At 35.3% G+C, this 72089-nt stretch overlaps 1 pseudogene across 1 annotated transcript; it reads right to left on the bottom strand.

Moving 5' to 3' along the window:
* Positions 1-27532: 27532 nt before the first annotated feature.
* LOC101002802 lies at positions 27533-28257 on the bottom strand (annotated as a pseudogene). The gene has a single exon (XR_004182705.1). The product of XR_004182705.1 is annotated as a peptidyl-prolyl cis-trans isomerase A pseudogene (transcript).
* Positions 28258-72089: the final 43832 nt, after the last annotated feature.

Genomic DNA, 72089 nt, shown 5'->3' with positions numbered 1-72089 from the left:
GTTGCCAACTAACTGTGAGTGTGGGGGAAAGTTTCTTGCACTTATTTCTTCAGGTATAAAGTGGGAACTCCAATAGTACCCACTCACAGGGCACATGTGGGTACACAAGACAATACATGATTAATAATACTGGCCTGAGCCAGGCACTGTGATATAAGGGAGCACTAAAGATATAGGGGAGCAAAGCACATTCAATTCCTGTTGTCAGGGGTTTAGGTTAAGAAGTTTGGGATTTATTGGGTTGGGTGAAAAGCAGCCCTTTCTTGTTGGTTTTAAACAGAGAAGTATTGGATGAAAACTGACTTGGAGGTAAATAATTCACTAGTCTCGTAGTGTAATATTTATATAGGGTAGCAACAGCTAAAGGTAATACTAGCAAGGGGCTTTATAGCAGAAATGTTAGAATGACTTTCTAGTTAAAAGTGATAAAAGATCAAAACTGTATATCCAAAGGAATGCCCATCATTGTATGTTTGGCTGAGATCTGAAGTGGTAAAGTGGAGAGGAACATCACAGTTAAAAGGGTACATACTCCTCCTGTGGAATTTTACCTTTTTGGTTTTTTAGATTTCATAGTCATTATCTATATGCACTAAAGAAATAAGAAACCATGTACTGACTCATGTCTTAATTCTCCTGAGATTGGACAGTTGATTATAACAACTGAGCAGCAAACTACTTCTATCAAGAGCAAGAAGAAACCAAGCAAATCAAAATAATTTGTGTGAGCCATTAAATACAAAAAAAGAGTAAGTTAATGGAAAGAACGCAGAGCTGGAAGCTCAGTAGATCTGGTCTGAGTCTTACTGCTGCCATTGCCACCTTGAAAAAAAAAATCACTCTCTTCTGGGTCTTAGTGTCTTCAACATGAAGATACAGAACCCAAGGTTTTCAAAAGTCCTCCTCAGGTGATCTCATAGAAGTAGAAAATAGGATAGTGGTTACCAGAGGCTAGGCGATAGGGGAAGATGGGGAGAGGATGGTCAACAGGTACAAAGTTACAGTTAGATAGGAAGAAGAAATTCTGGTGTTCTTTTACACACTAGGGTGACTATAGCTAATAACAGTTGTTAAATCAAGTTTAGCCTAAAGCTGCCTTCTTACATATTTAAGTTCAACCTAAAGGTTTTTCTGTACATTGTGAACTATAACACATGGAGGTGTAAACAGACTGGGTAGCCTACACGTGTGCCAATTACCAAGTTTTGGCCAAACAAAACTCCTACCATGTTGGTCAACTGCTCCAACCATGTTCGAATAAGGCAAATGTTGAGCTGTAATCAATCCAGTTGTTTCTGTACCTCACTTCCCTGTTTTGCATGTCACTTTCCTTTTTCTGTCCATAAATCTTCTTCCACCAGGTGCCTGCACTGGAGTCTCTGAGCCTATTCTGGTTCGAAAGACTTTCTAATTCATGAATCGTTCATTGTTCAATTAAACTCTTTCAAATTTAATTTAGCTGAAGTTTTTCTTTTAGCACAGTATATTATATGCTACAAGATAGCTAGAAGAAGTCTGGGCATGGTGGCTTACGCCTATAATCCCAGCACTTTGGGAGGCCAAGTTGGGCAGATCACCCAAGTTCAGGAGTTCAAGACTAGCCTGGCCAACATGATGAAACCCTGTCTCCACTAAAAATGCAAAACTTAAACTGGGCGTGGTGGCACATGCCTACAATCTCTGCTACTCAGGAGGCTGAGGCACAAGAATCACTTAAACCTGGGAGGTGGGAGGTTGCAGTGAGCCCAGATTTTGTCATTGCACTCCAGCCTGGGCAACAGAACGAGACTCAGTCTCAAATAATAATAACAACTAATAGTAATATAACTAGAAGAGAATTTTCAATTTATCATCACAAAGAAGTGGTAAATGTTTAAAGTGATAGATATGCTAATTACCCCAATTTGATCATTATACAATGCACACATGCATTGAAACATCACACTGCACCCCATTAATATGTCACTGTAAATAAAAGTTTAGAAATGTAAAAAAATAAAAATAAAAATAAAAAAAAGTCCTCCTAGCTCCAGAATTCTATGACATAACTCAAAGAGCCATTCCAAACAATCCACTCTTGTAGAGAGAACTGTTACCTTCTCTTGTAGGTTAGCATCATTTTCAGCTCTTTTGATATGGGAGGCGGGCAGGGAAATGCTGGGTAGAGAAAGGGGGTCCCTGGCTTGGGCTCCACTCTCGGGCCTGTGCCTAAGTACCTAGGTCAGGACAGGCACTCCTGCCTTCACACCCAAATGTTACGTTTCCCAAAACCACCACCCTGTCCTGCCACACCCCCATCCTGTGCCTGTAAAAACCCCGAGACCCTAGTGGGCAAGACACACATGAGGCTGGACGTCGAGAGAAACACATCAGCGGAAGAACACACAAGTGGCTGGACATCGAAAGGACGTCTAGGGTAGCATGCCAGCGAAAGAGCACACTGACAGACGCTGGCAGGCCAGCAGGCCATCGACTGGCGGAATGATGTGGAGATTGGCCAACGCAGACAGGAGAGAGCCCGGACCGCTGAGTAGTCCAACTCCAGGGGAAAACCACCTTCCCACTCCGTCCCGCTTCTGTCCTCCCCATCCACCTTGCTAAAAGCTTCCACCATTCAGTAACACCTTGCACTCATTCTCCAAGCCCAGGCGTGATCTGATTCTTCCAGGACACCAAGGCAAGAACCCTAGGATACAGAAAGCCCTCTGTTTTTGCGATAAGGCAGAGGGTCTAATTGAGCTAACACAAGCCGCCTATGGACAGCTAAACTAAAAGAGCACCCTGTAACGCACGCCCACTGGGGCTTCAGGAGCGGTAAGCATTCACCCCTAGACACTGCTGTGGGGTCGGAGCCCCTCATTCCGCTCGCCTGTATGCTCCCCCTAGAGGTTTGAGCAGCCAGGCACTGAAGAAGTGAGCCACTCCCCCTGTCACAGACAAGGGAACCTTTCCCGTTTTACTTTCATTACAGAAGAATTTCACTTACTTACAGAAAATACAAATAAGTAACACAGTATTTTTACAGTGGCATGTGGGAATCAGACATGGGTGCAGCGTACTGTTAAGTTTTTAGAAGTATCAAAAGCCAGTTGACTTTAGGCTATTAAGTTAGAACATTCTGCTGGGATCATTTGTACCCTATATCTTTTCAGATGCTACACGTAATGCTTTTGTTTTTGAGTTTTATTTTGTTTTGTTCCCCTTTGGAAAGCCAGTTGTTAAACATTTATCAGCACACCACTAGTCTTCCTTGAGTGGGATAAGTAAACCAATACTGTTAAACAACAAAGGTCTTCTGCTGTTGAATTATGATCGGCTCCATGCTAACAATAGTAGGAACTGTTTCAAAGAATAATTTAAAACAAATTAGTTACATTAAAACAATGTGCAGTGAGATGTCACAAGTAACAAAACTTCCATTCTTCCATGTCTTTTCCTGTTGTCTCAAGATAATTTTAATTTATATAAATGAAAGCTACCCGGAAGCTATAAACCCTAATTCCAAACCCAGCCGGAAATCACAATCAAGACTGCTAGCTATTAATAGAGTGACTTGTCCCCAGTAGGATGTCCCCGGAAGTGAATTAGGTTTGCATTAAACATCACCAGGGATAAACAAGAAAACTCACCCTAGAAGTGCTGCCAGCAGCTTCACATCAACTCATAGAAAGAACTCAAGGCAAGCTTTACTCCTAATCAATATCTTGATATTGAATCTAAGAGACTCTAAATTTGGTTTGCAAGATTGCCAACACATGTTACAATGCTTCCTGGGGCCCAGCACCACCACAGAATCATTCTAAAGAAAGCCAACAGTAGTGGGTGAGAAAGGAGCTTTGTATCTGGATTTAGTTTCTCATAAATGAAATAAATGTGTCTTTTTAAGGCTTTCCGCATGCCTGTTCACAAAAATAAGAAATGCTGCAGATTTATAGGGCAAGAAGACTGAAGTTCCAAGTGTCTTTGTCCCAGAAAAGTTAAATATTTGAAGCTAACTTGTTACAAAATCCTGCCAGAACTTTCCAGACAATAATCAGAGTTTGTGTTGAAGAGAGTGACCAAGTACAATAATCTCATGAAGTTTTGAGCTCCGTATTCTTTTATTTTTTTCACTGTTTTTATCAAATGTACTCTATACAACAGTAAGGATAACAACAAAAATAACTGACATTATTACTATTTAGCACATCATCTGATGTTAGGCGGTGCAAGCCATCTGTTTACCCAAATGTGAGTGTAAATTTTTAAAGAAAAATTTTAAAAGTGAAATTGCTTTAGGACCTATGATAGAGATCAAAGCAAATATCTGAAAACTTCTGTCAGCTCAGAAGTGTGAACTTGATGTTACCTGATTGTGTTCAAAATGTGACTTAAACTGCATTTCCATTTCTAAGAATAATGCCCACAAAATGAGCTAATCATTCATTCCTTTGTGAGCCTATCAAGCTAACAACTGTTAGAAGTATTAATACCAATATTTTAAAGTGTATACCATTTGTAAATCAACAAAATTTGCTAACTAGTCCTATAAGAATTATTGGGAAATGGAAAGATAAAAACATTTTTTTACAATGAAAAATAATTTGTAAAATTAGCAACATATTTAGCTCAATAATTAATGTCAACATCACATATCTTAGTCCTAAATCTATTCTTTTCTTCTACTAAATATTATTTTGAGCCCATCAATAAATATTTCCTGAGATAAGATAAAGGATAAAAGATAGTCTTAAAAATAAGCAAGGCATCAAATAAAACTTTCCAAGTATAATCTTATTCTCTTTTTGGTATTGGTTTTATTATCAATATTGTTAATTATTAACATCATTAAAATGATGCAGGGATTTACTTCTAACAGGAAAATGAACAAGGTTTCTCTCATGTTGATGTAAAATTACTATAAAATATGAAGTCTCCTCTATTCTCAGGAAAGAGAATTTTTGGTTGTGTGCAGTGATTTTTCATTTCTATTGAAGTAGCTATATCTGTTAGTCAAAAAAAATATAAAGTAAAAAGGTTAATTTGGAAATCTGCATGCAAATTTTGCAATAAAAACATTTTTTAAGCTGTAAACAATTTTTATCTAATGTAGAGGATTTCTGATGCTGCTACAAAACAAAAAGTAATGACACCAAATACATTAGAGGCATCATACTAACCAAGCCTGACAGTGCTAGGATCGGGAATCAGACATAATCTTATTATTTGGCTGTAGCTTGGACAGCTTCTAGGCATGACTTAAAAAACAGAATTTAGAAGATTACTTTCTAAAATGGCATTTTCCCATTCAAGCTTCTGTTTCCAATTTGTATTCTCTCACACTCCATTTCTCTCCTCAGTGCCTTTTCTCACTCAGCCTCTTTTTTCTCCTCTAGTCACCTTTTTGCTTCTCCTCCAGGCTTCTTGGCCAGCTATTTGTAAAGTCCTAACACACTTCCATGGGATTTCCTGTTTGTCTATTATGAACTAAATACAAATTGTCTCAACATTATGCTAACTGTGAAAGACTGGGTTAGAGGATAGCTCACATGTAATGTCATTGTTGTTTAGTGAAATGTTGACATGGGGCCAAATTTTTCTTAAATGAGTTTACCAAAGGCCATTATCAAGGAACTAGATCTTAGGAAACATTTATACAAAACATGGTGATAGTGGGAACCAGATGCTTTGGTTTCTATTACAACACTTTTGGGGGGTGTTTTTTGTTTTCTTTTTTTCTGGTATAAAAAGCAAGTTTCCATGCTTTATCATAGACATGTTGCAGTAAGCTGTATCACAGTTTGCCTCCAGTAATCTGTGGCTGTTATTAATATAAATGGAGAAGAGCTATAAATCCCAAACTGACACGGTTTCCGTGGTGTGAACCCCCAGATTTTTCTCTAATCCCAAGATTAGATACTGAAGTGCTGCTTCAATTGTACAATATTATCACATCCTATCACTTGGCCCCATTTCAACCTGGAGCATTTATTGACAATACTTTCCAAGTTGTTGCTAAGTTGTGAGCACTCCACCTTATCTGTTGCTCCTTCTACAGCCTTAACTAGCAAGGCTCCCTTAGAGGAAGTGTCCTGTGAATACACCACCAGATACAGTCAGATACAGTCACATACAGCCAGATACAGCCAGCTTGTTTTGGCCTCCTTTAATACAAAAGACCCTTAATAGTTATAAACATTTATTTACTCTCGATGTCTTTTTCACGTGGAAGGGTCAGTCTACTTTGATTTATTTTATTTGTGTGTGTGAGTGTGTGTGTGTGTGTGTGCGTGCGTATGCTAATATCAAAGACCTCTCTCATTCTCTGTTTGGATTTCTTATTGACCTCTTGAAAGCCATGTGAAGATATGAGGAATTATTTGTTCTTATTCACAGCCTTATTTTTCCCCTTAAAACATTATGTGTGTGCATTTCTAGTATAAACAGTGAATTAAGCACTTTAAAATCAGGTAAAAGCCAGTACCCTTACCACAGCAGACAATGAAGCATCAGAAATAACTAGTGATATGTGATGAGAAAAACACCTCTTGTCAGCTGAAAATAGACTTTGCAAGCTTCCCGGATCATCGGAGTTTTATAAATACATAAATGCTCACACACAAAACACTGGGCAACCTTGAATCAGCTTGTCATCTCCACTTGGATATCCAATAAACATCTCTAAAGGACCAAAAGTGAACTTCACATCATCCCAGAACATTCATTCTTTTGGCAGGATTCTTTAGCCTAGTTCCTATCAACTCCAGCCCCCCAGTTGTTTAGACAACAATCCCAATGTCTTCACTGATTCTCTTTCACTCTACATCCAATCATTCTACAAATCGTGGGTTTAACTCTCAAATCCAACCACTCCTCTCCACGACTTTTCCGACTTTTCCTCTGGTTTAGGCCACTATATGCTCTTATATGAGTTTTTGCATTAGCATCTTAACTAACCTTTAAGCTTTGATCCTTCTCCTTCTTTAAGTCTTTTCTTAACAGAGTAGCCAGTGATTCTTGTTAAAGCATTTTAGATTACAGCAATTTTATACTCAAAACTTTCCAATGGTGTCCCTCCCCACTCATAAAACAAACAAACAAACAAAAAACCTTACCCATTACAGTGGTCTTTAAGGCTCTGCAAAATCTGGTCATCATTTCCTACCTACCCTCTGCTTTTCCCACTCACTCCACAGACACAAGTCACTTTCCTACTGCTCCAACACAGAGGCCATGCTCCCTGCTTCATGGGGAACTTAGAAAGTGCCTGGAGCATAGAGCTATCTGGTAAAAATGTATGGAATGTTTACATGTTCTGTATCTATTACACATCATTGAGTACATCATTTGTGTTTGGCTCATTGGCATACTATTTTTTTTTATTGGACTAGAATTATTAACAATGGGATAAAACATGAGAAAAAGGAAAATCCAATTTTATTTATTAGCCCTTCCTGTTTGCTGGTACCCCTAATATCCACCTGGGTCACCCTTGACCTTTTTCAGGTCTCTACTCAAATATCGCCTTCTCTGTGATGCTTTATATGACCTGCTTAAAACCTTAAGCCTCACATATCTCCCTATCCCCTTTCTCTATTTCCATTTTTCCCCTTACAACATTTCACAATCTGTCATACAATCTATTTCTTTTATTGACTGTGTTTATTGCCTATCTCCCCTTACTGGAATATAAGTTCCGTGATGGTAGGTATGTTGGTCTGTTTTGTTTTCTGCGTTATTCTCAGTATTTAGAAAGTGCATGGAGCATAGAGGTTCCCAATAAATACATGTGTTGGGGGAGTGCTAAATGTGTATCTACTGCATGTCATTGAGTTTGTTGTCTGTGTTTGGCTTGTTGGCATGGTATGTTTTCTGGAATGGAACAGAATTATTAATAATGGAATAAAACTTGAGATGAAGTAAAATATGATTTATTTAATCTCTGTTAAAATAATGACAATCTATTGATTTTGTTAAAGAAAAATAATCTACATTTTTGTAAACATAACTGCTATATATACAGCAGGCTAAATATTCCCAAATGTTAGAATTTCTATGTGTACTTCATCTGTTTTATAAAAGGTGTATAATCTGAGGAAGACAAAAATAAAAATTGTAATGACATACATAATAAATTGAAACAAATAGGGAATATTAAAATCTTAAAATGTACAACATTGAGTTACACACAAAATAATCTGAGGGGTTATAAGATACTTGCACAGTATACTTCAAAAGTATTTTCATTTAAGTATTTCATACACAAGTATAGTTGAGATATAAACTGGGGGACTCTGCTAGAATTTTACAGCTTTCTTTGACCTATGGACGCTCTAAGTCCTTCTCCAAATTTCAGTTAATTATCAGAGGACTTTATCCTCAGTTCCTTTTGTCCTCAGCTTTTGGCCTTGTGCCTTCTGACCAGCTCTCTGTCCAGCACTGCACTAAAGTCTCCTTGTAAACAAGGAAACAATCCCTTTTGATATTGTCAGAGGCATCTGAACTAGAGCGACTCCATCTTGAACACGGGCTGGATAAAATGAGGCTGAGACCTGCTGGGCTGCATCCCCCAGAGGTTAGGCATTCTTAGCCACAGGATAAGATAGGAAGTCACAAGATACAGGTCACAAATACCTCACTGATAAAACAGAAGGCAATAAAGAAGCTGGTCAAAACCCACCAAAATCAAGATGGTGACGAAAGTGACCTCTGATCTTCTTCACTGCTCTTTACATGCTAACTACAATGTATTAGCATGCTAAAAGACACTCCCACAAGACCCATGACAGTTTACAAATGCCATGGCAACGTCCCGTCCTATAAAATCTAAAAGCAAGAGGAACCCTCAGTTCCGAGAAATCCTCACCCCTTTCCCGGAAAACTCATGAACAATCCACCCCTTGTTTAGCATAAGATCAAGAAATAACCCTAAAAATAGCCAACCAGCAGCCCTTGGGGCTGCTCTGCTTATGGAGTAGCCATTCTTTTGTTCCTTTACTTTCTTAATGAACTTGCTTTCACTGTAGTCTGTGGACTCACCCTGAATTCTTTCTTGCCCAAGATCCAAGAACCTTTTATTGGGGTCTGAATTGCGAGCCCTTTCTGGTAACAATATTACTAAAGATTTTAGATTGTCACCTAGCCATGAAGGCTAATGAATGTCTTTGCTAAAATAAACACATTTCTCTCCACAAGGAAAAATGCTAGTAATACCCGCTAATATAAGTTACAGCTATATCTGCTAATATAAAATAAGCAAAGAGAAACTATGATAAGTATAATTAAGAAGAAGCCAGGAATAAGATTAGTACATAAAATGGCTACTGCAAGGTAATTAACAAAGATAACCAACTCTGAATTTTGTCATAATCATTTCAAAGCAGGCACCTAATCAAGTTCATGATTCTGTAGCCATAAGTTTAAAAATAAAATATTTCAAGGAAACCCAACTATCCATAGTATTACAATCAATAAATGCCTCCTATTTCTTCATTCAAGACTGTGTAATGAGATAAGCAGAGTCCTAAAAAACATCTTTAAATGAGACAATTAGTATAAAAGAATAGGTCAAAGGCATAAAAGCTGAGGACAATTTAATCAAAACTAATTCTTGAGTGAAATAGTAAATTCACTGATTTCTTTGCCACATCACTAGTAGCATGTAGAGTAGCAAGAAATATTCAACATTTGTTGAAGACAGTTTTTAAAAGTCAAATGAGTTACTACTTCTCCTTTAGTTCTCTATAATCATAATCATTATGTGTTCTTTCATAGGCAAATTAAGACAGTATTAATTTATTCTAAAAAAGAATGTATTTAGGCTAAGTTATTCAATTAATTACATAATTTGGCACCTGAATTATCTTACATTTTAAAAATATAACCTTATAGTGACCAAGAATATAAACTGAAGGAAGAAAAGCATCACAACACAAAGAAAAAATTGATTCTATTTTGATAAAATACGATCCAAAGGAAAAAAGAAGTTACTTTTGGTTTGTGTCACAGCCCAATTTAATATGTTTGGAATTGTTTCCTGGATGTGAACCTTCTGTATAAAGACATTTGCTAGCTCTTAAGAGAGTCAGTGAAAGAGGCGAAGTAAATATGTGTGAAGCATCTAAGAGCTTCTAAATGAAACTAATTTAATGATTTAAATATAAATTACTGTTTGGGTGAAGGAAAAGATGGAGGAAGGTGAACAAGATGGAGCAGTCCCTGTTGTTTCCGGGTTCTTCTTCACAGATTTTCCCACGCCCAGGAAAAATTCCCACGCCCGGGGGAAGAACCAAATCAACTGAGCATGCGCAGAATGACGTTAAGCCGAGGACACCGAAATTCAAGAAGCCACTCCTACACAAACGCCCCAAACTCCTCCCCTTCCAGCTCCCAGGCATAAAAGTCCGCTGCCGGCACGAGCCCGCGTGACTTCTTCGGCCCCCCACTTTTGTGGACCGGAGAACATCACCCGAGAGCGCCGGCCCGACTTCCCTGGCCCCCCACACCTGAGGACCAGAGAACCTCGTCCGAGAGTGTATGCATATTTGCAATAAAAGACTGCCACTTTCTTATGTACTTTGGCCTCATGTTTAATTACTTAGCTCTCCTAAATTAAGTTACATTAAATTAAATTAAAACAATTAGTCTAAAACATATGTACTAATTTTCCCTTAAAATGTACTTTTATGAAAAAAAATGAGCTTCACAACTTATAGCGCATCATGTAATGAATGAGCTCCCTCAGTTTTAGCCATGTCTACATTGTAATTTTATTAAAGCCACTTTAGTCTAAACTATATTTTTTTCCATCAGCTACATCTGATTAAAAAACTTAGAAAGAGCAGCCAGGCGCGGGGACTCACACCTGTAATCCCAGCGCTTTGGGAGGCTGAGGCAGTCACATCATCTGAGGTCAGGAGATTGAGACCAGCCTGGCCAACATGGCAAAACCCCATCTCCACTAAAAATACAAAAATTAGCAGGGCATGGTGGTGCGTGCCTCTAATCCCAGCACTTTGGGAGGCTGAGGCAGGAGAATCGCCTCCCGGGGAGGTGGAAGTTGCAGTGAGCCGAGATCTTGCCACTGCACTCCAGCCTGGGAGACACAGCAAGACTCCATCTCAAAAATAAATAAATAAATAAAATAAAAATAAAAATTTAGAAAGGTCTAATGTGAAAACAGGACAAAGGGCCAGATTTGTACAGGGGTTGGTTTTGTTTTCTTCTGCTTTTTATTTGTTTGTTTTTGCCTCACAATGCAAATATGAAGCAGGTGACTGAGAAATAATATATACATGATTCAAAAGCTAAATTAGCATACCTTTCCCCGACTTCCTCTTTTCCAAGTCTCCTTTACATCAGTAAGGACATAGAAGAAAAGGAATATACCCAGGCTGTTATTTAGTCAGTTACAGTTGTTTCCTACTGATATCAGTTCCTTGCCTCAGTTTCCCTATGCTCTATGGGTTTTAAATATTTTGAATCAAACCTAGATGAAATTTATGGACAGTAGATATGTTTTAAGTTACTCTTTCAAGAAGAATCTTGGACAGGCCCAGGACTCCATTTTGCAGTCAAAAAAAAAAAAAAAGAAGAAGAAGAAGAAAGAAAAAGCAACAGAAAAAGAGAAGGAGAAAGAAGGAACAAAAGAAAATCATGTGTAAGAATTAGGGCTGGAAAATGAGGCTTAATGAAGGTCTACTTATGAAACAGTTGTACCAATTGGCCTTTTTGCCCATCCCCTCTCATATAGCTTTTATTAACCAAAAAAGAAAGAAAACAAAAAAGAAACCCAGTGATCATCTCAATTGAAAAAGTGATTAATCTGCATGGGCAGAACTAAGTGGGAATGTTGGAGTCTTAAGGGAAACTTTAACAATTCTGCTTTTTATGGGTCCTTCAATCAACTCCTTTGGTCCGCACCCTATATCACACAGTGAAGCCTGTCAGCCAGCCAATTACACCCTTGTCCCCAGTCAAACTTCTCAATCATGGAAGAGCCCATCTGGAGAAAATTCACAAGAGCTAGCAGAAATAATAAGTTTGTCCATCATTTTCAAACATGAGCAGACAACCAAAAACCACAAGACATATGGGCAAATCAATCTGAAGAACTTCGATTGATAGGAGAGGGGAGAAGTTCCTTTCCGGTCCCAAGCTGAGCAAATTAGCCCCTTTCCTGGGATTTTTGAATATAAGACCAAGAGAATTGGCTCAGTTTATCCTTAGTCACTTAAGACAAATCGATGGAAAATCCAGACTTTTGGTTTCCTATGTTTTTTGTTTTGTTTGCTATGTGGAAAAAACAATAAATCTACAATAAGAAAAGAAAAAAGGGCATCAAGAGAAACACAGAAAAGAGAGACAGACGGTTTTGTCAACATCCAAATTATGTTCTGTTTTATTAATTTCTGAGGCTGAAATACATCGATGCTTTGCCAGAAGCTTGGCACTTTCATGTAATTTTGCTAAATTTAACTTTTAAGTAGTTTAAGGTGATTCTGAACAAATACAGTATCTTTGTATATTATCAAATTGGATATTATATTTTTTGATAATGCAACAAAATTAAGTAATTCTTTTGAACTTCAGACATAAATATGAGATGCAACAAGTCATAAAACTAACTTTGATCTATTTATATAACTTATATTTTCCCCTTTACAACTATTAAGATGCTATACACATATTGCAATGGCACTACTGATTCAAAAATGCCCTTGAAGCTGAATTTTTGTAATTGTCTTCTGAGCATTTTTTATAGAACCTTAAGTTCTTTGAAAGACTCATGGCATTAAAAGTGGTAAATATCATGTTTTCTCAATTTCCATCTTTATAAGTTAGAATGTGAAATTTTCTCAGGCACACTAAGTATGGGGGTAAATGAAGATCAAACAAGTATATTTAGCCTCATTCATTCAACGTCTTAGTCTCTCAACTGAGCAACAGTCACCACTGTGATGTTTTTGACTATTATGCTATAAATGATTTTTTGTATCCATATTGGGCCTTTATTTGAACATGATTATAAAGTAATAAAGAGCTTATATTTGTTTAGGATGGTTAAGTTATGCTATAGCAACAAACAATCCCAAATTCTCAGAAATAAATTTGTTTTTCTTATTTACAGGATATATCCAATGTGGGATTGGTGGGGTTGCAGGGGACAGAGGTACTCCATTAAATGCAGTCACTCAAGGACCAGGATAGTGAAGATGATGGTGTTACCATCTTGTAACCACACCTAGAGATACAGCCTTTGTAACCATGGCAAAGGAAGAGAAAAGACTGGAGAATGGACTTCTCACAGCTTTGGGCCAGAATGGCATGTGTCATTTCTCCTTACAAAATGTCCACTGGCAAAAATTAGTTTTATGTCTTCCCTAACTACAAGGAGGCAAAGAAATGTAAGAGAACCAATGGAAAATTGAGAACCAATGGAAAATTCTGACACAGAGCCTGAGGTGATGACACTGCAAATTCACTTCAGAATAACCTTTACTAGTTTCCAAATCAACAATCCTATATTATACATAATAATGCCACTTTTATACTATAAAATACACTGTTTAAAATATTTGTGACAACTATTTCCAATTATGAGAAAAAAAAGTTTACCCCATCAATAATGTCACGTAATTAAAGTTTACAAAAAAAGAAACCTAAATGTTTTATCTTATCAAGTAAAAAAAATATAGAAATAATTTAACTGTTTTGTTAAGCAAAAAGTGCAAATAAAAAAGACTAATATCTTCCCACTAAGAATTTTTTCCATTTTGATTCTATATGCCATACTTAAATTTTATGTAAACTTTTATTTTAAATGATCCCAAACCAAATGTAAATTAGGTTATTTTCAAATTTATTAGTTAGCAATCATGTTTTACTCACATAATTTATTTAAAGTAAGTTTAATGCTTTTTAATTTGTTAAATAAAAACATATTTCATATTATAAACGCTATTAAAAATTGATTTATAAATAAGCCCTATAATAAAATATTTAATAATACACTGACCAAAAGATTTTTATTTACTTAAAATTGTTTGTCATGTAACATTAAATTTTTTTTCCAAAATTCCCATTTATTTTTTAAGATAATCTGTAGTGATATAAATAGATTGCCAGTAGAAAAATAAAATAAAATATATACCTAGAAATTGCTAGTATAGAAAAAATCACTGTGCTGAAATTGGGAAACCTGAGTTCTCAGACTACCTCTGCACTCCATTTCCCTTGTCAGTAGATCAAGAGTTCGCTTCACTGGAAGACCACTGTAGTGCAAACAGTGGACCCTCACAACCCTCACACAGCGTTTCATCAGACCGAGGCTTCACAGCAGAAAGGCACTGAGAACCTCGCTCAGGCACAAAGAGCAGTGACAGACCCAAAGAACAAGTTCCTCTTATTTTGCATCCTTCTGTCCTCTTCCATATGCTCTTGAATTATTTCTTAGGATTACTGCTTTAGGTAAAAAAGTGAAGCAAAACTTACAAAGAAAAGAAAGAATAGGTAAATCAACTTTTATAAGAAAAATACCAACAACAAAATGCAACAAACTAAGAAAAAAATGGTTTTTACCACAAAGGACTGGTCGCTCCAGTCCTGATAGGATTTTTGACATGGCATGAAGAGCTTCACTAGAAATACATGATCTATGCCCTAAAAGTAAAGCAAATTAATCAATGTGGAGAATTTGTCTAAAAAACCTCAAACCCAGTGTTTGGAATTTTTTTTTCATCAGTGTATCATACTATTGATAGAAAACAATAGCCTTTGTTTATAGATATTTTATGGGCAATGTTGGAAATTATGAATATCATAAGAAACCTCATTAGAAGAATTCAAAATACAATTCTGTGAAAAGTGATGAAGCTGGACATATTTTCATAGATTTGTTAGCTGTCTGGATTTGCCCATCAACAACAAAATAATATTTTTGCCCATTTTAGTATAGAGTTATGAATTGGTTAATTTTCAAGTTGTAAGAGCTTTTGAAAATCTAGACATTAAATCTTTATCCACCATGAATTTAGAAGTTATTTTCCATTTTATAGAACATCTTTTGAGGTTATATTTTTCCATAAATTCAAAGAAGTATGAATACAAATTTTTTTTCATTAATTTCAGATGACCTATTTTAAAAGTCTTTAAGGCACCTGGATAATATAAATATTAATTTTGTTTCTTGTTTAATTTTTACATAAATACTTTAATCCATTAGGAATTTATTTTTGCGTATAATATCATATAGGTCCTCCATTTTATTTTCTTCCAGATAGAAAACCAGTTGTATAGGCACTATTAATTAAATACACCATAATTAAACTGATTCAATAAACCACTGAATTTAAAAAATACATTTATTATACGTTTTTATATATAATAAGATATCACATTTTTGTTCATCTGATTTATTTTATTCCAATACTATATTAGAACGATCATATTAGCTTTGTTATATTTTAATTCCTTTAAAATAAGTCCCTATCGATTTTTAAATAACTTTTAGCTAATTTCATATATCTAATCCTATCTGTAAATTCAATATTATTTTGGCCAATTCCAAACAAAATAACCATCCTGATTCTAATTCTATTGCATTTATGTCTACGTTAATTACAGAGATAATAATTATGATACTGTTTTCTACTCAGTAGAAATTTTGTTCTTTCATTTATTCAGTTCTCATTTTATCACTTTAAAATATATTATATGTCTATTCACAATTTTCTGGTTAATTTCATTAACCTTTTAAAAATCCTGTCAATAATATGCATCTTTGGAGCAGAGAGTAGGTTCTCGCTAGATACCAAATATGCTGATGCCTTGATCTTAAACTTCCCAGCCTCCAAAACTGTAAGCAGTAAATTTCTGTTGTTTATGAATTACCCAGTCTAGGGTATTTTACTACAGAAGCTCAAATGGACTAAGACAGATCTCATAACATTTCTTAAAGTTAATAGGTAGCCCCAGAGCCTTCATTTTAATCAGAAAGAATTAGCACCTTATTGTTTACTTTCCAGTTGCCCTCCAGCAATGTTTTTCACTTCTCTTTAGTACAAGGAAAAGATGAGATCATTCAAAGATAAAGAACCCAACCTAGAAAAAAACATAAATCAACGAACAGAAGATTATTACTCACAACTTCTTTATACTATAAAATACATAGTAAAAATATGAAATAAGTCAAGTAAGGTCTCAGAGTTGAGATATTAAAACTCTGAATAGGCTGGAGAGAGAGATTTAATATTGAAAAAAAACAAAACAAAACTGAAGACAAAAGTTTGTTGTAGAATTAATAAGAAATGACCAAAATAGGTGTTGCTCAAAAGTTAATGGGCATAAATAAAAGGTTTAAGATCTTCAACATAAATGCAGATGGGGAAGACCAAAATCTTAATGAAACTAAAGAGAAGAAAATACACATAAAAGATAGATCAAAATGAGATGGAATGAGATGGAATAGAAATCCCAACAAATAGATCATATTTATGTAATGTTCTTTGCACGAAGTTACTTGAAATAAAAAACTGAATTTGCAATTGAAGAGCACATTAAAAAATATTGAAGCAGAATATTCGGTCCTAGGTTAGCTGTAAAACTTCAAGGATAAAGGATTACTCAGGCATCTAGATAAAGCAGTTCACCTACATGGATGGAAAAATCAAGCACATCTCAGGCTACTCCACAGAACTAGGCAGTGCCAGAAAACAGTTGCACAATGTTGACAAATGTGATGCAAGAATATAATGCCCAGCCAAGAAGTTATTCAAGAAAAAAGGCAACAGACAGATATTTTTAAACATGAAAAAATCTCAGGAAATGCAGCAGCCATAAATCTATGGATAAAGCTTCAAAAGCTTCAATGGAAAAACCTAATCATTTAAGAAAGGAAGCTCAAGAGTGATTAATCATCCCTGAATGTATCAACTGAAATTTAAAATTTAAAAACAAATTTTTAACTCTAATTCCTGGTCTTTTTTAATGCTACATTCAAATCTTCATAGATTCTCTTATTCTTTTTCTACTGTTGCTGTCAAAATTATCTACCTGTACCTGTTTTCTGGCACTGAATGTTGTTACCACAGAGAAAATAAGGCCTTCCTGGTTTTCTTCTGAAGATTTTTCTTATTCTTTCTCTGCATGCTGAGCACCCATAAAGTACACTTCTAGGTGAATTGCATTTTCTGTTTGGAAACTTGCAGTAAAGTTGAAATGGCTGTGGTTAGAAAGAGAGCAGATCTGAGTCACTATCAAATTTCCTTGATCTTTTATATAGCACAGAAGGAATCCAGAAGTTTCTATCTCCCCTTCATTGCAGAATCACCCTAAATAGCCTTCTCTAAGAGCTGTCTGTTCATGAGAATGTCTACCAGGGAAGCTAAGAATAAGCTGTTACAGTACTTTAGGGCACAACAAATATATTAATGGGACACGTTGCTGTCTTGGCCTCCATTAGCCAGAAGTTTGATGATTTGCATGCCATCAGTTTTATGCTAAAACACCAAGAAGGAAAAAACAAACTAAAGACAATTAGCCCTCTCCCAGTCCCTGGATAAGAAAAATATCAGCTAAATAGTGCATATTCTCTACTCTTCATTTATAGGCAGTAGTGTCCCCCAGGTCCTAGCAGGACTTTCCATGAGTGCAGGGACAAGTCTTCCACTAGCAGTTCAAAGATCACATGGGCAATGCTCTGTTTAAAAGCATCAGTGTTCTGGTCTTCTCTCAAGCCTTTGTGCCACCTCAAGTCACCACGTGCAGCTTACAGGGAAACAAAGCCCTGTGCATATCCTCACCTGCCAGATTTTGGCATAGCGCTATGTTTTGCAATCATTCCCAAGCCTTAGCCACCTTCTGCCTCACTCAGCAGAAATAATTTGACTGTGGTTATGAGGGGAAGAAGTCAGAGATGTGTATTTTGTTAGTGAGGCAGTCATGAAAGGGCACCACTCAGATCTCCTGCAGTGTGGAACATAGTGGATGGAGAGCCTCCATTGCTGGGTCTGCCCCTGAATCCACCCGTGTTTCCATGGAGGCCACACTTCCTACAGGCTACTTCTAACAAATGACTAAGAATAGTGGAGGCACAAAAGTAGGACTCTTTAAATGGGCATCTTTGGCTTAAGGACTCCTGATTGGCCTGGTCAGTCTGAGATTTCTCCTTTCCTCTCTTTCATCACAGATACCAGACCTGCATCTTCCCTTGGGGCAGGCAGTTGGAAGGATGAAGATGAAACCCTGTAAAACTGGTTACTTATAAACAACATTAACATTGACAATAAAGCTTACCAAAAAGACGACTGTATTGTCAACTGAAAGAAATTCTTTAAGATACCATACTTGGTCAAGTAATTTTTTTCTCTATTATTTTATTCTGTAAGTTGGGATATTTTATAGGTGCACAGGACAAAATACATGAACTTTTGCCTGTGGCTAAATGTGAAATAAGACTAGCTGATATTTAATGACAATGAGGTACAATTTTGAGTGCTTTATGCATATTAATTTATTTGACCTTTTAACATTCATAAAAGCTTTAAAAAATATTAGAATTATGGTTTCCATTCTATATATGAAGAAAATGAGGCAAAGAAAGATAAAGTGACATTTCAAGGTCACATGACAAGGAAGAAGCAGAGTTAGGATTCCACCCTAGAAACTCTGGCTCCTCAGATGGTAAGTTTTGCCATTATGACCTACTGTCTCTTCATCTACTTTATGAATTGAAGAGGGCTTCTTTTCACATATTCATGATATGCTCTGTGCTGCAGCTTTCCTTTAGAAACACCAGAACCCCCAAAACATGTACAGGTATTCTATCACTCAATAATTATTCAGCACCTATCATATGCCCAACATTCAGTCACTAGATATACAATGGTATATTAGTCTGCTTTCACAGTGCTGATAAAGACATACCCCAGACTGAGCAATTTGCAAAAGAAAGAGGTTTAATTGGACTCACAATCATGATGGAAGGCAAGGAGGGGCAAGTCATGTCTTACGTGGATGGCAGCAGGCAAAAAGACAACTTGTGCAGAGAAACGCCCATTTTTAAAACCATAAGATCTCCTGAGACCCATTCACTATCACGAGAACAGCACAGGAAAGACCCTCCCCGGTGATTCAATCATCTCCCACCAGGTGCCTCCCACAACATGTGAGAATTATGTGAGCTACAAGATGAGATTTGGGTGGGGACAAGGAGCCAAACTATATCAAAAAAGACAGGCAAGTTCTTTATTCTCAGTGGAGTTATTAGTCCAGTGGCAAACCAGATGCATTATATAAATACAGATTTCAAGCAATGCTATAAAGAATATAAAGGAGTGTCAGGGAGAGAGTGACTAGGCAAAAAACTTCTCTCATCAGATGGCATTTCAGCTAAAGGATGAAAAAGGACTGTCCATGCAGTTAGCCCAGGAAAGGGCATTATGAGAGAAAAGGATGTTAAGCATGTGAGTGACTATATGTGCTCTGGAAGTGAGATGACATTGGTGTGGATGACGTGTAGCAGTGAAGACAATGAAAACTGGAGTGACTTGGATCATATGGGTGATGTGAAAACCGGGAGAGAGGGCAAGGGAAAAGTAAACGATATCGCCTTTGTTTAGGGCTTCAACAACTAGGAAGACACTGGTACCATTTATTATCAGAAGGAAAACTGTATTTGAGAGAAAAATCCAAGACTTCCATTCTAAACATGCTAGAAATTACTAATGGACATTCAGTTGAAGGCATTAAGTAGGTAAAATGAAGAAGTCTACAGCTCAGGGTCTAGCCATGAGATATTTCTAAGTCCCTCACCATCAACCACAACGTGTGATATTTGGATTCTCTGAGCTCTCACAAAAGTTGTGCCTTTCTTTTGCCATTTATCACATGAAAGTTTTGGAAAGTATTCTAGGACAGGGATCTCCAACCCCCTGGGCTGGTCTGTAGCCTGTTAGGAATGGGGTCACACAGCAGAAGGTGAGTGACGGGCGAGCAAGCATTACTACCTGAGCTCCACCTCCTGTCAGATCAGCAGTGGCATTAGATTCTCATAGGAACGTGATCTAGATTGTAGGCTCCTTATGAGAACCTAACTAATGCCTGATAATCTGAGGTGGAACAGTCTCATCCCAAACCATCCCCTCCCACCCCCAACTCCCGTCTGTTGAAAAACTGTCTTCCATGAAACTGGTCCCTAGTGCCAAAAAGGTTGGGGATCACTGTTCTAGAACACATGGGGATTTCCATTTGAGCCATGCTAAAATATTCAGACAAATAAAAGATGTCAAAGCTTTTCATGCCTAAAGCTTTCAAATTACCCTCTATCTATAAGCATCCAGAAGATGAGAGTTGTCCTGAACCAAATATTTAATTGTGACATCCTTCTACTAGATAAAGCTCATTGTTGTCTACATTTACATTTCTTGTAGCTCCAAAGGCAATGATTTGTACAGAAATTTTGTTTAATAGTACAATTATTGATATAAATAAATATCAGCAAGATGTTTTTTGGAATACAGTTTTGCTTCTTTTTCATATAGGGTATTTGCTTATCTTTGGATAAGCATGGAGGGGAGAAGAAATGATTGACTAACAAATTCTAAAGATAGTATACTGTACTATGGAAAGAAAAAAAAAAAACACCATCCCATCCAAAGGTATCTGTTCGTGTAATGTCTGATAAGTAATGAGTATCTGTAAAGGACATCAGAAGCAAGAAGCAAATGTTAGTAGACAATTTGTCAAATTTATAAATAGATTTAAATCACTCTATGATAGAATTAACTTAAAAGTTTTAACACATTTTGTCATTTTTACAGACATAACTTAAATTTTCATACATTAAATGTGTATATTTTACCTCAGTTGTAACATTCAATGAAATATTTTATCATCCTGTACATAATTATATAAATAAATGAAACTATTTTTTCCTTTCTGTATTTTTTCTTTTGTTATATTTTTATTTTTTGAAGTGAAAGATATTTCAAAGTTATTCAAGAAGTTGTACTACTTATAGGATTAATTATATAGCTTCTGTTCTGAAATTATGATTTGATTTTAAAGATTCTGCCAAACAGTCTCTCTGTATTTTAGATGATCACACAAGCTCTAGGCTGAGAGATACAAAGGTGAAAACAGTAACCTACTTACCCTTTAAGTTTATTACTTTCAAAAGTGGCTGGTTTTTGATTTCACGTGATGTTACATAACATGACTTCCAGGAGAGAATTTATAGCCTTGACATAGTAAGGTGGGCTGCTTAAGCTCAACGCAGTACTGCTGTTTTATGTAAGTCACTGTCAGGCATATTTATTATCAATACCTAAGGCATGCCAAACAGCTGCACTTGCTCTCTTTGAAATATTTTGAACAGTTTTTATGGACCTATTAGCACTAATAATAATTTTCAACATGAACTGATAAAATAAAACCAGATTTGTGATTGTTGTGACCTTTCCAGCAGGCATGCCTTTCCTGAGGTAAATGCATAGTACCTCCATTCAAGCTTAATCCCTTAAAACAACAGCTTTAACTTCATCTCTGTCAGCGCTAGTACTGTTTTCTTCAGCAGCTGTGAGCACTAATATAAGTGAGGTGCTCCTTAGACTATAATAATCACATCTCCCCATTGTGTTATCAGTCTCTTTTATACAGGGTCCAGGAGGATATTTGCTCACACAGTTACACAGATGCACTTTCTTAGAGACATGAGATAGAAGCCAGAAGTGGGTTATTACCTAATTATTGACAATAATAATGATGATGCCTTAAATATCATATGTCTGTAGGAAAACACAAATGTTACATATATAATATACACATATCATTTTATTTTCTCACACATCCTCTGAATCAGACACTATTATATCTATTTTCAGCATGAGAAAAACCGAAGTTCAGTGAGCCAATTAACTCCTCACTCAAGTCAAACAGCTAGGAAGTCATAAATCCTAGACTCCAACCCATGTATTTTGATTGCATATGTTTTCACGATACAAATCCTAATTTTGAGGCCAAGCTCAATTTATAACATTGACCAAGACTCAGAAGGTACGTATGAAACTTTTTAAATCTTTTAAAAACTATTTCTTAAAAGCAGTTTAAGAAATTCATGTAATTAATGACAATTCAATTGCCTCCACAGAAGTATCAAAATTCCTTTGTAATTTTGCAAAAACATAAATTGAAATAAAATTTAAAGGAACTAAACTTTGTTTAAAAGAATCACAAAAGTTTTATGAAATGATATTTCTATTGTTTTAAACCAAAAAACCTGGATCTAAAGGTAAGAACACAGTATCTCAAGATCTGCATACTGAAGAAGGGCTCATGCACTTACAGACATCTTTATGTCAGATAGACACAGATCCTTTGATTAAAATCAGTCTCATAGGCCAGAGCCAGAGCTTCCAGAGATGATAAGAAACTTTCATTTCTGGAGAAGGACTGATTTTCTCCCCAACCCTACACATTGTACCAGTTTAACAAACAAATAGTGTCCAAGTTGTGTTGTATTAACTTCTACATAGATACAGTGGTGTCCTTTGAAAGATCTCAAGAGTATACAAGGAGCAAGTACTTTATTCAAAAAATGCATACCTGAAGCTAGCTATTGTCTCTTGGAAACTGTGAAGCTTCTTCTCGCTCAGTTCTTGATTCTTAATGTTTCTTAACTTTATACACAAATATGTATTCTATCCCACATAAAAATATTATACTAAAGCAAAAAATATCACACGAACTAGTTGCAGAGTAAAAGGTACATAGTATTAAAGATAAGAGAAAATGAGTTCACAAAAATGCCTTCCCATTTCAATGAGCACTTCTGCTGTGAACTGCTATAAGCAATAAGGGAAAAGAGGAATATGTGGCTGAATCTCCTCCAGTGAAATCTTTGATGATCACAAAACACAATCCAATGTGACTAAGCAGACTGACAGAGTTTTGATATTGTAAATAAAGGATAAAACTCAAAGTATGCCTCTTAGTTGTAATCTGATTTAGAAAGAATCAAAGCAGCAAGAAGATTTAAAAAGTAAGATGCAAGAATAATCCATTTTTCTTGTAAGAGATGAATTCAGGAATTTGAGAAATGTGCTGGACGTAAAAAGTGTTAAAAGGCTGAAGTTGCCAGAGTTTACGCTTGGTCAGCTCAACATGTTATAAAAATTTGGCTTTTGTTGCTGAAAGATTATTTGCATATATATGTAACATATGAAATATATACTTACACATGTATATTATATAGACCCATATGTATATGCATATTAAGAGATCATAATGGCTGGTTTGAACTAAAGAACAAATATTGGCTGTTTATTTCATATAGAAATTACTTTAGAATCACATATGCTATTCTGATGTTTCTATGTATACCTATACATACATACATATAGTATGCATGTATGTGTGTGTACACACACATGATGTTGTTAGCATAAACCTTTAAGTAACTCAGGCACTTCTAGGTACATGGCATCTTCTTGTAACATCCACATTTTTCACGACTCATTTGGAGACGTCCCTAACTCACCTTTTTTCTATGCTAATGTGGTTTATCTTATCATTATTATTTCAATTTCCATGTTTCCAGTTTAGTCATATAATCCATCTCTCTGTGAAAAAGTAAATTCTTTCACAAAGATCGTTAACCTATTAAAATTGTGAGAATGAACATATTTTTTAAATATTCATCATAGCAGTTAACTGAATGGAAAAAATGGCTAGCATAGTTAAAATACCTATTGAGCTATCTCCTTTCAATTTTCTTGTGTCTTAAACCCTTTTGGCTTTACACGGGCATCAGACTAGCCATTGTAAAGTATAGTTTCATTTATAGTCATATCACAAAATAAGATTACTTTCGTTGACTGTGAGATTAGAGCCTTCCCCACAAATGTGTATTTTATAGCTACTGTTAGGTGTAAGCAATCATAGCTTAAAACTGGAAGCAAACACACAGAAATCACCCAGTTGATTCAGGCTAGAGGCTCTTAGGCAAGTCACTCTTCATTTGCCCAAGTCAAGATAAGTAGTGTTAACATTCTCAATATTCATCAATAAAACAAGAAGGATGAAAAGCATAGGAGGGCACTGAATGTGATAAATGCCAAATAAAATGTTTGGGAAAAGCCAATGTAGAAGGCAGAGATTAAAATACAACATATCCTTGGGTCACTCAGTTAAAAGGCTGAGTACATTCATCAGGGAATTCTATAGTGTTTGGTGAGCACGTTAATAGACCTAAGGGAATCCTGACAGAGGTAATATAAACACCCTGTCCTTGTCATATATCATCACCAAGTATTATAAACTATCCTTAGGAAAACCATGTGTTTTTCCAACATTAAAAAAAAGTGTGCAAAATTTAGGGTCATGGTACCAGCCTTTTGAGGAGAATTTTTAACCTACTGGTACTCTTGTCAAACACAGACTGCAATAAATATTGAGATAAAATGCTTAATCGAGAAAATATATATTTATTCATATACTATGCTATCTAAGAAAAGTAACACAGCTGGTATCTCCAATAAACAAATAGTAAGACATTATATCAAGAATGCAAGATTAGTTCTTTTGGAATTTTGCTGACAAAATATGCAGCATTGTTTGAGACAAAGGAAAACATAAATATAGTGGGGCATGTATTGACTTGCAACATATAACATGTTCAACTCCAGTGCAGACTAAAGTGTTATATGATAGTTTTAAAACTAAAGAAGACTCACCAATAGAAATGTGTACTATAGTCAGGTCACTCACTGACGTTTTTGTTTGCCCCCTGCAAAATAATCTAACTTCAGTAGAACCAAGAAACAGAAAGAAGAAAAACAAATAACCGTAAGATTTCCTTCTGGCACACTTAATAAGATGGGCAGGGATAAGTTACTAAAATTTTATGGGAGGTCTTTTAAGCATCATGGCATGGTCATTAACTATTAGAAAGTATTAGCAACTAACAGATCATCCAAGTACATAGCAAACTGTGTGTGTCATGCTGATCATGATGAAACAAAACAGAACTGAATACATAAAGAACACCCATAAAAATAGCTAACCAGCTGACAAATTACAGATGAAATTTGTAGTTAAATATAATCTCAGTAAAAATTCTGATTTTTCTCCTTTTATCTAACAATAAACAGTCAAGTATTTCCATGTTAAATATAAAGTCTATGTCTTTAAAATGATAGCACTATATACTGAGACAGGTTTACTGCAAAGCTACTGAAATTTAAGCATTTCTCACTTTCACCAACCCCTTCCTGGACTCTGAAGGTTATACAGTTTTGCAGAATACTCTAAAGTAAGATATTTTTCCTTAATTTGGTTAAGAAATCTCTCTCCTTTGACTCCCACCTTCCCTCTATATTTATCTCCTAATTTTGACTAACAGTAGAGTGGCCAAACACATTTTTGAGATCCAGCTAAGGGGAAATTATTTGGAGAAATGTTTAGTTTAGATTTACTGGAATATATTTTAGGGACTGGCTGTGATTTCTGTGTATAGTTTAGGTATTGCCAGTCATAAAAATAGTTCCTACAAATCCTCCTACGAACCATTTGCAGAGCCAGAGATAATACCATGATATGAATATGTCCTTGAAGACTTAGAAATGGAAGTATGTGCATAGTGAAGCAGGAAAAGGGAAGGGAAGGGAAGGGAAGGGAAGGGAAGGAGGGAAGGAGGGAGGAAGGGGGGAAGGGGGAAGGGGAAGTAGGGGGAAGGGGAAGGGAGAAGGGGGAAGTAAGGGGAAGGGGGAAGGGGAAGGGGGAAGTGGGGGGAAGGGGGAAGGGGGAGGAGGAAGTGGGGGGAAAGGGGGAGGGGAGACGTGGGGGGAAGGGGGGAGGGGGGAATGGGGGAGGAAGGAAAATGAATGAAGCTTGACTATAGCCTTTGGATAATTTTCTAATCAACAGACACGTAAAGTTATGAGTGGGGGATTTGCTTCTTATCAACACCTAGACAAAACATAAATTCACTCTCATCAGGAAAGGATTAGAATCAGTAGTTCATCATAATAACTATACACACACTAAGCATTTTATTTATTTATGGGAATTACATTGGAATGTGATCAGAAATCTTGTTTGTAGAACAGAAGCCCAGCAGTACTTCTTCACCTAAAAATTTGTGAGTGAAATCACCTGCTTTCTGCATGCCAGCATATTGGATCATGTCTAAGTATATCTGACTCACTGTGGCCTGATGAAGTCTAAGGGTTTCAGAATAAAAGGCATGCAAACTGCTACAGATCTAGCAAGTCAATATGAAGAAACCAACATTCACCACCAAAATTCTTCACATATTCATTGATCAAGCAACGTATGTAGTATCAGTGCTTGGGTACACCATCATGAAGCTCAGTACTCCCAATTTGGAACAAATGAAAGGTAACTTTTAGTCATTATTAAATTTATTTATGAAAAAAACCTAAGAAAATTCTGACTAAAATTAGTAGAATACAAAACGACATAATAAAAAAGCAAGGGAAGCAGTGGAATTTACCCTGACATTGTAAAGTAAATTATGACAAAAAAAATTAGAGCATGCTATCAGTAATAATTCCTTAAGAGATACTTTTTTTTTTTTTTTTTTTTTTTTTGAGAGGCAGTCTCGCTTTGTCGCCCAGGTCAGAGTGCAGTGGCGTGATCTCGGCTCACTGCAAGCTCCGCCTCCCAGGTTCATGCCCTTTTCCTGCCTCAGCCTCCCAGTAGCTGGGACTACAGGTACCCGCCACCGTGCCAGGCTAATTGTTCGTATTTTTAGTAGAGACGGGGTTTCACCGTGTTAGCCAGGATGGTCTCGAACTCCTGACCTCGTGATCCACCTGCCTCGGCCTCCCAAAGTGCTGGGATTACAGGCGTGAGCCACCGTGCCCAGCCAAGAGATACATTTTGAAAAGCAGTAATGAAAAGACTCTTAGATTATTTCAAAATCCAATAAATGAAGAAAAGTAAATCTTATATTAGTAAAGACTTTTTTGCTGATCGGACACAAAATGCTGACAAAAAAAATAACTACAAATCTCACAATTAGCCTTTACAATAAGGACATAGTAAAGAAAAAACTGGTTAATGCAAGGAGTATTTAATATTAATTATTGCATAAATGGCCTTCAAAAGCCATGAAATCTTATAGCCCAAACATGAAAGTTGATAGTTTTGCCAAATTTGAAAATAAGACTAAAAATTTATTTGACATTACTAAAATGAATTATGAAGCTAACAGTTTTCAGATCTGTCAACAAAAATAAGATTGCCAATAAAAAGATTGAATTATCTTTCTATTGTCATATGAGAAGATAATCAAATCATTGTCATATGAGAAGATAATCAAATAGTACACAGGATGTTTTTTATGAAAAAATTAGAATACCGTATGAATGTGTAAGAAGCAGTTAATTAAAATACTACCCCTTTAAATGGATTTTTAAATATTTTTTAGGTATTTTGGCTTTTTCACATTTTTACTTCTTTGTGATTACTTATTCTAATTCTCACGTCTGAGCCTATATTTTTATTTTTATTTTTATTTTTTTATTTTTTATTTTTTTTTGTTACTTAGTTTTTATTTCATAATCATAAACTTAACTCTGCAATCCAGCTAGGCATGGGAGAGAACAAGGAAAACATGGAACCCAAAGGGAACTGCAGCGAGAGCACAAAGATTCTAGGATACTGCGAGCAAATGGGGTGGAGGGGTGCTCTCCTGAGCTACAGAAGGAATGGTCTGGTGGTTAAGATAAAACACAAGTCAAACTTATTCGAGTTGTCCACAGTCAGCAATGGTGATCTTCTTGCTGGTCTTGCCATTCCTGGACCCAAAGCGCTCCATGGCCTCCACAATATTCATGCCTTCTTTCACTTTGCCAAAGACCACATGCTTGCCATCCAACCACTCAGTCTTGGCAGTGCAGATGAAAAACTGGGAACCATTTGTGTTGGGTCCAGCATTTGCCATGGACAAGATTCCAGGACCTGTATGCTTTAGGATGAAGTTCTCATCTTCAAATTTCTCCCCATAGATGGACTTGCCACCAGTGCCATTATGGCGTGTAAAGTCACCACCCTGACACATAAACCCTGGAATAATTCTGTGAAAGCAGGAACCCTTATAACCAAATCCTTTCTCTCCAGTGCTCAGAGCACGAAAATTTTCTGCTGTCTTTGGAACCTTGTCTGCAAACAGCTCGAAGGAGACGCGGCCCAAAGGCTCGCCGTCGACGCAATGTCGAAGAACACGGTAGGGTTGACCATGGCTAGTAGTACAGGACTTTCCTCGGCGGCAGCGTCTGCAAAGCCTATATTTTTATTTTTAATGTTATATTATTTTTGATAAGGACAGTCCCTACAATTGTATGAATAGGTTTCACACGGCATAAAATCTAGATTCATACACAGAGCCTTCTGGACTTGAAATTATAGGAGCTGGATTTAACTATCTGTTCAGTAATTTTCAAGAGAGATAACATTACGTTATAATAAAAATAACTATAATATTGTGAAAATAAATAAAACACACATACTATAGTGTATTAAAATGTATAAAGCTTTATAATATAAAGATGTTATTTTTACTATTGTGCAACTGAATTTCTTTCTAAAATGATGATTGGACAGGACATGAAACTGCATCTATAATAAGAGACGAGCAAGAAAAGTTGGCTTAAATCACATGATTTAACTAAAGCATATGGAAGAGCTTCCCAAAAGTGAAAACTTCAAAATGTGGCCATGAATTAATATAGGAAGTTACGAAGCTATAATATAATCTTTGAAGACTCAAACTAAATTATTTAAATTCTTCATGATCTAAATGGGTTTGAAGTTTCACTAAAAAAGGTGACATTTTAGGGCTATTTATTTACTTTTTACTAAAAAAATAACACAGGGCCATGTTGGGAAATTACAAAACAATAAAAGACAAAATCCCTATCATCTATAAGCTAGTGATTTTAACTTATATCGTGAGAAGACATACATAGTAACTCTTGACATATAAATGAAATAACACCTCATGATGTCACAGTGCAAAATACAAGTCCTATGAACTTTCGTATTATAGTCACTTCCACCGCCGGCATTTGTATCACAATTTCCCACATGTCACCTCCTTCGTGGCTTGTTTAGTCCAATGCTATTTTTTTATTTTAGCATCTTCATCTGCTTTTCATCACCAACATGTTTTAACTTCTGGCTTTGTGCCATTTGTCATGAAATTCTCACCTTGTGTGTATTTACTAAGGGGAGAAAGATTTGATAGCCTCCACTAATATATAATTTAGTTTAATATTTGTACTTGTTGTCAAATAACCCGGTAACTGTTTTATGTCATCTCATGTATGCATACTCACTTCCTAACTGAACTGGAAACTTATTTCATATATAGTGTATTTATGTGTACTTCATATATAGTATACATATTTTATACGAGCCATAAGATGGTATTAGATTCAACTACAATTAATAGTAGAATCCAGATTCACAACGGCCAGACCAAAAAAGAAGTTTGTTTCTCACATATATGAATTCCAGGGAGAGAGGCCATGGTGCAGTGGCTCTGCCCCACAAAGTCTCTAGGGAGCCATCTCCTCTGGCTACTGCATTACCAACTCCAGTGGGGCACTATTCATAGAGGCCATGGAGATTGTTGCCCACTGGAATTGCACAACAGTGCAGCCCTCTGGGGTTCCTCCAGCCACCGCTCCAACACCCTTGGGTGTGGCCTCATGCTTATGGTCCAAGAGAGTCTGCACATGTGCTTCAGACAGCAAAATGAGAAAAGAAAATAAGAGGACAGAGTGGAGGTCCATTTATCTCTTCGCAAAATTTCCTAGAAAGTGCCATAGAACATGTTGCTTGCAGCCCATTACACAGCGCATTTGACATCCACAAGCTCATATCTCCCTGGAAGAAAAGCCAGGAATTGCATTCCATGTTCCATCAAGCCATAGGTCAATACAGGAAGAAAGAAATTATAGAAAATAGGGAAATAAAAATGAAGTGAAGCTGCTATTGTGAGAAAGGCAACAAAGCAGATTTAAAAATTGGGGGAAGATTTATCCTATTTTGCTTTGATTATGAATCAATAAAAGGAGGCTTATTGAAAATAAAAATTTTGTGCAAAATAGACAATTATGCAATAAAATACATGTTCACATAAATTCATAAAAAAATTTAAAAGACATTCTGATTTTTTGAAGTAATGTAACAGTACATTTGCATACTAGATGATTCTGAGGAATAATGCATGTTTTTTAAATTTTTAAAACATCAATTACATTATTTTGTGCCCTACTCACTCAATACATTTTTCACTGAAAAATGAAAATTTTTTTATTGAATGAAATAATTTCCAAAAAATATGCCGGAGAATCTCAGATTTTCCATCTTAAGGGCTGGTGTGCAAAACCCCCTCTCCATCTTCCTCATTAACTGGCATAAACATTACCTTATTGAAATGACATACCCAGAAGGACATAAAACAATATGTGGCCAGAGATGTCTGGAACTTATCCTTGAACTACAGCACTTCAATATAAATGGTCTCTGCAAGTCTAAATCCTTTATGGGAAAAGGAGAACAAAGAATATGAATAAGATTTTTTTTGACTTTGAGAAATATTTGATTCTCTCCTCAATTCTCTGAGAAAGGAGTTAAACCTAAAATTACAACTAGAAAGGAATTTCAGTGACCTTTTACCAGCAAGTGGCCCCACATGCACCTGTGAGACACCTTTACTGGAATTGCAGACAAAACTGGGATATGTTTATTGCAACTTAGAACAGATGGAACCAGTATAGGCAAAAAGTAATTTCTTATATAAGTCAATGAATTTAAACCTGTCTGATGTCGTCCAAGGGTAATTTGGAATGGATTCAGATAGCTCCAAACCACAGTATTTGGGCTTTAGCATGATCTTGTCTGGTAATGATTTAAATTTGATAACAAGCCAGAGTTCCAACATTTTTACCCCCTTTCCCAAAATTGATGTAGAGAGCTATGAATTTATCATGCACCAAAATCATTTTTATATTGCTATCCTACCATTTTACGGATAGATCATATTTTCAAGAAAAAGAAAAACTAATTTTCTGTTCATATTTTCCATTTGTAAAACCCATAACAAATATTTAACTTTCTGATGGTTAACTCTATACAAGCTTGTTTCAGTTAGTAGACAGAAATGTGACTCTATCTGTGGCTCACAAAAGCCCCATGCGTGGCACAACACAATTTTGAAAAGAGACAGATGGAAAGAGTTTATTCTCAATGTGAAAAGCTATAATTTATTTCTTGGTAAATAAATAAATTAAAGACCATTCACATTTGGATTTGACCAGAAACAAATGTGAAGAGCCCCCTCTAGTATACAATGGTAGCTTCAGCATCTTTTTATGTAAATAAAACTTGAGCCAGCCATTGACATTGGTGTTTGTTGAATAATCAACAGTGGAAGGGCTTGATTCCTTCTACTAGGCATTGAGAGCCTGTGACAATAAGCAAATATACTAGGTCGATGTGTCATGGCTCTGACAGAATAGTTAATATGACTTTCACATTGATAGGAATAGGAAATTATAGACTTTTTATTCTGAATGACATCATATTACATGAAAAAGGGATGTAGGGATTGATGTATACAAGTCTTCTCAACTTAATTATGAGTAATTTTATTTTACCAATCCCCTTATACATTTTTCACATAACATGCTTTCAAATCTCCCCAACATTATGGTCATTTCTGAATAAATGAGACTATACGTCTTCTCTGAAGTATAATGTCCCAAACTGAGCATCATGATTTAAGCATGATCTGATTGTTGCAGAATAATGGGTCTAATAGTAACCTACTGAGCTTTGTGTGAATTTTTTCTTTTAGATTAAAGCAAGTGTCACGGCAACTACTTATAGAACATTAACAATCATCATCATCTAAAGGGAAGAAACACAATTCTGCAAACTCACCAGTTCATGAGCTCCACCTGAGATAGGAATGATGTCTGATTCAACTGCTTTCTTAGCACCTACATTCTTCCTGGGAGACGGTCAGTGCTCAATAAATGTTTGCTGATGAATTCTACTACAGGGTAATGTATTTGGACCAAACACATTATCAGAACTATCCAGAAAGGAATTGTATTACTCAGTAAGAGGGTGATCTGTGGAGAAACTGTCTTTCTGGAACAGTAGTGAGCAGAAGGCTGATAAATTGTTCAAAACACCTGTGCACAGATTTTTCACCTTCCAAAATGAGTATGTGGCCTTGCTCACACTGGTGCAAGAATCAGGACAATCCTGTTTGTAAGCATTCCCTTAAATAGACCCACCTGGATTTTTGGTTGCAGGCACTCCAACTGGTGAGTATAAAGAGCCAAACACGGAGCACCTGAGATCGGACAGTTATAAGTCACGGTCATTGTTGTGTTAGTTAAGGGAAGCTCAGCTGAGATGAGTTCCTACCTTGTATGAACTTGTTACTGCCAATAAGAATTTACATATTTACCTCAATGACTTGGGAACTCCTTTACCCTCATACTTTCTGTGTATATGTGTATATGTGCATGTCTCTATCCCTTCCCGGTCACCTGGAACTCACCATGATTCTTGCAGCTATAAATTTTAAAACCTGCCACATTAATAGCTATCAACATTCTCTGCAAGTAAGTACAGGAGTCTTAAGTAAAGTTCAAAAACAGAAATTGTAATAGTTTCTTATTAAGAAACATTTAAGGAGATACAGATAGAAAAAAAAAAGTTTAAATGTAAATAATGAGAACTAAAATATGAGTCAAATAAGGAAATCAGGATTTGTAGTTGTGCTGACAAAATGCTACAAAAGGCCAAAATGTATTTTGGTATATATAAGGATTAAATTCTAACAATTTTCAAGATAGATCTAGAGATAGATACACAGACATTTGCATTCCAAAATATGATTAAGCGCACAGGGTTTCAGGACCACATATACAAGTAGAGGCTGGGGTTTTCATGAATAACTGAGGGTAAGAGCCAACACTAGAGATCTTGCACCAGGCAAGAAGCCAGAACTTGCAAGCCAGAGTCTATCCACAAATCTAGGGACCAGAATGAGCAGTCTCTTCCATGAAATGGTAACTAGAGTAAGTGAATTAGAAAAAAAAAATAAATCTGTACACTGGCATGGAGATGTACCACAGATGTAGGCCACATACTATGGGCCATGAGTTAAAAAAAAAAAAAAAGATTGCCCTGCACAGAAAGCAAAGAACACAAGTACACACTTATCCATAAGGTAAAGAAACCCAATAAACCCCTTATCATGAAGAAAAACAAAATAACTGGTCAAGAATCAATTAAACCTGTATGGATATGACAGAAATAAACTTGAGGGGAAAACTGCTGCCTCTACAACTTAGGTCATGCACAGGACTCCCACAGGTTGGCAATTTCCACTGAAGAATATACAATTAAAGTTTTTAATAGCAAGAGGCAGAAATATACCATGAGACAGTCAATACATTCAAAAACCAAGAAATCTTACACCCAGAATAGTAGGGCAATCTAAAAATTACTTTAAAAATAAGTGTCAATAAAATGTTTAAATGAATAAACAAAGTAACAAAATCAGGAGGAAGATTGAGTTTATACATTGTTCAATTAAATGCATATGTAGATACAGTAATATACAATACTTTATACAGTGTATATTTATAATATGCATTATATATACTATATAGTATATATACACACTATATGTATTATACATATACACATAATATACACACACACACACATACACACACACACACATACACACAGAGAGAGACTGTTTAAACTTCCAAATCACAGACATGAAGTGGAGGAGACCAATTCAGAGAAAGAGAGATAAAAACAATAAAACAACAATAACAAATAAAAATCCAGGAAAAACACAGTATAAGGTAATAGAATTATAATCAAACACATTAGCAATTAGAATATATGAAAATCAATTAAACATTAAAGTCAAAATTCTGATACTGGATTACCTACAACATCACTATATTTACCAAAGACAAGTTTTTAACACAATGAGACAGAAATGTTAACATAAAATGATGGAGAATAAGACCAGGCAAATATTTACCAAAACAATGCTTTGATAGAAATAAAAGACAAAAAAATATGAATAGGGATAAAACACAATCTTATTCATTCATAAAGGAAACAATGGTATAAAAAGACAATCATAAGTATGAATATTTCTTAAAGTCTCAAACATCAAGGCCAAAACCAGACAAAAATAGCAAGAAGAAAATAAAAAATCTGTAACACCTTGGATTTCCACACACTTCTTTCTGAAAATACATAGAATATTAGTAGGGATGTAGGTTAAAACAACACAATTAACAATCTTGATTTAACAGATATATGTAGAACCATTACCTAACAAATAGAGAACATGCATTTTTAAATATATATATGAATGATTTTCAAAATTGATCCTGTAGCAATCAATAAAGGAAGCTTAATGTTTTATCAGTGGGAAAAACTCCCCAGGAAAGCCACTGGGGAGTTTTAACTTAGAAGTGCTATGATCCTCTCAATTTTAAGGATCATCATGACTGCAGTATCGAAAAGAAGTACAAGGACTAAAGATGACACAGGAAGTCCAGATTTCTTAATAAACGAATGGTAGGTTGAAGAAGACAGAAACAAAATTAGTGCAATGAAATAGTGGAAAAACTAATCATGAATGAAATACCTCATAGAAATTACATAGAAACATACATAACATAGAAACACAAGTGCTATGTAGAACAAAATGGTAGTCTTCTCTAGAGTAAATGCAAGAGCAGGGATACAAAGTATGGAAGTTTTCTGAAGTATTTTCTAGTTTAGGGGAAAAAAATGTTAAGGGTTGGAATAAAGCCAAGAAGCTACACCGGTGTGGCAGCCCTACTGAATCAATTGCCTGGTAGTTTCACCGTTCTCTCATGGTCTTTGAAATTAATTATGATATTGGGCTCATTGGGGTCTTCCATATCACAATGGCTTCAAAAGAAAAAAAATGACCCGGTGTTTACGTACTGACATTGGGTTAATTTATCAAAAAGGTCACTTAACAAGGTAATTTATCATCTTTTACCATATATAATACTGACCATTCTAAGTTATCCAAAGAAAACAGTGAAATCTTCCACTTTCTAGATAAAAACTTGAATGGATACGGAATTAGCGAAAGGAGGGTCAGTAAGAGAGAAAATACCTTTTGTTTAACTGCTGAGCTTTATATGAAGGGTTAGAACAGAATTTTCTGAAGATTGGCCACTTAAAGGACTTAGACCTATTTAATGACATCGAATTTTGAAACCTCTTTCCCTTCTCAAAAGAAGTGGTCATAAGTGGTAGAGTGTTAGCTAAGCTTAAAATCACTTAGATTTACAACACAATTCTTAAAATTATAAATCAGTAAAGAAAAAATTTTAAGTTGACAAATAACTGTATATATATGTATACATATTTATTTAAAAATTTAACCACATTCTTTGTTTGCTTCTTCTTTGTCCCCCACAGAGGAATATACACACATACTTACACTACACATTTAAAAGTTTTCTGACTCTAAAGGTATTTTTCCCACAATTTACATAAAGTTTCCCTGTTATCCATTGGATATTTCACAACTTTTCTGGTGGAGGCTGTAAAAAATATAATTTCTTCCATTATGTAGTCATTTGATATAATTTAGAATTGTTGATTTTTCTCTTAACTATCCTATGTCATAGCATCATGATGGTAAAACACCACCATCAAACTAAAAATTATATACACTCCTTAAATACTTATAAACTAGAAAATATATCATAGGAAAAATGTGACCACTAAATCATTTGTTGAATAACATGCCTATAAAAAGAAAATAATTTAGATTTAAGCTGATAGTTACATAAAGAAATATTTGGATGTCCTTTGAGATTATTCATTTCAACAAAGTCTGTCATGCCCAATAAGTACCAAATGACAGTGTGGGAACATGTGAAGCTGAAATTGGACTGTTAGAGAAATCTGAGCAGAAATATGGAAAATCAGAATATGCAATGTGCAACCCCCAGCTAAGTCATAGAATATCATTTTCATTATCTGTCACCTGATAGCTTCTTTTCAGATAATCTACTCCTAAACTGTGTTTAAAGTATCTCATAAACTTAAATGATGTTAAGGGCAAATGTTTATATTATTCATAAAAGCACTAAATTTGTAAAAATGAGACTCAAAATAACTTACATAATTTTAATACAAATCATTTAAAATTGAATTTTGCTTAGAGTTTTCTAAAAAGGAATAATGAAAAACTGTATTTTTTTAATTTTTAATTTTTTTTGAGACAGAGTCCACTCTGTTGCCCAGGCTGGAGTGCAGTAGTGTGATCTTGGTTCACTGCAATCTCTGCCTGCCAGGTTCAAGTGATTCTCGTGCCTCAGTCTCCTGAGTGGCAGGAACTACAGGTGTCCACCACCACACCTGGCTAATTTTTTGTATTTTTAGTAGAGACAGGCTTTCACCATGTTGGTCGGCCTGGTCTCAAACTCCTGACCTCAAATGATTTGCCAACCTCAGCCTCCCAAAGTGCAGGGATTACAGGTGTGAGCCACCACACCTGGCCAAAAACTGTATTTAATAAAATATTTTATCACTCTTTTACGTTTGTATACCAAAATAATGCCAGAATTATGTTTAAACAAATGTATTTATATTCATATATTTATGGCTTTACCAGTACAAGGCATTAGGTTAAGGCTGTGCAGCAATAGAAGGATGAATAAAATTACCATTTCTTTCCTTAAAAACGTCATAACAAATAGGGAAGCTGTACGTACAAGTAAACACCACAACATAAAGACTTAAATCTGCCGCAGATGAGGTTGATGATGTTACAGGGGTCATTTTTCACTCAGTCATTCAACAGTAATAAAGGATTGCCTCTTCCGTCCCTGCCACTCTTCTGGGTATAATGGATAGAGAGAACAAGACTAACAATGAAAGAATAAGTAACTTCACAGGATTATTTCAAATTATAAGTACAATCAATAATTTCAAAAAGAGTGCTACTAACATATAGAACTAGAGAGTAGTGTAGTGTCCTCTTACGGAGAGCTATGGAACTGGTGGATAATTAAGAGCTACCACCTTCTGTGTGAGCAGAAATTGTTTTGGTTTACATTTAATAGGGATCAGCCATTCAAAGCCTCTTTCTTCCATCTAATCACATTTATGGCATTGTTATAATATAAACTAAGATGCTTCTCCTAAAGTATATCATGCAATTATTTTACAGCAAGGAGTTTAGCTTTAGTTATAGATGATCATTTCTGCTTTCTTCTTTTCCTGATCCCTCATAAAATATTGTTCAAGTATCTTCCCTAATATCTAGATTCTGTAACTTTCTAGATTGTTACAGATTGTTCTGATCTAGATTCATCAACTTTCCTTGATGCTAAAAAAGGTCCGTTTGCTTCTGTCCAGAGCATGTGCATATATCATGTTCACATTTAATATATTTAAAATAAATGACCTCTGAGGAATGGAGGACTGTGCAACTTGAATATCTCCAAGGACAAGGCTAAATACTAACTTCTTTGGCAGCAGTTCTGTCCTCAGGCAGACATATCTATGAGCTTTGCAGAAGCTCTTGCCTCCTAGGACTCATGAAAAGGCAATGGAAATTATGGCTCTTATTCCTGCACAATTATGTCACATATAGAAAATACCAGGGAAGCTTCTATTATTAGAAGTAATTGCACGTTCTAGAAAAGTTGCATTTACCATGTATGTTTTAACTCAACATATGCCCTGCTATTGCAATTCCAGACACGACTCATATGGCATTTCAGGCTTTGTTCAATTATTCTTCCCAACTAGTTAATAAGGTAAATAGAAAAATAATTATTATTCCTATTCTCTCCAGAAGAGTAAACCAAAACTCAGGCAGGGTAACACAAACAATCATGGATTAAGAACTCTAAACCAAGTTTTAAATTCTTAGTCCAGTGTTACTTTCACTATATCAGAAAGGCTGTGCAATGATCAATTTTATATACCAGAAAAATCCTTTCACTTACATGTCAACAGTACTTGTGCACAAAAATTAGACTATCTTTCCATATAGAACTAAATGATAAATGCATGGCAGAGAGATTTTTAAACAGTGAAAATAATGCTAAAATTTTCAAATTCATAGTCATGAACACTGTTTTCGAAGTAAAAGGAAAAAACTGTTTCTTGCAGTATTAAAATTTTACAAACCAAATTCTGTGTTTTCTAAGATTATTTTTACAATCTTGCTTAATAGTATTAAATTAAAACCCTTTTCTGTGTACTACATAGCATTTGTTTTGTTTTCATATAATATCTCCACAATAATTCTGATAATTAGGAAAGTATTATCTCTATTTTATGGGTAACTTGGCATAGAAAGATTAAGTGACTGACACATAGGCCAGTATTTTGCATTACACTGTAGTACATTTTTTGCCCTACTATATTTTGCACAAGATGAGATTTTTCTGGTAGTGTTGAGACTAGTACCTCATCACACTTAATGCAGAAAATCTGATCTACTCTTTGGACAAAAAGAATAAAGAGCAGCTATTGACAAAGGGAAGCAATCTCAGGAAATTTCAAAAGTAAAATAAACTTCCCCAATTGTTGAACTCCCTTGATCAGGTTATGTCTTCATATCAAAGGCTTTTATAATGTCTAATATCAATCTCTATCACCGAAGTTACTGGCATTGAAGAAGGGACTACTTCTTATTCACCTGTGTGAATCCCTAGGATTACATTAAATCTGGTAAATATAGGCACTCAATAAATTCTTGATGCTTAGTAAATTAATTATATTTTTTATTTTTAATATTTTTAGATAATAAAAATTCTTCAGTTAAAGACATTAATCTTCCTGGCCAATGTAGCCAGGATCGTTAATGTGGCTGCCTAAGGTAGATATATTACAGCTTTTTCTTTATATTATTATTTAATATTTTTAGAGATGGGAGTCTATGTTGGCCAGGCTGGTCTGGAACTCCTGGCCTCAAGTGATCCTCCCACCTCAGCTTCTCAAAGTGCTGGGATCATAGGCATAAGCCACTGTACCCAGCCCATAATCTTACCATTCTTAACCTTTATGTTTTCAAAACAATCTTAAAGATTATTTTTGCAAGGTGTTTATAATGATTTTTAAATATGGTTTTGTTATTTAAGACTTCTAGTCATTAAAATATCCCAAAACTCCTGTACTCCATTGAGACCATATTGATTCCTTAGATAATAGAAACTGTGTCTGTGATTGTATACGAGAAAAATAAGTGACAATTGACCAACTATCCAATTGGGATGGAGGAAGAAAGAGCATGTAGCCGTAAGCTTTCATCAACTACTCTTTCCTTTCAGTTGCTGAGGTATCAGATGCGCTTCCATTCATAATCACTGAGTGACTTTTCAACTTCAAATACCATAAAGATGGCCAGTGAAGAGGTCTAGATCTAATCATTTTCCCTCTAAAAACAGCTTTGTAAGATGAATGTGAAAGCAAAAGAAATTTGATCCTCCACTGATCCCACTTGGATTTAAATTAAGATACACTATGTGTTAAAAGTCACTCTTACAGCTTAAAGACAAATGCATCTGTGGTTTGCTTCCCAGGGCTTTCTTGTAATCTGCCACTGACAGTGAAGCCAACATTGTAAGAGCGGTGTGACAGTGACAATTTACCAATGACTGAGACAGGTTTTGAACAATTGCTGAAAGTCTATGGCAGGATTTTCTCAGAATGACAGTCGCATTGAAATATCTGCAACACGAACTTTCCCAGTCTAAGTCCTGCAGTGACTGTGTCATCTGTACAGTTCTTTGAAGGATCTAGGAGGAGATGCTCACCAACTCATGGATGATCTAGTGAGGCAGTAAGTGCTGGGACAAGGACATTTTTAGCACGCTAGCAGAACTCAGTGCATATCCATCAACATATCTGAGACAGATTGACACGGACAACCTTGTCCTCCTTAGGCAGTTATACAGTTTTATGAAATCTGTATGCAATCTTTATAGAAAATACACATGTGATTTTGCTGAAAACCAGGATAATATTAGTCAAGTAAGCCCCCTCATCAGTTTTCCATAGAATCCAAAGACTTAAAGGACTTGAAAAATAATAGTGCTACTGCTGACATGTGGTTGCTGTATGTTTTATGTACTGTTTTTAACAATAATAATTGAATGTGAATTGCATGCTGATTTTTTTAATAGAATCATACCTTCTAAGTTCAAGGTTGAAAGAGAAAGATCTAAAACCTGTGTGAGGTATTCGCTCCACAGATAATTGGGTAAAGAAAGAAGGCAGATCAAAGAAAATGTTTTGAATGATTTAATATACCAAAACAAATAATAATTTAAATTACCTAATTCTAGAACTATATCCTCTTGTACATGTAAGAATGGTAATAAAGATTATAAAAATGATTTAGAAAAAATAATTTCCAAAGTGTTGAGATGATAATCCCAATTATGTCAGTTATCTCAAGGTGATGACAGATGAATTTATAGAGGAGTTAATAGGACATGAAATATGTCATCAATTAAACCTTTTTAGCTACCTTCTGTGATTTATATCATTTTTAGAGTTTAACATTTCAATGAAAGCATAGTCCAATAAACAGAGCAGTACTGGGAAATTCTAGGCAGTAATTTGGAGAAAATAATAGAGCAGCAAAGCACACAGAGAATCAACCAGCTATCCATCACCTTGTTTGACTAACCGTTTGCTTCTCTCTGCAAATGCTAATCTACTTGAGAACCACCCTTTCCTTCAGATGCTAGAAGTCAGTTCACGTATAGCTTTAATTTAACGTTTCCATGTGTTCCCAAGGTCTTGTGTTTCCTCTTTTGAACAGAAACCTAGATAGACAGACTGGCAGACACACCCTTTCCACAGGGTTGGAACGAAATTTAAAGCAGTGATTACCAGATGAAACTTGACTTTCCTTCAGTGTTTGGTGAAATGAGAAAAAAGAAAAAAAGGACAACATAGTGAATTTTAAATAAAATCAAATGTATTTTTTTTTTTTTGTAATTTGTACTTTTTTCACTTTTAAAATATCCTTTATAAGGTGGGAACAATAGACACTGGGGATTCCATAAAGGGGGAGGGATTGTAGGGGGCAAAGGTTGAATCTGTTGTATATTGTGTTCACTATTTGGGTGACAGGTTGAATGGAAGCCCAAACCTCAACATCACACAATATATCCATGTAACCATCCTGCCTATGTACCCCCTAAAATAAAATAAAAATTGAAATTAACATAAAAAATGTGCTTTATACAAATAAAAGAGGCTAGTTAAAAAAAGTAACCATTTGATTTTTTATCTTGACAAAATGAAAATTTTGAAGCTATGCTGCCTGTCTTCCCAGTTTTATTTTTACTGATCTCAGAAAGCTAAAAGTCTTGGGGAAAAAAAAAAAACTGGTTTAAAGTTTCACATGGAAATAAATATGTCGCCTGTGGAAAAGTATAGTTAATTCAGATTATTATTTTAGTAAATACAAAATTTTTTCTGTCATCCTATATATCCTTCAGTAGTATATAAGCCCTAAAGTGTGTTTTTTTGTGAGCTTCTAACTTTGTGTATCCATATACGTTTTTGTCTCTGTTTCCATTTTTTTCTCCCTGTGACTCTTCTAAGCATCTGCCCATATTTTCATAAACTATCATTAAAACAGCTCTGTCCAAACATCTGAATCTGGGATTTTCTTGCTCAGTATAGCTAAATGTAAATGACAAAAGAAGGCAAACATTTTAAATCAAATGCCCTCTAAATCAAGTTCTTGATCACTTACTACTCTGTAAATAGAGCTGGAGTCTAAATTTGAACTTAGAGAACAAACTGCATTCAGGGATGGGAAAGGGGGTTACCTGCACCATAAAGCAGGGACTTCTAAGTGTCTGGACCACTATCCACAGTAAGAAATTCATTTTACATTAGAGCTCGAAAGCACATTCACAGAAATACAACTAAACAGCCGCAGCTTAACAAACATCTTGTGAAACAATACTTACCCTTATTTAGTGCAATGCACTCTCACATTTTTTATTCTATCATTTTTAAGCTGACCACAGTTGTCATATTGATTTCATGACCCACTTATGTGTCATGGTTCACAACTTGAAAAATATTGCCATAAAGCATACATTATAAGGGTGCTATTGAATTACATAGCGGTATAAAGTTCAACAGAATTCTCTTAAATCAATATAAAATTAGAATCTTGGCCCTAACAAATAATTCTCTAGTGTGTTCCCATTGAATTCCTAAGGGAAATTATCAGATATTTTAAACTCACCTTTCCTGATGTCCCTTTCATCTGATCTGACTGGCTCTATCTCAACCTTCCTTGATTATTCTCTAGATAAATATCTTCTGAAGAGAGGAAGGGGAGAGAAAAGAGAAATAAAAGCTTTCTTTTTTTAAAGTAAACTCTGAGGATCCTAGTTTCAGCATTGATGATGATTCAGATACTGGCTTAAGATTCTCAATTATATAAATTTAGGAAAAAGTGTTCTTAAAAATTACTAAAAAAAGTAATCTTAAATTTCCTATTTCATGTTTATATAATAAATTTTCTGCAATGTTTTCCAATTTATTTTCAAATAGGTAATAAGAGGTAATTTTAAATCTGTTAAATATGTTGGTAATGTGTACATGGATATGTATTAATATGTGCATATGTACATGAACACCCCCCCACATATATATATATATAAAAAATACATTTACAGTGGCAGACACCAAGCTTTGGAATTCAAAAGCCCTGATTCTAACTTCTTAACCACTAATTTTTTTAATGAGATAATCACACCTGCCTCACAAACTGTTGTCAGGGGCAAATTAAAGTCAGCAAAAATCAAAGTGTTATTAAATTGTTAATTATTACTCTAAGTTTCAAGGAATTAGCTATGTAAGTTTTTTTCTGCAGGAGCAAAAATAAATAAATAAATAAAATTAGTCTTGCTGGCCATTTCAACTGGTTAACATGTATAATCCTAATCTTATAATTCACTTCATGCATGTGAGTAGGGAAAAGCAACCTCTTTAAAACAAGAAAATTGGCTGGACGGGGTGCCTAACGCCTGTAATCCCCACACTTTGGGAGGCCAACATAGGCAGATCGCTTGAGCCCAGGAATTCAAGACCAGCCTGGGCAACATGGCAATACTCCATCTCTACAAAAAATACAAAAAATTACCCAGGCATGGTGGCGCCTGCCTGGGGTCCCAGCTACTCGGGATGCTGAGTCTGGAGCATTGCTTGAGTCTGGCAGGTTGAGGCTTCAGCGAGCTGTGTTCTGCCACTCCACTCTAGCCTTGGTGAGAGAGCAAGAACCTGTTTCAAAAATAAATAAAAATAAAAAATAAAACAAGAAAATTACAGAGAAGAGACTAACACTATAGTCGAGGCTAGAAGGGATTCAAATTAATACTTATTTCCTAAAATCTTTAGATAATGAAACTTGACCATCAGTGATCGCTATTGAGACAATCTCCCATATCCTGAACGACTTAAAATTTCAGCTTCTGTGAGTTCTCTTAAAGTAATAACAAAATATAAATTTCAATCTGCAGACTGTGTTGTGTAGACTGTACAACACAGGGGCAAACCATGGTACCCAGGTCAGATCTAGCCCACCAAATGTTTACCTATGGCCTGCAGGCTAACAACGATTTTTATATTTCTAAATCATTGGAGAAAAACACTACAAGAAGAAAAAGATTTAGTGATAGTGAAAATTATATAAAATTCAAATTTCAGTTTCCACAAATAAAGCTTCATTCGAACACAACAAAAGTCATTCATTTATATATTGTCTATGACTACTTTCATGCTTTAACAGCAAAGTTTAGTAGTTGAAATAGACACTGTATGGTCCACAAAGCCTAACATAAAATATTTATTATCTTGTTCTTCACAGTTTGCCAACCATGGATTACAGAGCAAACAAAACAAAACCTCAAGGACAAAAATGTGAGTGATGCTTATTAGCACATTAATCTAATATAGTTATTTCAAAATACAGCAAAGATAATTTTTCACCATAATAACTATGTCTTATATTTGAGACAAAGAGTATATACCCTTGAACTACATAAACTTATTACTTTAAAACTATAGTAACATAATAAAGAGTATACTGTTTCTGAACTAAGATATGTTAGTGTGCTTCAAAATCTAGTAAAGAAAAAGAGTTTTTTATTCTCTAATAGTCATAGCACACACCTAGGTAATGAAATTAGTTAGATATTATTATTTTTATAGTGGAATGGATCCCGACTTAAAATAAAGTTCCAAGAACTATTTTCTACAGGCCTTCTATCCATCAATACAAGTGAAAAATCAGTATTCTCCAAACTCAAAGTTTAATTTAGATCAAGTAACCTTTTATTAAACTCCTAGGACGATTTCAGTTGAACATCAGCACTAGTGTTTGAAGGAATGAGAGGATTGTATTTATGTATTAATCAGCACTAATTAAATAGAGACTAACAGATAATAGCTTCTTATTATTTGCCCACAAGTACTTGAGCCAAACAGTGAAATCAACAGCTAAAGAGTTTAAGTGGACCTATGAATCAAAATAAAACATGGAAAGAGCAAATTCAGAATTTGCTACTTCTAAATCTCCAGTACTTCTCAACCACATAATGAATCATCATGAAATCTTGACTTAATTTTCAAAACAGGCAAGAGGAAATTGTTCACCAATCTGAAGCAGGTGAAAGGATTAAAATATTTCATAAATTAAAACACATAATGTTTGACTTTCTTAGTCTTGATCGCTGTTCTCTGGCCTGGAGGGTACACCCACACCTCTCCCACCCTACAACACAATATAGGTGTGTGACAAAAAAAAAAAATTATAAAGATCCTATTTCTATTTCTTGCTAACTTTTAATCATGTACATCAATATAATAATAAAGTACCTGCAATGAAAGAGTATCATGAAAATATTTTACTTACAAGTAACAAAATAATTGAAAACGACTGGTCTAAATTACTTTGGTTTAATCTTGAAGTATAATCAGTTGCAATAGTCTAAATAATTTTGATATAAGCTATAATGACAGGTCAATTGAAAATGGTTGGTTTCTCTCACATCCGGTTGTAGTCTCTAAAATGGTTGTACGCTAGAAAGAAGCAGAACACCTTGAAGAAAGAGCTGATTCCAGCTCTGAAGTGGAAAATGTATAGGATGAGACTGGTAGAAGACCAGAAAGCTATCAAAAATAATTGAGGACATGTCCAAAGAACTCAGGTGACCAAAGAGGATCCCACTGGCCAAAAATAGGACAATATGAGTATCCATAATTATAGTAACTGCAATAGATTGCCTGTTTAAATTCATATGCATTGGTTGCTTTCGGAGAATGCTAGGGAACTAACTCATTTTGAAAACTGCTGAATTTTTAAAAATCAAGCATTTATCTTATATTTTAAAATGTTCAGGGTAGATGTAGGGAAAATAAAGGATAGATGACATTTTGTGCTTGAAGTAAAAAAAAAAAGGGCATTTTATTTCTTCTAAGTGATGGTATAAATAACTTTTACTCTAGTTCTCAGTATGAAAATACTCAACCAAAAGTAATATGACATTATTTTTCCCAAGGAGTTTAGTTTCATGCCCTGACTGGTGGATTTTTTAAAGAAAAATGATTCTGTCACCTAATTTAAAACCTTTTGGAATCCATAGTTCAAATCAATCCTTTATAGATGGTTAAAGTGAAGAACTTTTAATAAAATTGTCTTTCCTTTCAGTGGTTAATCCTTAAGACCTGAAAAATCCTTCAGAGCTGATAATGTTTCTTTTTTTCATCCTGCCAGTAGAAATGAAGCCAAATAAAATACCCCATCCTACAGTTTCCTTCAAGGATATAAATGAGGCTGAAGATGTCCTGGCCTTACTTTCTAAGCTGGCTAAAATCCCTATAGCCATTTGCTTATCTCAGGGGGACTGGATAGCTCCTTTAAATTATATTTTATATGGTATGTCCCTGAGTTTTAAAAACTATCTGAACAACAGTAAAGTCTCATTTCTTATGGTAGGACAGCGATGAAAAGGCTGGCTCATTTCCCTGGTGTGCTTGCCAACACTCTCCATGCATGAATATTTCTCCCTGCTGCTGTCAGTGAGCCTTTCGAGGTGAGGACAAGATGTTTTAGCCACAGAACTACAGAATCAGGGGCACCAGCTAGAAAAGAAGATATCACTGTAAAATTTTTTTTTAAAGTTATTCTCTTCATTCTCCGAGGCTAAACTTTATCATATGTACACAGGGAATAATAATAAGCCTTACCAAACTGCAAGGTCAGAAATGAGAAAATAAAAGTAACATTACTTGTACAATTAATATGCAATATAAACTGTCAACATCATCATAAAAATGTCATTTTGAGAATGAAAAAGTACCAGCTTTTACATATTCTACAATATCTATATACTAAGCACCTTACATATATTACCACATATAAAACTATAAGGTATGTGTGAGTATTCCCAGCTTACTAATCAGGAAACTGAGGCTCAAAGAAGCTTAGTAGTGTGCCAAAAGATATGTATGGAACAATCAATTAGCCCAAGGTTAAATGTGAATCTAAGTCTGTCAGACTCTCGGACCAAGCAATTAACTCATTTTTTCCCCACTTCTACACACAGTCAGAGGGAAGAGGGAGAGAGGGAAGGAGGGAAGGAGGGAAGGAGAGAGGGAGAGAGGGAGAGGGGGAGAGAGGAAGAGAGGGAGTGAGGGAGGGAGAAGGAGGGAGTGAGGGAGGGAGAAGGAGGGAGTGAGGGAGGGTGAAGGAGGGAGGAAGGGAGGGAGAGAGAGAGATAAAGAGAGAGAAGAGAGAAAAAAGAGACTATTTAAAAAATACAATTACATTCTAAAAAAAGTGTAAGTAACAAATATGCTGAGACAAATGATAAATCAATACTTGAAAAAGTTCATGTAAATAAGCCTGACTTCATGAAGTATTGCTTAATTTGCTAAGCAAATAATTTCAATATAAATGCAGTAAATTGAACTGTATCTATTATATGTGATTCCTTAATAATCTCTTTTACTGGATCAAGATCTACTAAAGATATTATTTTCTTGCCTGCTCTGCAGGGATTATCTGAAGTGCTCTAAAATCCTCATATCCCCAAAAGCCTTTTTGATACAGACACAGTTAAATCCTCTTACAGTCAACCTGAATTTAGAAAAACGATTTTTCGAGTTTCTCCAAAAACACCACAGAAGCCTTCTAATGCTTACGCACTAGCACCACCCCCATCATCAAGCTACAGAGCTGTTTGGCTGCACAGGCAAACAATTGAAAGAGAAGCCTTCACTCTTCCAGCTCTTTGCTTCCCCTTTGCACAGTGATCTTTCACTGGTCTCTCCTCTCTTCTGTTTTTTTGTATCCTCTCCTTCTTCAACAGTCACTAAATTCTTTATGAAGCTTATTTCATGTTCAGTTTTTTAGCCCAACTTGTTTCTGCTCGCTGCAAAACAGAAGTTCTTAACAAAGCAGAGTCGTCTTAACAACTGTTCACTCTTAAATACATGATCTACTTCAAGCAAACTGAAAAAGTACAGAACTGGGACAACATCCTGTGAGTTAATCTTAAGGCTTCACATCCCTGAAACATAAATACGTGTTAGTTTATTTTGTGGGTTCCCCCCTTCCTTCTCTGGTTCATCAGAGCACTGCCCTCTAAGATGGAAGAAAAGAAAAAGATTTGCTTTCTTTGCAGGGGAAGTTTGATAACAGGGATGTAGCACCTAGAGTACTCCATCCAGGACCCAAGGATGATTTCTGGGGCCATATAATGTGTGCTTGACATTGTGAGGAAGCTCTCCTATCCTCCATTTCTCTGACATGATAACCTTGTCCCCAGGTGACTGTTGGGGAGCGTTCACCTGAAACTGCCTGAGCCCACAGCGTCAGTGGATTCACTGCATCAGAGGATGAGTAAAAACAAGTCCATTTTTTCAGGTCCAGCTGAAATTCCATTTATGAAGCCTTTAATCATTCAATCCATAGCAATCCCTTGGTACTTATTGTCTGTATAATTCATAGACAACCTGGAAATATTTTTAGAATTTGTATTTAACACTGTCTTGATTATAGAGCAATTTCTCTCTTGAATGTCTTAATATCTACTAACAATATCATAAATCCATAATAATTAATGCCTATTAGGATGAGCCTGGTCACCAAGATAGTCTTTATCTTAGAAAAAAATCAGAGAAAAATAAGGTGTATTTCAGAAAGATTTCCTTTAAAATAAATTTTTGAAAATTGGGGTTCTTAATAAATTATAGATAACTGACACTTCCTGATAACATCAGGGATGCTGCACTCAGAGTAATAGTAATAGCAGGGAACATGAGCTGGTGTTTTCCCCTTGCCAGGCAGTGGGCTAAGTCCTTTACACTTGGCCTTCCCAAAACTCAGTAATGAATGCACTTTTGTAATTTACATACAATGGATGAGAAAACTGAGGCAGTTAAGTAAATTTCTAAAAATTTCAAGTAGGTGGTAGAGTCAGGATTTGGAACTCACGCAATCTGACTAGAGAACACCTGACCTTGAATCTTTGATTAAAATGATTTTTGACTTCACAGTAATTATATTATGTATCCACTTTACTTGGACAACAGAAATACAGAGCTATGTAAGAAATAATGCAGTCTGTCCTATTGACAGATTATTGTATTCCAAAGAAAATTTACATTTAAAAATCGCTTTGTAAAGACATGTAAAAATATGAAGGTGAAATGTGAATTTAAGAGTTTCAGATTCATAGGAATCATGTTATTTTTCCTGTGAGATGTAAATAATAAACTTTAAAGGCCACTAGTGAATTATATTATGTTTCAAAAATAAGACATTTTTATTGAAATTGATAAAGCAAGCATATACACAATAGACCGCATACTCCATGGCTCATAAAACCTCTAGGCCTGAGGGGTGAATAGACCGAGCAGTTTTGGAAACCCAGAGACAGAGCTGTGTCTGACAAAGTCCACCTGAAAAACGCAGGGAGGATGTGAAGGGAATGAGCAGCGTGACCTCTCTCTCCTCTTGCGCTCTGGTCTCTTGCCTGTGACTCAACCAGCAACCAGAGCCAAGGGAACCCATTCTTGTTTTATTTTTATTTTTTATTTTTTGAGACTTATTCTCGCTCTGTCACCCAGGCTGGAGTGCAGTAGTGCAATGTTAGCTCACTGCAACCTCAAACTCCTGGGCTCAAGCCATTCTCCGTCAGCCTCCCAAAGTGTTTGGATTAGAAGTGTAAGCCACCACATCCTGCCGGGAACCCATTAACACAGTCCATTCCTTGTCAGCAACTTAGGTGGATGGTGGGAGGAGAGCTTCAGAGTGAATCTGAGAAACCAACATAAAAGAGGTAGCTAAGAGGTAGCTAGGAGAAGTGTCATCTATGTGTATCTTCTATTTTTCTAGAACCTCCTTCTTCTTAGAGTTAAATGTATGTAGATGTATTTGTACCATTCTGGAAATTTTCCCTATGTATTAAAAATCCAGAATCTAAGGCAAAATCGTCAAAACATATATAACAAAAACATTTTGCTCTAAGAGACAATTTTTATCTTTGCTTCTTTGACCAATTACTTCCTCATACTTATATTGAGCGATTCATATCTGCTAGGTATAGTACTAGGCATCAGAAATGACAAGACTAGAAAGAACAGTCTTTGTTTTCATGAACTCTCATACTCAATTGGAGACAATAGCAAAATAGGTAGATTACTATGACGACGACTAGATAAGTAAGTTCCATGGGGTTGAAAGCCCATTGCCTGACTTCTTGCATGACTTCTTGCATTTTCTCCTTATCTCTGTTAGTTTTGATTATTGTAAACAATAAGCACAGTGCTTGGATAGTGATATTTATTGTAAGTAACAATATATACTTGTTCTATATAGCCGTAATATGAAAACTTGGTGCTGAGAATTCCAAAGCCTGAGCTAGTTGTGGGATTCTCACTGCTTTGACACCTTTATCAAGATGATTTTGCAGCAGGGTTTTACTGTTCTTTCCCTCAATTTATATTTCTAAAGTCCCCATAGGACTTCCTCATCTTTGTAAATCTTGATTGAATGTAGCATGGGAAATGTAGAATGGCTTTATACTAGGAACGTGGTTTTATATATATATATAATATAGAATGATTAGTCTTGGGATTTTGGTTTAGGCTCCTGAGATTTACTGGCTTAAATCATCTCTGTTTTCCCGGACCAGAGGTAAATGTACCAACTTACAGAAGTATAGGTTTAAATGAAAAGCAATAAACAAATCCTGACCTACCTGCCTCAGGGGAGAAGGAGTACAGAGGGATTAGATCTTCTTCACCTACCTAAATCAATTTAGCCATTGTTATTAATGATCTTTGGAAGAGAATTTCCTGGTCATGTGGCTAATGCTGTTTTACAGTTCAAGTGTCCTATGTGTAATAACAGTAAATCAAGCCAAGGTCAGAGTTGCTGGGTAAATGATTGGGTGAGACATTCAGAGAAAACAGTAAAACTATTTTTCTTTCCAGCCAAAGTTCAATGAAAGGAGCAATTATCCTAAGTTTGTATGAATCTGAGTCCGCAACCAAGCTTTTTCCTTTATTCTTTAGGCAAGTTTGTTCACCTCTATTAACCTCAGATCCCTTCTTTGTAAAGAAGATATCATAATGTCCACATACTTAGGGTTATAATGTGATTTAAGTGGCATTATGTTTGCAAATAATGCATTATGTGCGTTATACAAGGTAATTTCGTTTTGATTGTTGTTATTGCATGACACCTTTTTAAAAAAGAGATTGCAATAGCAACAAAGGCACCTGCAGTAAGATAATCACAACACAGACCAGTGTGCTGAGAAGGAGGGAAGCAAATGGTGCATATGACTTTCTTATAGTTTATAAGAAGTCAGATTGTAACTTGTTTCCACTTCTCTAAGGTATAAAATTTAAGCAAGCAGATCCTGAGGGATAATGAATGACCAGTGGCCTACTGAAGGCTACCCTACAATCTCATTGCAGAAATTTCTCATTTACAGATAGAAAAGCTTAGGCAGAAGGAAATCAGACCTAGATTCCCACTAGTACAGTAGTTCAGCCCTATCCTATCCCGAAAATACACCTGATCATACACTTACCTTACCTTACATGGGGTCAAAGTACTCTCCTGGGGTAAGCTCCAGACTTTTCAGATTTTTCATTCCTAGTCAGTAAAGCACATCTGGGCAGGCACTATCCTACAAGAATATTTATTAATTTTTAAAGTATGCTCATTGAAATCAGAGCCCTTATACAGCACTGACAGGAAGGTAAAATGGTACAGTCACTGGAAAAAACAGTGTGGCCATCCTCAGAAAGCTCAACAGAGTTCCCATGCAAGCCCACGATCCCACTTCTAGATATATCACCAAAAGAATTTAAAACAGATGCTCAAACAAATACTGACATGTGAGTGTTCATAGCGGCACTATTCACAATAGCCAAAAAGTAGAAATGGCCCAAGTATCCATTAAGAAATAAATTGTGGTTTATATATGCAATGGAGTATTGTTCAGGCATAAAAAGGAACAAAGTACCGGCACACACTACAACACAGATGAACTTCCACAAACATAATGCAGAAAGGAGCCAGGCACAGTCCCATGTTATATGATTCTATTTATGTGAAATATCCAGAATAGATAAATCCAGAGAGACAGAACACAGCCTGGTGGTTGCCAGGAGCTAGACGGTAGGAGGAATGGGGAGAAACTGCTTAATGGGTGAAGGGTTTTACTTTGGAGTGATGGAAATGGTTTGGAACCAGATAGAAATACTGCTTGCACAACATTGTGGATGTATTAAACGCCACTGAATTGTTCACTTTGAAATGGTGAGTTTTGTGTCATATGAATTTAACCTTTAAAAATATTGAAAAGTTTAGTTATACTCATTTATATTGCATGAATATGCATATTTAAACATAAATAAAATAGAAATTAAAATAATGAGCAAAGGTGAAATAAACAGAATTTTGTATGTTAATTTGCAATACTAAAAGCTTTTGCTCTTACAAAAATATTGATTAATGATAGTATTTTTAAATAGAAGCATCATTGAATATGTTTTTTATAATTAAGTTTAATAGATATTTTATTTTAGAGAAATCACAGCTAGAAGGATTATCTTACAGATAACTTCATCTAAAAGAAAAGGCATGTACCAAAGTACATAGACTACATTTATTAAATCATGTTTATTTTTATAACCCCTTTACATAATCTACAGTATAATAAAATACATATCATATATTACATATTAATCCATAACATTATGAATATGGACAATATTATAGATGATTATATATAATTTAGAAAAATTATTTTGCTAGGAAATTTCTCTTTCCTAAGTCAATCAGTTATTCTTAAAAACTATGTGGAAGATTTTGCCCTTTTATATTTTTAAACACATGATTCAAAACCTGCTAAAATTCGTCATTTGAGAGACTTTTAAAGAAGTTAGAAATTCCCACTTCCGGGCCGGGCGCAGTGGCTGAAGCCTGTAATCCCAGCACTTTGGGAGGCCGAGACGGGCGGATCACGAGGTCAGGAAATCGAGACCATCCTGGCGAACACCGTGAAACCCTGTCTCTACTAAAAAATACAAAAAACTAGCCAGGCGAGGTGGCGAGCGCCTGTAGTCCCAGGGAGGCTGAGGCCGGAGAATGGCGTAAACCTGGGAGGCGGAGCTTGCAGTGAGCTGAGATCCTGCCACTGCACTCCAGCCTGGGCTACAGAGCGAGACTCCGTCTCAAAAAAAAAAAAAAAAAAAAGAAAAGAAATTCCCACTTCCAAACTGAAAAAAATTAGAAAGTGTTCAACTCTGAAGGTTTTTATGGATGATAAACATATTTTAACAAAAAAATCACATGATTGGAAATTTTCCAAATCAAATTTTCAAAATACTTTCTCCAAAATTATGTTTATTTTGAACAGCATTTAATCTCTCAAGCACTGTTTCAATCATTAACTTTAACTCACGTAACATTTTAATACACCTATTACGCAGCATAGCATCACCCACATATCACAGAAACAATCAGGAAAAGTAGATCAGTTTTATTTTCGTTTTAAGAAAGAATGTGTGTAATTCATCTTTGACAATTCACAAGATAAGCCATAAATCTTACAAAAGATTTTTATGACCATTACACATAGTACTAAAGACACCACTATTTAAAAATCTTGGTTTTATCATAACAAAATCAATAACACCTTGTAACCCATAAACTACAATGCCTCACAATAAGCTGAGAGCAAATCAAAGTATGAATGAGCATACTACTGTCATACACTCCTGCCCTTTCTTGAAAACACACAGTGTATGTGAAAATCAGGCATAGGCAAAGTGTCAGAACATATACAAAACACTATTAATTTTAATTCTTTCCCACTTTAGGTAAAAAATGAGATAAATAGAACTTATAATCTTATCCTCTTCCACCGTCATGAGTCGTGTGCTTATGATACCTGGGGACGCTCATCCACCTTACAAACCACTGGTCTAGCTGAGAGAGGAGGAATTTGTAGCTTGGGTTTACCTATCACACAGTTGTAAGTACAAACTGGCTCAACCAAACAACTGATTTTGATACAGTTGTTTCTCTGAGTAGAATTTATACCCTTAAGCTATTGCCCAGAAGATGGAAATAGTTGACAAAAATTTCATATCAATTAAGGAGCTTTAGGGATAGTTTTCTTTGGAGGTGTGTGTGTGTGTGTGTGTGTGTGTGTGTGTGTGTGTGTTTGAGACAGGGTCTCTCTCTGTCACCCAGGCTGGAGTGCAATGGTGCGATCTCGGCTCACCTCAACCTCTATCTCCCAGAATCAAGCGATCCCTCCCAGTAGCTGGGATTCTAGGTGCACATCACCACACTCAGCTAATTTTTGTATTTTTTGTAGAGATTAGGTTTTCCCATGTTTGCCAGACTGGTCTCAAACTCCCTGGCTCAAGCAATCCTCCTTCCTCGGCTTCCCAAAGTGCTGGGATCACACCGGTGAACCACCATGGCTGGCCAGGGATATTTTTTATGTTAAATTCAGTTCACTTTTAATTTAAAAAAATTTTCTTAAAGAGTATAGCAATGAAAGGCAACATAAAGTAGAACATTTTTTTGCAGTTAAATAGCTTATAAACCAAAAAATGAAAAAAATTCCAACTGCCCAAGCATCTTCCTGAATATTATTTTTCTAAAAGCATATTTATTATAATCTGATATTTTGTACTTTCTGAAATTTTATTCCAATGCATTAGGTATTAAAAAACAAAATACAAGTAGTTGCATATATTGTATTTTATGAAAAAAATTATATTTAAAACATCAATCTGAAATCATTTCCTTTTTTGCAGTGACTCTTATACCTCTAGGTTAGTCACCAATCATCTGGAGCTCTTAGGTTAGGACAACCCATCCAGAGGGAACCCAGACCTTTCTGAGGCTTCTTGTCATGAAGATTGTCACTAATCATGCCCCCTGTGATGCCCAGGCTGGAGTGCAGTGGTGTGATTGCAGCTCACTGCAGCCTTGACTCCCCAGGCTCAAGCCATCCTCCCACCTCAACCTCCCAAATACAATAGGTGCATGCCACCAGGCCCTGCTAATTTTTTTATTTTGTAGAGATGGGGTTTTGCAACGTTACCCAGGCTGGTCTCAAACTCCCCATCTCAAGTGATGCGCCCACTGTGGCCTTCCAAAGTGCTGGGATTGCAGGAGTGAGCCACTGCACCTGGCCTCTATTGCTCTTTTCTACTTGCAGTATCTACATTGGATAAAGAATTACACTATCTATGCACATATATGATGCTATATCCACATTCTACAGATTTCAAGGATTCTGGCAGTAATAATTTACAAAGGGAAATATTAAATCAGTCTCTGCAAATTGACAATGGCCAGAGAAATCTACTGCCACCAGAAATACTAAATTAGTCCTAAGTAAATACAAACAACTCAGTTACTTCTTTTATTAATAATTATCCTCTGCCTCTGCTTACTTTTTGTTCAAATTTATTTCTGATTGAAGATTGTACATATTAATCTCAGTCTCTCCTGCTGTCACTTGAAGTGCTTCCTTAGGATAATGACATTTAACTCCTTCACCTAAGAACTAATGGACTAATAAATTTATAGATTCCTCCACTACAATAAAATGGATGGTTTTAATGCACTGTAGTTCAGTTATCTAGGCCCACCCAAATCTGACAGTGTTACTGACATAATAACTGTGGACTCACATAATTCCACGGCACGAAGGCAAATGGCTCTCCATGTCCTCTGATCCTGATGGTTTCTTGGTCACATATCTTATCATGGAATGTGTGAAGACATGGAAGTAAAAAAATAGCATGATCACCAGTAAGTTTAGAATTTCAAGTTCTTCCCCTCTCCTTTGTATATTTGAAAAAGTCACTCCATTCCCCTGACCCTTGCTTTAATTTTCTCCATAGCATTTATCATCATTGGGCATGATTATTATGTATTTTTATTCATATTTATTTATTCACACAAATTTTAGGAGGGCAGAGATTTTTTCTTTACATTTACTATTGTACTTCGTGTCTAAAATAGTTCCTAGCACATGGACAATATTCAACTAATTTTCATTGCATGAATTAACAGTTTAACACTGAAAATTAAACTATTTTTCTTCTCTCTGATACAGTCTAGTATTTTTAATATTAATGCATCTTTTTCTTATTATTTCTCTAATATTTTTCAAATTAAATTACTTTCATTGAAAAATCTACTCATACACAAAAGATGTGATGAATTGCCATATTTATATTTCTTTGATATAAGTTGGTTTTATATTATTATTGTTATTATTTTTGAGATGGAGTTTCACTCTTCTTGCCCAGGCTGGAGTGCAATGGCACGATCTCCACTCACCGCAACCTCCGCCTCCCAGGTTCAAGTGATTCTCTTGTCTCAGCCTCCTGAGTAGCTGGGATTACGGGCACGCACCACCACGCCTGGCTAATTTTGTTTTTTTAGTAGAGATAGGGTTTCTCCACGTTGGTCAAACTGGTCTCGAACTCCCAACCTCAGGTGATCCGCCCACCTCAGCCTCCCAAAGTGCTGGGACTACAGGCATGATCCACCATGCTCGGCCACAGCTCTGTATTACTTTTAACCAAATATAATTTTTAATGCTTTTAGAGATAAGACTGAAATTCAGACTGGCTCAACTTTCTCTCTGCTATGTTTTACCTGTAGCTCTTATCAACAACACCTTTATTGAGATACATAAAAAAACTGAATTCTACTCTCCAGCCCAGTCTCATAATCTATTTTCAGTCATTCTGTCTTTCAGATTTCTCAAGATTTATCATGATCAATTTAAGTGCCAGGAAATCTGATTTTTATTCTACCTCTACCCATCAGTTGTTAACATCTCTAAAGCTTATTTATTTCTGATACAAAAATAAATAGGCAACCAAATAAATTTTTTTTTTCTAATATGCTTGATCTTATATTATTTGAAAGTAGAGTCATGGATCTTGAAACTGTATCTTAAAATTGATTCATAAGGGAATAAATTGGTAAACAGCTCAGACTTCAAAATCATATTATCTAGGCTAGAAACTTCGATTCACTTCATTACTACATAGGTGACCTTAAGCAAGTTACTTTATTACTCCAAGATTCAGTTTCCTCATTTATGAAATACTGACATGACATGCTTGTACCTATCTCATAAAAATGTTGTGAAAAGTAAATGAGAGAGAACCTCTTAAGTGTTTAGCACACAATGATTGTTCAAAATATGGTAGATGTAATCTGTATCATCCCCCCCAAATGTACGGAAGTCATTTCTTCTTGAATCCTGTGTGTGTGTGTTAAAATATTTTCGCATGTATCTAACACCAGAGTTATTTGTGTATTTATTTTTCCTATATTTCTTTCATATAGGAAGTCTTATCTATCCTCCTCTTTTCTGAGGTCCCCAGAACTGTGTCTTGAACATGGCAAAAACTTAATATGTATTTTTCAATTGAATTAAGCTAAAACAAGACACACCTATAGATCACTTTAAAATGAAAAGTAATAATTTCACTTGCCTCTCATAAATGAAATCACATGAAAGTCTTTTGAAACACAATTTTCATAAAACACGAATAATACATTTTTCAACTATGAATCGTTCCTGTATTTCATCACTTCAAAAGTAGGTGTCATCTTGGATTTGCTGCTTCAAATGTGTTGCATTTAAGCTCCATGAAAGAGTGAACTATAATCAGGGATTCCAGCCTCAGTCATGCACTTCCTAATTTAATAAACAGTATTTCCAAACACAAAGACTTCCCAATGAATTGAAACATCAGAACTAACGTCCTAATGAACCATTACAGCTACCTAATTTTCTCTCGTATTCAAGTACTACTTTTTGCATTGGTCTAACAGGTAATAACCATTCATATTTCACAGGAACAACTGGGACTCAAAGAGAATAAAAACTATGTCTAAGATGATTCAAAAAGCAGGAAAAAAAAGTTTCAGTGTATAGTTTTTAGCCCATCTAGTTTAGACTGTCTCCTAATAATTATAATATCTGAACTAGAAACACATAATGTAGCTAACTGGATTTTAATCTATGTAATTATTATAATAACGTAAATGTATACTTTTATATATGTACATATACACTTTTGTATAAACTATACATATATATTTATGTATAATAATGTAAATGTGTAATTTTTTTCTAGAAGTTTCTCTGCAAAGACAAAAAGACATTACTGGGAATACAAAAATTTACTCAATATTATGATGACTAAACTGCTACAGTTATCAACAAAGCTTCCCAGACAGAAAATGAAATTGATGTTTTCCCAATTAAATTATAAAGCCGACCCATAAGCATGATATATTTATGACTAAAAATGTCAACCTTCTGGATATCACCTGGAAGTCTTATTCTGCTAAAAACAGAGAGCGCCTGATAAATCCTTGCCTTGCCTTATCTTGCTTTGACTTGCTGATGATTTCATATCCCAACAGGCTAAGGAGGCAGGAGTGGAAAAATGGTATTTTGAACTTAATTTTACTAAATCCATACATGTCAAGGGTGATGTTCAAACTATTTAATAAGCAGTACTGAACAGGCACTAGCCAGTCAGTTTCCAGAGGCCCTCTATGCTCCAGCAGTGAGTTGTTTAGCTGCTGGGTTGTGAGAATCCTAGACCTGGAGAGAGCTCCAAGCGTCCAGTGAACTGGGGGGACAGTTGGGTGTCTCTAGGAAGCGGGACTTATCAACCAGTATTTCAATACTGTAACAACACTATACCCATATTCTTGTATACCTGCTGCATATAAACTTTTTTTGAAAATTCTCCTCTCCTGTCTCTTGAATCCCTTGGACTCGTCTCCTACTCTGAGCCTCACTGCTATCTAACCTAGGCAACCTAACCTAAACCATGAGTCTTGTGGCTTCTATCTCCCCAAAAACATTTAAACTCTTTTCTAGTCTCTCAATTTTTTTTTTTTTTTTTTTAAGACGGAGTCTCACTCTGTCGCCTAGGCTAGAGTTCAGTGGCTCAATCTCGGCTCACTGCAAACTCTGCCTCCCGGGTTCAAGCTATTCTCCTGCCTCAGCCTCCTGAGTAGCTGGGATTACAAGCGTACACTACTACGCCTGGCTAATTTTTGTATTTTCAATAGAGACGGGGTTTCACCATGTTGGTCAGGCTGGTCTCGAACTGCTGACCTTGTGATCCGCCGGCCTCGGTTTTCTAACCTGTCTTGGCTTCTGCTGGCAGTTTAAAGTTCTGTTCATAACACTTTACTATTTCTGCAAACATTATCAACACAAAACCCAACACTCTTAGCCTAAATATTAGGACATACCCTTCATCTGATCCCAACATATCTTTGCAAAATTGTTACTTTTTTATTAACTCTATAATCTAGGCAAAATGAACAGCTTTTTGTTCTCTGAATGTAGGATATTTTCATACTCCTATTACGATCTTATTCTGCTGCTTTGATTGGAATGCAATTTCTTTCATCTGTATCTATGCACTTCACAGACCACTTCAAACATGATCTCTGTCAAAGTCATCAATAATCTGTACACCTAGTACAGCTTTAGCAATGTTTTATATACACTAATGGTTAAAATATCTTGTTATATAAGTTATCATATTTATTTGGGCACATATCTAACCTTCTTTTGCAGACTGTAGTTTTTTGGGTAGAATGCGCAATTGATTCATTTTTGTGTTCTGATAGATCCTAGTTCATACTATACACACAGCAGCCACTCAGTAGATACTTGGTGGATGAAGAAGTGGGTATAACAAAAAAGAGAATAAAATGAAATTGGCAAAAAATGTTGGCAAAGAGGGATTCTCATCTCAGAACTCATCCAACTTAAAAGAAGGAAAAAAGGAAATGTTGGCTATAGTAAAAAAAAAAGTGCCTGTCCTCTGAAATAGCATATTCTTAAGTTGACTAACAGGTAGATAACACTAGAAATTCTTAAACAGTAAATGATCAAGAAAGATGAAAGTCTATAAAAGATAAATATGGCCATAAAACTAAACTGAAACTGAACCAGAGAAAGCTAATGAAATTGATCTACATGCACAGGGATGATTGTGAACAGAAATTGGAAGGGAACTCTCATAACTCAACACACTTGAATACCAAAGAGTAGCATAGCCAAAACCCAAATAGAACTGAGTCTTTTGAAAAAAACAAAAAACATTTACTTGTGAAATGGAGAGTAGGGTATGTTGTTTTTTGTTGTTGTTAGCTTATTTTGTTTGATTGATTGGTTATATATATAAATAGATATATATTTACATATAAAGTATAAATAAATAATATATATTATATACTATATAAATACATATATTAAATATATATTATATATAAATATATATATTTTATATATAGAGAGAGAGTAAGGAATAGGGTCAGTCTTTGGGGAAGGTAGAGTATGTGTAGACACACACACACACACACACACATACAATTTAGTGTTTATTTTCCTCAACAATTATAATGATCATCATATGAAAATGGCAGAGCTAATATTGTTAAAAAGGGTTTTGAAACTCAAGCTAGATAAGGAACCAAGAGAAATAACCTATTTTTAATTAGTTTAGGTCTTCAAGCCTAGACAAATCACATTTCTAGAAACTAGAATTTATAGAAATCATTGTGAAACTATTGTTGTGAGTATCTTTAAAGTAGGGGAAGGGTACAAAAAATATATGCCCTTAATCGTTACAAAAAGAGAAATGCATGCAAGTTATATATACACAAACATCCCACTTAAGAAACCATGAAAATTATATATTTAGAAACTAGAATTTGCATTATAAGTAGCCCTTGAATTTTATTTTTTGATGTAAAACTAAAATAGTTTCACATTATGAAGTCATACTTATTTCTTGTTATTGGATTATTTTGTTTCTTATTGTTATTGGACTATTTTGTCTGTTTTTGTCTATATGTCATTTTTTACAGAATTCTGAAATTTATTTTAAATATTTTTTTGTTTAAATAAGGAGACCATATGTACTAGGTGATAACTGCAACATTTTAGATCTATTTTGGGAAAAAGAGAGCTATTTAATAAATGAGATTTACTCCATTGACATTGGTGTGTTTCCTGTAGGGACAGTTGGTTCTTTCTTAACTCTCAGATCTCAAATATCCTCTCTTTACTAAGGTCTTCCTAATGATAACCATGGCTATTTATGCAATATTTTTCGCTTCTGCATTTCTCTATCTCCCTTCCTTGCTCCATTATTTGATATAAAGTTATAACCACCTGACATACTAAAATTTCTACATAGATATTTATTACTTGGTCTTCTCCTTTCTCCCAGCCCCCTCATCCAGCTCCCCAGAATATAAACTATACAATAGCCAGAATATTTGACTTTTTGTTCAATTCTTTGTCTCCAATGCATGAGTTTATGACTGCCCATTATATTTTAAATAGTTTTTCTACAGTAAAGAAAATGTCTAGGTTTTGAGTGTCCTTTTTTAATGTAGAAGTCAGAATACAGAATTTATTTATATACATATAAAATAGAATCTTCTCGATGACTAAGCTACAGACATGTGAACTCACCTATCACACCCAACTACTCAAGACTCTGATTTAGAAATGAGTACCTCCAGCAAAGAGGATCCGTGATAAGCTTGAACTTTACCACTGTATTTTGTAGCAGATGCTTGGAGTGGAGCAGGAATTGACTGTGTGGTCACTTTCCTAATGCAAAAATGGACACTGGGGCTGGCAGTTGTGCTCATTGCAGTAAAGTTGAGTTACTGACATTCAATTATCTGTGACAGCAGTAGAAGCAGCTATAATTCTGGGCCTAGTTTTGGGCAGAGTTTGAGTTTAACCTCAAGCTTCGCCAACCTCTCCAATAACTCTGTGAAATATCTATCATCCTTCTAATATATTCCTTTTCTATTTAAACTGTCCAGAACGTATTCTATTTTGTGAAACCAAGAACCCTTGTAATACAGTCCTATGTCAGTGATGCAGGTGATTCTGCAATAAGTTTACCATACAGTGAGTCTTATTGTTTAGAATATTACTACATGATAAATCTTGAGCCCTAGTTATAATACTTTGGGTTTTTTCCCTATCATAATCCAGTTCCGAGGGTTGGCTCACTGTGATGCTCACAGAATCTTGGTATGTTCAAAATTGTCTCACTTGAATTAATTAGTAGATATTAAACTTAATCCATAAATTCAGTATGCAAAAAATATAAATTTACTTTTTCATCACCTCAATTTGTAAGTGTGGCCCCTTTTCTGAGAGTTATACCTAAATATCAGGAAACCAAATGATGTGAAACTGTTGGAAAGAAGAGAAGCTTTGCAACTGGTACAATACACGTTATCTATTCGTGGGGACATCCACTGACACATTTTTCACCCTATCTGGCCCTAGGAAGTAAATCCAAATGTGTTGCTGAAACTAGGCCTCATAATTCCTAGGCCTCATAAAACTTAAAAAACTCGGCCTCATGAAACTTAAATTAATAACCCCAGATGGCCATGAATAGCCCCCGATGTTCCCGGAACTCAAACAAAAATTCCGGGAAATAGCCTCATGGGGTCTCACCCTGATAACCTCATGGGGTCCTACCCTGACTCATGGGGTCCCACCCTGACTCAATATTCCCGGAATCAGCAATTCCAGGAAAGCACCTCCTAAGGTCCCGCCCCAACCAATCAGAACAAGACACCTTGCTCAGGCTATAGCTAGACCCAATCATCACGCGCCTAAAGCTTTGTTTGAATTTCGCGCCCTAAGCTGTGTTTGAACTTATGTTTGCATATATAAACAACCTGTAACAAGCACTGGGGGTCCCAGGACCAACTTAGAGCTTGGGACCCTAGCGCGCTAGTAATAAATAGCTCTCTGCTGTGAATCTCGTGTCGGGTGATCCTTCGCGGTGACCCCTGCCCAGGAGGGAATCGACAGTTCGGTTCCAACATTGCTATCTACTCCGACATAATTTCAGTTCTCAAAGTTCCTTCATGTCTATCAGCTCTTTCTGAAACTTCCAGTCACTGCTGGCTAGCTGGGAATTTTTCTACTACTCCTCAGCCAGGAAAAATTACAAAGAAAGTTAAGACTTTTGGCTTCTTTCATGTCATGATCTGGTGAAAGGGACTGAATAGATAAAAACACCAATAACCTTCTTGACTTTTCTGATGTAAGCCATCTCTCTAGGCTGCCATCTTTCAAGTGAATTTAATGTCATTGGAAATGGGAGCGATGATATCTATGAGCACATCTGCTTTCTAGGCTTTAGCTCCTTCTACCTGTAATACTATTTATGATTTTGTACCCCCACATTCAGACACTACTGACATTACAATTTTCATGCATCTGTTTATTCATTAATTCAGTAGTATTTATTGAGTGCTTACTGCGTGCCAATACATCAGCATTTTCTAAAAGCTAAATATAGGGTAATAAAAACAGACCAATCAGGTTTCCTTACTCTCATGCAGCCTGCACACAATATTTACTGAATGCTACATGCCAATAAGTATATGTACTCATTAGATTACACAGATGCACAATTAGAGACAAAGATTGTTAATTTATACATTAATTTGAGCTTGGAAGGAAGACTTTAAATAACATTTGGACCATAATTAATGAGATGAGTTTTAAGGTCCTAGACATCGATTTTTTAAAAAATCAACAATTCAAATAGTTACCTAATTTAACAACAGTAGATGTTAACACACTTAAAAAGCAAACAAACTTAAAGCTTATTTAATTTCTCTCCACTTGATTGTATGTGAGTCAATCAAGAAATGACTACCCAAAAGAGTAATGTACAATTAATTTAGAGTTCATTAGCTAAAGTGCAGTTTCCACTGCCAGAGTACAACTACATTATGGGCTGGTCATTACAACATTCAAAGTAAAGTATTTACTTAATGTAGAAATGTAGAATTCCAAGTCAATACTTTAAGTACAATATTAAGTGAAATATTAATATTTTAAGTGAAATATTAAAATATTGGTGGCATTCTTAAAGAAATGAGTTGTCTAAAGATCATTTTATTTGTCAAATGACTGGAGAAACTGGAATTTTTCTGCTAGAATACATACCTTAGAAAAATTACATGTTTTGAAGAATTGCCTTGTCAACAAAGATTCTACATATTTTGGACAATTGCCAGGTACCAAACTAGAACAAGCAGGCCAAAGTTATATAGAGACAGATCAGATCAATACTAGTTAGAACTGGATAAGAATAAAGCTGTTTAGAAAATCGAAGTGCTTTCTCAAGTGATAATGAGCTTCTCGTGGGTGAAAGTGTCAGGGATATAATAGATTAGTAATGGGTCAGGTTGTAAGACCTTTACATTTTCCTCCAACTTCAAAATTCTACAGTTCTAAGGAGATGAATATGTCATTATGAGTGATATACATAAAAGCAGATGAGTTTGTCTTCTGTGGATGTTAACAGTGTAATGAAATTATAGTTCTTGCTGCCTCTCATATTTGTCCAAAATAAGTTTCCAAATATTGGTGTAGTTAGTCTGCCTCATTTATTTCCCTCAACAATAACTCAGGTAAAGTCTCTATTCCTGTACATAGTCCAAGAACCAACAGCAGACGACATCTACCTATATTTAAGAAAATAAATTACATTAAGTCTCAGCTAGTTTCGGTGAATATTAGACCACTGGCCTACCGTCCTTAAGCTCTTTTTATGGGAATTGCACAGTAATGATTTGTAAATCTTCTAAAGAAAGGTGAAAATCAGAGAAGCAAGAATTCCCAAAGTCCTGATGTGTCACAGATTAGCAGCCTGCCATTAAGACACTGTGGGGCTTGGGTGAGTGAGCTGGAGCCATAAGCATTATCAGGTAAAAGTGAGGTTTCCTGAGGCTGCAGAAAGAAATGAGCTTGTTACTACTTCTGGTATTAATCATAATAAGTGTTTTATCTAAGCCTGTCATGTTTAGTTTCTCCATGCAATTTACCTCTCAGGCACACTGTTCACAGTATCAGTTGGCCTTATCTTTTAACTTATAGTCTTCAAGTGCCTAAATGTATTTCCTCCAAAGTTCCCACAGTTAACATGACAAAGTCAACATCAGTGCTATTTTAAGACAATGCCGCACCCGCATTATGAAAGACAGAGTTGCTTATGCCTGGCTACTCCTATCATCTGTTGAAAAGCTTAACAGGCAGCACTGATTCTTTGCCTAATTGCAGTTTTGCTGTGAGATTAGCAAGATTTTAAATGTGGAGCCCAAGTACGTGCTTCAATACATTCATTTATTTCGTTTTTCACCTTTGCAAAGAAATAAAATAAAAATCTACTTATCCTCCATCTTGCTTGTCTTTTATCGACTGACACTTGTTAGCCAATGGAGTCAAGTAGCTTTTGAGGGACCATATCATGAAGCTCAATTTCTAAGGATCATAGAACACTACCAGGAGCAACCATACCAACCAGCGAAGAATTCAAACCCATAACAATGCAGAGACAGACTTTTTGCTAAAAATGTCGGAGGAAAAAACTTCGCAGCCCTTATAAACCCAGTCCACAGTTCACACTGAAGAAAGATGTCAACCTGCAAGGAAGATATGACTTGGAAGATTAGGAAGCTAATAATATTCCACTCTGCACGACCCTATTTCATTGTAGTCCTCTTATGATCTGCTAATAATCCTTTATAATTAAGCTTCCAGTACAATATTAAAATGTAATCCACATGAACACCAATCGCAGTGTATTTCAATGGCTGAAGTGGTTACCGCTTCCAGCCATGCATGACAATCACTGTGCAGCTTTAATTTCATATTTTTAAATGACTTGCCCCAAGATTTAAAGAAAAATTATGATTCATTTCTATCCATAAGTGCAGCAAAATAGGTCTTATTTAAACCCAAACTGTTAAAAGTATGTCTAAGGTATAGGCCTTATGAATTTACATTTTTTCCCCTTTAGAACTAAAAATCTTTACAACATCCCAACAGAGGTGAGGTCATATTTTGAGGAGTAGCTTATGAAATGTTTATAGTAATTGAAGCTGGCAGTACTCGATGTTGAAAATGGATGTCATAGAATGACATAAGAAAAAAATTCTTCATTTATATATAATATGATTTTGTTCATCCCTGCTACCTATATTCAACTGTAGTGCTTATGACATTTTTTCTTTTATTTCAGTATATTGTCCTCATTATATCTTGAAAACTTTAGTTTCTGTCCAATAAGTGAATAGTAATTTAAACCAAGTAATTATTTGAAGTAACACATTCAAAATATTTAGTTTAACTGAAGTAGTTTTATATTCCAGTATAGCTGAATCATGACTATAATCTAATTAGTAAATCTATTTCAGAACAGAATTTTTATTAGAATATTATGAATATTGATGCTAGAGTTAATGAGCTTTTTTAAAGAAATGATTATAAACAATTTAACCATATAATTATTTCTGATTCTGCCCCTTCAGTGTAAACAAGGGAATTGGGTGATATTAACAGCTTTCAAATTAAAAAAAATTGGTTTTGTCTCCAGTAAAGAAAAAAAATGACAATTAGTGCATGATATTTTAAAAGATTTGACTTGACCTGTAATTTACAGATAATAAAGAAATATTAGAGGACATTATTTTCCAAGTTGAGTGTTACTACAGATTAAGAAAATAACATCCTGTCAAATAAGAAATAATGACTTGAAACCATTATGACTATCTAGACTCAAAGTGCTGTGGAAAAAAATACTCTTCCTCAAATAGCTATTTGGTGAGATTACTACCAAACATTTGACTAAATTTAAACATCTTTGCTGATGGAAAAGTCATGTATGTATTTTTAAACAAAAGCTATAGACATAGTTCTACAGGAATTATTCACAAGTGACATTTAAGCCATTTAAAAATTGTTTATGTGAAGGTAAATGGTAGTAATGTCCTTTCAAACATTTCTTGGAAATATTTAATTAGAGCACTCCTATTTTGATAGAAGTTTTACATAATCCTAAGCATCAAGAAGAGCAGACCAAAAAGTTTTAAAGTCATTGTAATTATTTCTAGCTATATGCCAGGTTCTGTGGTATATGGTGACGAAAGCAAACAAAAAAAATGAATAAAACACAGGATCTGAGTTCAAAGAGCTTTTAACCCAGAGGTGAGTTTGGGGAAAGGTGAAGAAGGAAGAATGTAAGGGAAAATAAGCAGAGGGTAAAAGAAAATACACAACACAGAACACAGAAGCAAAAGCCTTTGAGAGTACAGCCAGGAAATGCAAATTCAGGAACTAACTAAGCGTAAGACATTAGGGCATAGTGGGAACTCTAAATAACTCTACAGTGTGTGCAGAAGCATTCAAAATAAAATATACTTAAACATTACTTCAGTAAATCAAAATGACCCTTCTTCCCAATTCAGTCTGCAATTTGCAATGTTTGTTATAAAATATAAAACTGTAAGAGATTAAACTGTAATATGACATTTGCTATAGTACAGGTACAAGTTAAGGTTACTGAGAGCCTAAAGAATACAGTGAGTAAATCCAGGTGAGGAATTAGAGAAGTCCTCATTGAAGGTAAGAGTTAACTGAATCTTGACAAATAAGGAGAATTCAACATGTAGGAAATGGTGGACGTGATATGATGTAGTGGCTAAGAGCCTGAAATTTGGAGCTACATTGTCTAGATTCAAATGTTAGCTGTGCCGCTCACCAGTTCTGTGATACCAGCAAGTTACCTAACCTCTATAAGCTTCAGTTTCTTCACATGTAAAGTGAGTACTTACCTCAGTGGATTGTTTTAAAGAGGAAATGTGTATACATTACTGGTTTAGCTATTATATTTACATACATAGTTATATATATGAGCCATTTTTATTAAGCATTTCTAAAAGTTAGCAAATCCTTCTTTAAAAAATGATCTCAGATTTCATCCTTCTTACTTTTTGCAGTTCAACTGTCATGAGAAAGTTGAGTGATGACACCTTAAGCAGGAATCATCCATGAAAGGGCCAAGGAGATGAGATGGAGCATGTAATCAACAAAAGTGGCAAACACCAAGAACTGTTGTCCCGTATTTTATTACACTTGAGAATGTCTTGCTATTTTAGAAGTTGTAAGGTATGGCAAGACAATCTTGTAGCAATGCTAGAATGATTAGTTGAAATGCATTCAATCAGAAATAAAAAAACGCTATTAATAACTGTCACAAAACTATTGTGGTAAGTGTGTGCTCGCCTGCTGTCATTTGGCTTTGAAGTTGAATTAACTGTTGTAAAAGGATTTGGTCTTTCCCGCTCAGAACAAAAGGTGACAAACAAATCTTAATGGAAACATAGTTTTGACTTTTCCATTCTGGAGATTTATACTGAAAAGACAAAACACTGGGTACTCAAATGGAAAGAAATTAATTGAAAATAAAAAGAAAGTGCCTGGCCATCTTTATTTCATGCCTAATTTCCCACAGCCATTTTCTAAGTCATTTTGTACCATATAGGGTACTCCTAAGACTGATTTTCAAGACCTTCCTTAATCTGACCTCTCAGCTGTTCCCAACAGCATGTTCTGCTTCTGCGCAGGCCAGTAGGATCATTTTGCCCTGCAAATGTCTTTCACAGCTCCAGGCCACTTCACACTTACCTCCTCTCCACTTGTCCTACTCTGAAGAAATCCTTTCCTTTCCTTAAGGGAAATTCTGATGTTGATGTGCCTTCTTCAGCTGCTGCAATCCAAAATGGACTCTCCTGCCCTCAAACTTCTATTTCGTTATATCCTATGTATTTATATCCTATTTGTTTATATCAATTTTATGTCAATTATAGACATTCAACTCCATGATGACTTCAGTTGCTTCTAAAATTTGCCAGTCATATTCTTCCTTTTCTGTGCCCAAATAAAAATTTGATAGGTATTTCAATCTTTTTATTTTGGGATGTTTCTATGTTTTAAAATTATTTGATATCACTTGATTTTCTAAATATGAGATGTGAAATGTCAGGATTTACACTATCTTTTTTTCCAAAATGTCAGCTAATACTATTTACCAAATAATCCTTCCCTTTGCAATCCAACCCTAATATCTCCTTTAGCCTAATAAGTCTATTTCAAGAACTCCTAATACATTTATTTGTCTGCCCAGTCTCAGAATCACTACTGAAATGTTTAAATAATTGCATCTGTATTTTCAGTTTTATCACTATATTTTTTCTGAATATATGCTCATATGTTTATTACCCTAGATAAGCTTTAGAACTAGTTCATTAAAACAAATCATGAGTTTTTATGAAAATTACCTTCAACATGTCTATTAATTTGGCAATGAACTTATTGCTATTCATTCGGTAAGTAATATAACATTTCGGAACCTGTTAGGTCCTTTCAAATGTGCATATTCAACATTTTTTCAACTCTTAGATTTTGCTTTTAAGGACTAAACAAACTGAACTATTTCCCATTCTCTGAGTATACCTGATACATGTCTACATTACTAAATCCACCCACTCTCTTCTTCTCATTGGAAATATCCCCCCATATATTAACTTCTCTTATGATCGGCATTCACTCACCAAAGAAACCTGTTTTCAAATCCCACTGTTTCTACAGATCTTCTAATTATACAGTAGGAAATAATCTTTCCATTTTCTAAACTCCTATGGAAGAGGAGTGTAATTTTGTGGATGAGTTATGCCACATCAAAAATTTTGATTTACTGTTACTCAAATGTCAGCTTCTCCCTTTTCCTTTGGTTTGTAAGATCTATGCGACCAGTTAGTTCTGTTTTCACCTGGCACCAATCGGTATGTGATACTCTACACCTCGTAATGTTTCCCAAAAAGACACATACTAACTGATGAGAAACAAAGATGTTTTTACCATAAAATGTTATAACTTGCAAGACAGGTATTTCACACGAAAGAACCTCAGAAACAATTTAAAAGCAGTTTAAAATGCTTATTGGCTATTTTTTTGTCTTCCCCAAGTCCCTGTCTTAGCTGGGCTTCCCCAGTACATCTTATTTTGTTTTTCTGAGATACAGTCTTGCTCTGTTACCCAGGCTGGAGTGCGACGGTGCTATCTCGCCTCAAACTGCAACCTTTGCCTCCCAGGCTCCAGCAATCCTTGTGCCTCAGCCTCCCAAGTAGCTGAGATTCCAGGCGCATGCCACCACGCCCAGCTAATTTTTTGTAGAGATGGGGTTGCACCATGTCAGCCAGGCTGGTCTCAAACTCCCGACCTCAAGTGATCTGCCCACCTCGGCCTCCTAAAGTGCTGGGATTACAGGCATGAGCCACCGCACCTGGCTCCAAGAAGTCTTCTTACCTTCTTATGCTTTCCCCACACAATCAGTGCTCAGTCAACCAGCACAGCCAAATGTCCCTCTACCTGGCAGAGGGCTTTCTCTGTCTTATGAAACCTGGGCGCCAGCTGATAGCCAGTCCTTGGAAGCCTAGCCTCTGTCCAGATTGTAACTCATCAAAATATCACCAAAACATCATTGGGAGGCATGGTAGGGGTAGTCTCTTCATAAAGTAAGTTTCATATCAGCTGCTAAGAAAATAAAATTTCTCCATATCTATATTTACTTAATTGTGACCATGTGTTATCTCCCCACTGTATGACAAATTCCATAAGTGCAAAATTACTGTCATGCTATGTTTCAAGTATCTTCATAGTACTAGGTGTATGACTCACAATGGCTTGTTTTTTTGTATATGTAAGTTTTGGGATGAATGAACCATTCGATAAATTTATAATTGATAAATGAATGAATGTATGGCCTATGCGTACCCATAAAAGATATGAATAGAATTGACTTGGAAAAAGCTGTTTTATTAAAGTGAGATTGTTTTCACTGCTATATAAATCCTGTTTCTCATTTTCCTTTTTAGCTCAACAATAGCTCATTATTTTAATGGAGAGATTTCTTGTGTGTGCAGTTTCAGTTTTAGAAAGGAAACAACTTAACCTCTACTTTTAAGTTGCTTTCTTGTTTTGTTTTTGTCTCTCACTTACTCTATATTAAATATATTATATATATTAAATTCCCACATGATATTGAAGAGAAGAGAAAAAATAAAATTTGTATCATTACCTAAATCTAATGCAACATGATATTGAATGGAACTTTTCAGTTATCCTAGAATTTGCAACTGGGATACAAAGTTGCAAATAAATGAATCAAATATTCTGTTCTAAAGAGAGGAAACATCAAAAAGTCTGAGCAAGTTGTCAAAACTGTGACTAGTTTCATTAATTATAGGTTCTGCCTTTTAAAATCACAACTTAATTTTAAGCTTACCCCAATATGAAGCAAACTCATAACTTTATTATTAGTCAATTTGGTCTCTCAAAGAATAGGTAATTCCAGTGTTTTGTTAAAATTATCTAAAACATGAAAAATAGTCATCTCTAATACATTTTTCGTAATCACTGTAAGCCTTATATTGAAGCCTGGTCAAGAGAGTCACCTTCAAACCATTAAAACTCTGCTTCACTAAAGGAGATATACACAGAAATACTAAGCAAATGGAAGAATCCCTTAGCAAATGACACAGAAGAAATAAAGTAAAAGGATATCAAATATCTTGCAAACAATATATACAACAGAATAAAAATATTATATATGTCCAAGAAGGTTATTTTAAGCTAAAAGAAGCATGATTCTTTCTACATAAAAGCATAACAATCATAACTTTCAGTAATAACAGTATCAAAATGTGTAATGCAAATACTGTTATAAATTTTTAAGACTCCTGGAAATTTTCTGGTATTTAATTGTAGGAGGAGCATTTACTTTACCATACAACCTCTGTTAGATTACGTAGATGAAAAGAGAATCAAATATAGAATTTTTGAATATTATCAAATTAATGTTTTCGATTCAACCTATAACGAAGAATATGTTTTCTTCTCTAAGCATTCATAAAATGTTTTAAAATGACCATATATTAGGTAACAAAGAGCAAGAAAATCTAAAAAACAGAAATTTCAGAGGCCATATTCTATGATCATAATGGAATAAATCTAGAAATTAAAAATCACAGTAATAATTAAAATACAGAAAGAGGAAATATTTGCAATATATAGTAAAATACATTACTATATTTAAATAAATATTTGTTATGTATAATAAAGTGGAATATACTTTTATGTAAAAAGCTTTCAAATAAATAAGAAAAAGTTTCCCAACTCAGTGGAAAAGTGTACAATGGCAAATAAACAGAGGCATCAGGAAAAGTAATAAACTGGCCAGTAACTCTGAAGAGTTGTTCACTCTCACAGTTAAATGCAAATTAAAGGCAAACTTTGTCTATCAGCTTAGGAAGCAACAACAAAAAACATGGAAATAGTGTTAATGGACCATGGAAGCTAATAAATATATAAAAAGGAAGTAAAAGTATAAATTGCTGCACTCTTTCTAAAAGTTAATACAGCAATACAGAGTGGAGTGTTAAACATAGGTACCATCTAACCCATTCAATT

Source organism: Papio anubis, chromosome 3, assembly GCF_008728515.1.
Source record: "Papio anubis isolate 15944 chromosome 3, Panubis1.0, whole genome shotgun sequence".
Taxonomy (NCBI): Eukaryota; Metazoa; Chordata; class Mammalia; order Primates; family Cercopithecidae; genus Papio; species Papio anubis.
The sequence above is the reverse complement of the archived record's forward strand: the minus strand, read 5'-3'. Positions and strand labels throughout refer to the sequence as shown.